This window comes from Hevea brasiliensis, chromosome 7 (genome assembly GCF_030052815.1).
Source record: "Hevea brasiliensis isolate MT/VB/25A 57/8 chromosome 7, ASM3005281v1, whole genome shotgun sequence".
Classification (NCBI taxonomy): domain Eukaryota; kingdom Viridiplantae; phylum Streptophyta; class Magnoliopsida; order Malpighiales; family Euphorbiaceae; genus Hevea; species Hevea brasiliensis.
The window spans coordinates 100,460,232-100,532,320 of record NC_079499.1 but is presented as its reverse complement, the minus strand read 5'-3'; the positions used below and the strand labels follow the sequence as shown (position 1 = coordinate 100,532,320).

The 72,089-nt window shown below is 32.4% G+C and overlaps 5 protein-coding genes and 2 pseudogenes across 7 annotated transcripts; 5 read left to right on the top strand and 2 right to left on the bottom strand.

The window, feature by feature from the left end:
- Positions 1 to 26,240: 26,240 nt before the first annotated feature.
- LOC110633536 (multiple organellar RNA editing factor 2, chloroplastic) lies at positions 26,241 to 29,186 on the bottom strand. The gene is made up of 4 exons (XM_021782176.2): positions 28,682 to 29,186; positions 28,394 to 28,491; positions 28,214 to 28,279; positions 26,241 to 26,610 (listed from the first exon to the last, which is right to left on the bottom strand). The coding sequence occupies exons 1-4, from the start codon at positions 29,110 to 29,112 to the stop codon at positions 26,468 to 26,470; spliced, it is 738 nt and encodes a 245-aa protein (XP_021637868.2). The 5' UTR covers positions 29,113 to 29,186; the 3' UTR covers positions 26,241 to 26,467.
- Positions 29,187 to 30,877: 1,691 nt separating this feature from the next.
- On the top strand, positions 30,878 to 35,261 carry LOC110633541 (cyanate hydratase). Of its 2 annotated transcripts, XM_021782182.2 has the most exons (4): positions 30,881 to 31,243; positions 31,581 to 31,652; positions 34,029 to 34,137; positions 34,968 to 35,261. In XM_021782182.2, exons 1-4 carry the CDS (start codon positions 30,951 to 30,953, stop codon positions 35,019 to 35,021), a joined length of 528 nt encoding a protein of 175 aa, XP_021637874.2. In that variant the 5' UTR covers positions 30,881 to 30,950; the 3' UTR covers positions 35,022 to 35,261. The 2 variants fall into 2 exon arrangements, with proteins under 2 accessions (XP_021637875.2, XP_021637874.2); XM_021782183.2 differs by lacking the exon at positions 31,581 to 31,652 and having other exon boundaries at positions 30,878 to 31,243.
- An 8,186-nt stretch (positions 35,262 to 43,447) lies between these two features.
- On the top strand, positions 43,448 to 44,986 carry LOC110633520 (UDP-glycosyltransferase 87A1-like; annotated as a pseudogene).
- Positions 44,987 to 45,076: 90 nt separating this feature from the next.
- LOC131168803 (UDP-glycosyltransferase 87A2-like) lies at positions 45,077 to 46,132 on the top strand (annotated as a pseudogene).
- Positions 46,133 to 46,491: 359 nt separating this feature from the next.
- On the bottom strand, positions 46,492 to 49,791 carry LOC110633530 (uncharacterized). Of its 2 annotated transcripts, none has more exons than XM_021782167.2 (3): positions 49,059 to 49,791; positions 47,715 to 47,825; positions 46,492 to 46,977 (listed from the first exon to the last, which is right to left on the bottom strand). In XM_021782167.2, exons 1-3 carry the CDS (start codon positions 49,716 to 49,718, stop codon positions 46,783 to 46,785), a joined length of 966 nt encoding a protein of 321 aa, XP_021637859.2. In that variant the 5' UTR covers positions 49,719 to 49,791; the 3' UTR covers positions 46,492 to 46,782. The 2 variants fall into 2 exon arrangements, with proteins under 2 accessions (XP_021637859.2, XP_021637860.2); XM_021782168.2 differs by having other exon boundaries at positions 46,492 to 46,971.
- A 561-nt stretch (positions 49,792 to 50,352) lies between these two features.
- LOC131181418 (uncharacterized) lies at positions 50,353 to 53,037 on the top strand. Its single transcript, XM_058149475.1, has 5 exons — positions 50,353 to 50,431; positions 51,108 to 51,609; positions 51,686 to 51,887; positions 52,041 to 52,535; positions 52,687 to 53,037. The coding sequence occupies exons 2-5, from the start codon at positions 51,155 to 51,157 to the stop codon at positions 53,035 to 53,037; spliced, it is 1,503 nt and encodes a 500-aa protein (XP_058005458.1). The 5' UTR covers positions 50,353 to 50,431; positions 51,108 to 51,154.
- A 6,033-nt stretch (positions 53,038 to 59,070) lies between these two features.
- LOC131181577 (uncharacterized) lies at positions 59,071 to 62,107 on the top strand. The gene is made up of 5 exons (XM_058150308.1): positions 59,071 to 59,441; positions 60,120 to 60,621; positions 60,698 to 60,899; positions 61,053 to 61,547; positions 61,699 to 62,107. The coding sequence occupies exons 1-5, from the start codon at positions 59,117 to 59,119 to the stop codon at positions 62,077 to 62,079; spliced, it is 1,905 nt and encodes a 634-aa protein (XP_058006291.1). The 5' UTR covers positions 59,071 to 59,116; the 3' UTR covers positions 62,080 to 62,107.
- The last annotated feature ends 9,982 nt before the right edge of the window (positions 62,108 to 72,089 follow it).

Sequence of the window (72,089 nt, the reverse complement as noted above, 5' to 3'; positions counted from 1 at the left end):
TTACCTAACTTTATATATTGAAAAATAAATAAGAGCATATAATTTTTACATATTCTAAAGATATTTTCTAAAAGAATATATTTCTTAATTAAAAAATATATTCTGTTAAGTGATTATTTTATATTATATAAAAAGGTAAACTAATGTGAAAAGAATTTTAAATAATATTTTAAAAGAATTTGTTTTATATTAATTATAAATATTATGTGATTGTTTTGTTAATTGAGTAACATATTTTGCAATATATATATATATATATATATATATATATATATATATATATATAAATGCTCGAATGATTCGAGTGGTGGAAAAATCAAAGAATGGGAGTTGATTGGACATTTTCCCACTAAATTGCTAGTCGTATTGCAATGTTAGTTAACGAGATTTTTTAGACAATGATAATGATATAATTATATTATTTCATATCAAGTTGGACTATTTTAACCATTAATATTTTAATATTTTACCACTCGGCTTCCGCAAAAAGGAGAATTTTTGCTTAAAGTTTTTTCCACGGTAATTTTTCTTACCATTAAATTTTTTTTCTTACCAATATTTCGGAAATAAAATATAATCTCCAAATTTTATTTTTTTTTGTAGATATGCGCTTTAAATACACTTGAAAAGAAGATAAAGCTATTCTTCTAAATTGTGTTTCTTAAAGCCAGTAAAAAATAGTTTAATTATTTTTTTATTAATTTTGAGGTATTAAAAGTGAAAAAGGTCTTGAATTTATTTATTTTTATAATAAAAATATCTCTTATTGTATAATTTATAATTATTATTTCAATTTTTGTTACTTCTATTAAAAAAATGCTTTCTAAATTATTCTCCTTGTATTAAAAAAAAAAAAGCTTTCTAAATAAAAGGATAATTGCAGCTTATTGTGAATAGATATTTTGTTGTGACTTTTTTTTTTTTTTTATCTTTTCCTTAGTCATGATTTAGTTTATTAGACACATGGCTTGACTTACTGTAATAGCATATTACAGTAACGCCATTTGGATGTTAGATTGGATGGTATGCTGTTGACCCGTTTGATGATAATAAAACTCAAATAGAATCTATTTAACTCAATTTTAAGTGATGTGTAGATTCTTTTTCTTATTTATGAGGAATCTTTGAGGTTGCATCAAAGGAGGAAGAGCACTAAAAGGCATCTCAAGATGAATCAAAGTTGAGAAAGAACAAGACTATGTAGAGTTAGAAATTGAGTCTTAGGACTTGTGTAGAAAGAATAGATGAAAGTTTTAGTCAAATGGAGCTCAAAATTAATTTTTCTTTCAATTACTTTATAAAATTGTCTCATCATGACCTTGGATATTGCTATTGGAATATATATTTTTTAAGGTCTAAATTAGATTTTTTAAAGATTACAATTTGAAACAGGCATCTGGTAAATTAGTTTAATAACTTGTTTGCTAAAATATTTGTTTGCTAATGTGTTTGCTAAAATATTAGTTTGCTAAGTAGTTTACTACTGTCGCCAAAAATTTTATTAGTTTGCTAAATAATCAGAGTTGTTCAACTTCATACAAAAAGATAAAATAATGGTTATTTTACCTAGAACAGAGTGTATAACGTTTCAAAAAAGTTTCAAACAGTTTAAAATGATTTGAGACTATAAATACACTTCCTTTACTTCATTTTACACTTGATGAAAGCTTACAATTGCACTTTAATCTTGATTTTTCATTTATTACTTTTATTCAAAAGCTTTTAAGTGTTTGAGCTACCATTGGCAAATCAACTTATCTCTTCTTTATATTTTGATTTGTATTGAGTGAGAGTGAGTGTTAAAACATTAAATTGCATTCAAAAGAAGTTGTACAAGCACCTATTGAAGCTTGAGAGTGTGAGTGCTTGAGATAGCACTTGTCAAAGATTCAAGCTACCTTGGTAAAAGCTTGGTATTGAAAAAGTTGTAAAGGGCTTTTGGTCTCTTGCCTTTAAAAAAGCAAATAGTGGAGAGAAGACTCAAAGAGGGTTCTTTGAGAGAGTGAATGTAGGCTAGTTAAGCCGAACTACTATAAAAATCATTGTGTTTGATTTCTCTAACCTTAATCTCTTTACTTTTGTGTAATTTAATTTCTATGCATGATATTGAATGTTGATTGAATAGATTGAGTTGATATACTTGAAGATATATTGAGTAGATTGAAAAATTAGTTGAATATTTTTGTGATGCATGTTATGTTAAAAATTGCTATAAATATTAATTGAAGCTTGAACTGAAATTTAGGGATACATTATTGAAACACATATCACTTTCACTATATATATATAAAGGAGCACCTAGTTGAACAAAGCCATAATTTTTCATTAGGCTACAAGTAAGGGCCGAAAAATTGTTTAAGTCCAATTCACCCCCCTCTTGGACTATTTTGGGACAACAAATTGGTATCAAAGCTTGTCTCTCTTGCTTAAGGTGTCACAACCTTGGAGTGATCCCTAATGGCTGGTTCATCCAGCAACATTGCCGATATACCCGCACCACTAGCTGAAGGCTACTCAATTGCTAGACCACCACTCTTCAATGGCACTAATTACTCTTTTTGGAAAGTGAGAATGAGAAATTTCATACAATTTATAGATATTGATGCATGGAGAATCATTAAAAATGGTCCACATGTTCCTCAAAAGAATGGTCAAGGAAATACGAAAGTTCCTAAAAATGAAGATGAATATGATGACAATGATTGGAAGAAAATTTCTGATACATACATTTTGCATAGTCATTTAGGTTTAATTTCATAGCCATTTTATTTGATTATTAGTCACTTTTAGCTAATTTCATTAGTTATTTAGATAGTTTTTCATAATTGCCAATTTTGGATTAGTTTGTAATTTTACTTTGTTTTGTAGGAAAAATGGTGTTTTTGAGGGACTAAAAAGAAATTTTGCCATTGAGGAGTGATTTCTTCAGCCAAAGATGTCAAAAACAGGTTTCAAAGTTGAAGTATACATTGGCCAAATTTGCGCATAACTTGCCGCATAAGTTGTGCAGTTCTGCATAAGGGGAAGGAACAATGTCCCAAACCTGCCGAAATTTGCATAAGTTGCTGAATAACTTATGCAGATTCGCATAACTTATGCAGATTCGTGCCTTGCTTATGTGACCTCACAGAAAACTGCATAACTTATGCAATCTTGCACACTGCTCATGCAGTTTCGCGCAGAGAGCCAGAAACCAGCCGAAAATTGCATAAGGGACTGCATAACTTATGCAGTCCCATAAAGACTTCATAATGAGCTGGCAGAAGATTCCTTCAGAAAAACACACCTCAAACACACCATTTTAGGGCTTCTTGTCAGAGAAAAAGATATAAATAGGCCCTTATCCCATTTTAGAAAGAAGAGAAAAAGGAAAAGAAGAGGAGCAGCAGCTAAAGAGTAAAAAAGGAGCAAAAAAACGTCGCCCCCTCCATTTCCAGACAGATTTGGAGTTTTCTTTCCTTTCTTGCATATTTCTTACCTTTCTTGTATTGGGTTTCTTAGTTCTTAGCTTAGATTAAAGTTTTATTTCCATATTAACTCAGAATATCTTGTAAATATTATGAATAGTGAGTAGTTTTCATTAGATTCTGAAGTTGGGATGCAATATTTGAGATATTTTGTGGATTTTGATTGGGTAATCCATATTTTGTGGTCTTAATGAGTTTTATTCATTTCTTGTGTGCTCAATGACATGCTTAGTGTAGGATCCCATTAAGTGTTATTCTTAATCCATGGTTGAGGCACCGAAAGGAGAAAGCCTTGTGATAGATAATCAAGAAATTGGACTTAATTAACTTAGATCTAGAAATAGACTAAAGATTAAGAGGATTTACAGATTAATTAAGGAACTTAATGGGTCCTGATTAACTTTAACTCCACGAAAGTAGGATTAGATTGATTAAGGCACTTTTTGTCTCACTCGGAAGGGTATTCAAAGGATTTAAGAATTAATCTCCTTAAAACCCATAAGTTTCACAAGATTGGATAACCAATTTAAAAATCCCAAAATAGCTTGAATATGAACTCCCAAACTCCGAAATCGCCTTTTTATCATTGTTAATTTCTAATTGAATTTAATTACTTGACGCTTTAAATCTTGTCATATTTCAATTTGCTTATTTTAATTTGATGCAATTTTAGTTAAATCATTACATTATTGAATAGATTATTGATTTTACATATGTAGATTTCATATTTCAATATCCATCAATTTATTGCTTTAATTTCAAAAATAGTTCAAATTAGTCAAATTTTTATATCAAAAATTCAATCATTAACACAACTCCTTGTGGGAACAATATCTTTTCTATATTACTTGTACGACCCGTGCACTTGCGGTTGGGCCACATCAATTTTTGTAAATGCTAAAGCTATTAATATTTTGCATTCCTCACTTGACCTTAATGAATACAATCGTGTTTCAAGATGTCAATCTGCTAAGGAAATTTGGGAAAAGCTTGAGGTCACTTATGAAGGAGCGGATATCATCAAGGAGTCCAAAGCAAACCTCTTTATCCGAGATTATGAGCTATTCGAAATGAAGCCAGGAGAATCAATTGCGGATATGAGTACAAGGTTTACTGATCTTGTCAATCTTTTCAAAGCACTTGGTAAAAGATTTGAGGAAGCCGAACTTGCGAAGAAAATTCTTAGATCACTTCCAAAATCTTGGGAAACAAAGACTACAGCTATCCAAGATACCAAGGATTTTAAAACATTCACCTATGATGAACTCATTAGATCTCTCATTGCACATGAGATGGTATATAAGAAAGATGAAGTTGAAAATGAGCAAAAGAAGAAGAAAAACATTGCTCTCAAGTCAAATAAGGATGAATATAAAAAGAAAGGAGTTGTACTTAAAGTTGATTCAAGTGACAACTCAAGTGCTTCAAGTGATGATGATGAAGAAATGGCTATGCTTGCAAGGAAATTCAAAAGAGCTTTCAAGAAGGGAGGAAGTAAATACAAGAAATTCTTGAAAAATTATACTCCCAAGGATAAACGTTTTAAGGATTCAAAAGAAGAAATTGTATGTTATGAGTGTCATAAACCAAGACATATCAAGCCCAAATGTCCATTGCTCAAAAAGAAGAAAGGAAAAGAAGACATGAGCAAGAAAGCTATGAAAGTAGTATGAAGCAATAGTGAAGGATCTTCAAATGATGAATCAAGTGACAGGGAGACTGCTCACCTTTGTATGATGGCATTTGAAGAGAAAGTCAAAAGTTCACTAAAGGAAGAATAAAGTGATAATGAGATAAGCTCTCTTGAACCTCCTAATGTAGAGGAACTTGAACTTGCATTTGCTAAAGTATAAGATGAGTATAGAAACTATAAGAGAAAGTGCACTAAAATGAATTTAGAAATTGAATCATTGAGATCACAAAATATTGTCATGTCTAATGTGTATAAAGAAAATGAATTTTACAAAGGACAATTGCTTTGTTTAAAGAGCTAGATTTAGAGTAGAAAAACTCAAAAGAAACTTGTGAAAAGCTTATTGAGAAAAATAAGGTCCTTGAAGCTAAAATAGAATCTTTGACAAATGATTTGGCAAAATTTACAAAAGGAAAAAAGAAACTCTAATGTACTTCTTGGAAACCAAAGAATTTCAAATGAAAAATATGGAATTGGTTTTGATGGCTTCATAAACTATGGTAAATACAAGAATCATTTCATTAAAGCATCTACATCCTCATTGCCTAATGTCACATGTTATTATTGCAATAAAAGAGGTCATATGATTAGTTCTTGTGCACTTAGGAAGGGTCTCCTTAAGGTAAAGAAGGTATGGGTGCCAAAGGGAGCCTTACCTAAAGTCACTAACCCCCAAGGACCCAAAGTTGCTTGGGTGCCTAATACTAAATGATTAAATTTCAGGTTTGTTTCAAAGGGATGAAGGAAAGTGAAAAATGGTATATAGATAGTGGTTGTTCAAAGCACATGACCGGTAAAAAGGACAAGTTTTCAAAAATCACAATGGTAGATGGAGGACATGTGAAATTCAGAGATAAAGGAAAAGGAAAAATAATTGGAAATGGAATAATTGGAACCAAACCTTGCATTGAAGATGTGTCACTTTTTGAAGGTTTGAAATACAACTTGGTAAGTGTAAGCCAACTTTGTGATAAAGGTTTTGAGGTAAAGTTCACTTCTTCTCTTTGTACAATCAATTACTTAGATAATGACACATTGTTCTTTGCCAATAGATCTAATAATGTTTACTTGCTTGACATGAATAACTTTGAAACTAATCACAGCACATGTCTAGTATCTTTTGATAATTCTAGTTATTTATGGCATAGAAGATTAGGACATGTAAGCATGCATACACTCTCAAAATTGTCCAAGAAAGAACTTGTTAAAGGTCTTCCAAATATTAACTATGAAAATGAATTTCAATGTAGGGCATGTGCACTAGGAAAGCATACTAGAGCATCTTTTAAATCTAAAAATATTATTTCCACCACTAAGCCATTAGAATTGCTTCATCTTGATTTGTTTGGACCCGTATCTCCTGCTAGTCTTGGTGGGAAGACATATGCATTAGTTATTATTGATGACTATTCAAGATATACATGGACATTCTTCCTTGCTCACAAAGATGAAACTTTTGAGAAATTCACATCTTTTAGTTAAATGGTTCAAAATGAAAAAGGTTTTTGCATTACATCTATAAGGAGTGATCATGGAACTGAATTTGAAAATCATTTATTTGAGAAATATTGTAATAAACATGGAATCAACCATAATTTTTCAGCTCCTAGAACACCACAACAAAATGGGGTTGTAGAAAAGAAAAATAGGACTTTGCAAGAAATGACTAAAACCATATTGAATGAAAATAATTTGCCAAAGTATTTTTGGGCTGAAGCTATTAATACTTCTTGCTATGTGTTGAATATAATTTTGATTAGACCAATTTTGAAAAAGACCCCCTATGAGCTTTGGAAAGGAAAAAAATCAAATATTTCATATTTCAAAGCATTTGGATGTAAGTGCTATATCTTAAATAACAAGAATGATAACTTGAAGATATTTGATACTAAATCCGATGAAGAAATTTTTCTTGGGTACTCAACAAAGAGTAAAGCATATAGAGTGTTTAATAGAAGAACGTTAGTTATTGAGGAAACTATTCATGTTTTGTTTGATGAGGCTAACCCTTCTATTAGAAGGAAAGATGTTTTTGATGATAATAATGAGCAGGTGTTTGGAAAAGATAATGTAAAATCAAGTTAAGAAATGGAACAAATTGATGACAAAGATGAAGAAACTCAAGGAGATACCACAATAGATGTCCATAATGCCAAGAATGATCAAATCAATGAAGAAATGCCAAATTTAGAAGAATTACAAGTGAATGAACCCCTGTAACACCCCTATTTGCATAGCCTGGTATATTTCACTGTTCCGGTGACCGGAGTCGGTCCGGAGAATTAAGGGGATTAGAACTATACTTAAGACAACTAGATAAATCATAAACACAAATAATTAGTAATGTCCAGTTAGTTAAGTATAAACAAGAAAAACAAAACATAAGAAGTTAAACGAGCCGAGAGTCACAGCGATGGGTGACCTTCTTGGGAACGACTGCAAAGTCATTTTAAACTCAAATTTCGAACCGTAAAATGTGACGCTGCGGTCCTTAGGACCCTTATAAACACAGTGGAAAAGAGAAAATCACGAAAAAGAACTGTTAAGCCAGTCAAATAATTAGGTCAGGGAGCCAGAAGAAATGTTGAATTAATTGCAAATCGGGATGAACTGGCGAGGGGCAATTTGGTCAATTGACCCCGAGAGCTGACTCCTGACCTAACTGTCAAATAAAATCGGAGAAAAGAAAACTTCGGGATTGAGAATTAAATTGAAGAACTAATAGAAAAAAATAAATAAAAAAAAAGAAATGGAAAAGTAAAAAGGTGATAACATCATGCAATTCATGCATGATGCCATAAAAACAATACTTAATATATTTATTTAATTGGGATATTTGGGTCTTCCATAAGTGAATAAAAGAAAAGAAAAGAAAAACAAAAAAATTCATTGTCTTCTTCTTCTTCCCTTCCAAACCGTTTTCTCTCTCCCTTAGCTCTCTCTCTCAAACTCCATTGAAGCTCCCAATTTAAGCTTCATACACCCCAATTTAACCATAAATTCCCCTAAAGTCCTTAAGTAAATCTTACCCCTAAACCTAGATAAACACTTTGGGAGCAAGAAGGAAAAGAAAACTTGGAGAATTGAAGAATTAGGAAATCTACAAATTGAGGTAAGTGCAATTTCAAGTTTAGATTCTTAATGAATTCATGAATTTAAGTTTATGTGTGATGAAATTGCATTAGAAATAAAGGAAATCATGCTTAAATAAGGGAAGAAAGAATGTGGCAGCCATGGAACCCTAAGGTGTTGATGGTATTTAGTTAGGTTAAACATGAAATATTGGTGAATAGATATTATATATGTGAATTGTATAATTAGATTACATGAATTGTGAAGATTGGACAAACTTAGGGTTTTGGACATTAGGGTTTAGAGACCAAAAATGAGAAAAACTTGTAAATGGTGTCTTTGACCTAATGTGAAGTGAGAAATGGTCATTTGTGACCTAATTAAGTATGTTAGAAGTGTTGGAATTAAAGTTAAATTCGGATTGGGCATGCACCATGACCAAAAGTTAACTTTGAGGGATCAAAAATGGAATTTTACAAGTCCAATGGATATGGGACCAATTGGGGATGAAAATAAGCACTAAATGACACAATTTTCATTTAGGAAGCATGCCCAAAAAGTGACTAAAACCTAGTGAACAAATTGACTAAAGTTAAAAAATTGCAGGCTGCCCTGCACAAACTGACTAAATGAACAGTGTTTGTTCATTTGGTCATAACTTGAGCTAGGCAGGTTAAAATGACCTAAAATTTTACCAGTGGTTAGATGAGATATAGATATAAAACTTTCATGAAGAACACAAGCTCAAATTATGCCATTAACCCAATCAAATTATTGAGCAAAGTTGAGTCACTGAATCTGCAGAACTGCAGAATTGCCATATGAACAGTAAAGTTTCAATGGCTATAACTCTCTCTAGAAAACTCCGATTTAGGTGATTTTTGAACCGATGGAAACCTAAGGCATATTAGAACATTTCATATGAAGAAAATTAGACCAAATTATGGACCTAACTTGATCAAATTGCTGAACGAAGTTGGAATCAATAATCTGCCAAAACAAAATTCTGCAGCATGAATAGTAAACGTAATTTGCATATAACTTGAGTTACAAAACTCTAATTGGAGTGATTCAAAAAGGATAATAAACTTAAGACAATAAGGAACATTTTCTATGAAGAAAGTTTTTCCAAATTCCAACAGTAAACTGACCAATGAAACAGTATAATTAGGGACACCAAAACTGAAAATTTGGCAATTTTGCCTAAAAGACCTAAGTTTTGAGAAAATGACAAAAACCAACAAGTTTAGTGACCAAAATGTGGTATGTGGGTGAAGTTGGAATTCCCATACCTATTAAGCCTTAGAAAGTCAACAATTTGACTAAATAGTGTAGTGAATAGTAACCCGAAACACAAAATTTTAAGAACGTTGAGTTTAGCACGTTAGAGTTAGGTAAAAGTGAAGTTAAATTTATTTTTGAATTTATGCTAAGTTATGGTACTGAAACACTGTAAAATTGTGTGTTTCAGTTGAAAAGAATACCGGGAAAGAACCCGAGGAACTGAGTCGAGGCCAAGAGGCGACTCGCTTGAGGTTTGTGCACAACGTATACTTTTTATAATCATCTTTTGCATACTGTTTTGAATAATGTGAAATATTGGATTATGGCATTCTTATGATGTTTGATTTAAATTGTTGAAAGTTATTATGTATATTGAAATGACAATGTGTAGCAAATTGTTAAGATAAGTTTTGAAACTACAGTGTCATGACCATATATTTGAACACCTCACTAGCACGACTAGTGGGGGTAATTAGTTTCGAATTTTGATTCCTTCTCTGGAGAAGTGTTGAGGCGTGCCAGTAGAAGAGGATGTGAATGGATATCCATATATTTGAGCTAGCTAGCCTTGTGATGTGATTTCTCTTTAGCCTCTGGCTATTGAGATTCTATTTGTTTCGAATGGCATGATCTAATTGTGGGTTTTATGAAATGTGTTTTGATACTTTGAAATGAGCTTGGTTTGCATTAAAATTTCATAATTCATGTTTTATATTTAATGCTCATGTTTAGTCAAATTTTTGAATAAATGTGATTTATATTCTGCATAAAGATTATTTTAGTATGTTGTGCACCACTGAGTCCTAGTACTCAGCAATAGCTTTTATTACTATCGCAGATTTAGAGACTAGAGGAGCAGCAGACTGAGCTGCTAAAGATTGAGGATCATTCAGCTTGAAGTCTTCGAGTATAATTTATACCCTAACTGTAAATAATTCTTTTGATGTATATATTGCACATAAATGTATGGACATGTAAAAATGGGTCTTGAGCAGTTTGTATAAAATTTGTATAAAGTTGTAATATATATTGTAGTTTGAAATTCTCTTAATGTAAATTTTGTAATAATGTATCTAAATTGTTTTGTCTCAAATGAAATATGAATGGAACTATTTTATTTAATTTGAATGAAATGGATTGCTAGTACTTTGATGATCATTGGATAATGAATTTGAAATTTGAAAGTTGATAAATGTGTTGAGAAATTGATTGAGATTGAGCATGAAATTGAAGCAGTTGTTGAGAAAAATTTTTGGAAGTACTTTTTACAGGTATTTGAAGAACTGTTTTCTCAAAATACAGAGGGAACTCTGTCAAAATTTTTATAAAATTTGCAGAAAAATAAAATGGACTAAAAATATTAACTAGTTTTAATTTTAACTAATGTTTTAATTACTTATTAGAAAATTCTCACCACTTATCAAAAATAAGAAAATTGTTTTAAAATCCCTTGTAGGGTACTTAATGAGTTATCGGTAGGTGAAGTTCGGTAGTTCATTAGGTATTCTACGGGATCATGTTATGCCTTACAGAGGGGGTAAGGTGTGACAACCCCAACATGAAATTTACCTAAAGAGTGGAGATTCCATAGAAATCATCCCCAAGAAGACATCATTGATGATTCATCTCAAAGGATGATGACTAGAGCACAATTGAGAAAATATTTTGCTAATGTTGCCTTTGTTTCACAAATTGAACCTGAATGTTTTGAAGAAGCTCAAAATGATGAAATTTTGATTCTTGCCATGCAAGAAGAACTCAATCAATTTGAGGAAAACAAAGTTTGGAATTTGGTGCCTAAACCCAAAAATCATTTAATTATTGGTACTAAATGGGTTTTCAGAAACAAAATGGATGAAAAAGGCAATGTTGTTAGAAAAAAAGCTAGACTAGTGGGTTAAGGCTACAACCAAGAGGAAGGTATTGATTTTGATGAAACCTTTGCTCCGGTTGCTAGAATTGAAGCTATTAGAATGTTATGTGCCTTTGCAAGTTACAAGGATTTTATGCTTTATCAAATGGATGTCAAAAGTGCATTTTTAAATGGTTATATTGATGAGGAAGTGTATATTGCACAACCTCTGGGCTTTGAAAATCATGAGCATCCAAATCATGTTTATAAACTTACTAAAGCTTTATATGGTTTAAAACAAGCTCCTAGAGCATGGTATAAAAGGCTTAGTAAATTCTTTTTACAAAATGATTTCCAAAGAGGCAAAGTGGACACAACACTTTTTGTTAAGAAGCATTATAATGATATGCTCATTGTGCAAATATATGTTGATGATATAATTCTTGGTGCTACTAAAGAATCTCTTTGCAAGAAATTTTTTAAGATTATGCAGAATGAATTTGAGATGAGCATGATGGGGGAGCTCACATTCTTCCTTGGACTTCAAATTAAGCAAATGAAAGATGGCATCTTCATAAATCAATCAAAATACATCAAGGATATGTCGAAGAAATTTAAAATGGAAGATTTGAAGAGCAAGGACACTGTCATACCTTACCCCTCTGTAAGGCATAATATGATCCCGTAGAATACCTAATGAACTACCGAATTTCACCTATTGATAACTCATTAAGTACCCTACAAGGGATTTTAAAACAATTTTCTTACTTTTATAAGTGGTGATCATTTTCTAATAGGTATTAAAACATTTAATTAGAGTTTGAAAACTAGTTAAGATTTTTGTCCCATTTTATTTTTTCGTAAATTTTATAAAAATTTCGGTAGAGTGTCGTCTGTATTTTGAGAAAACAGTTCTTTAAATACCTGTAAAAAGCACTTCCAAAGATTTATCTCAAGAACTTCGTCAATTTCCACAACCATCCCAACCAAATTCAACATCATTTATCAATTTCCAAAATTCAACAATCATCCATTTCATTCAAATTAATGCAAAATACTTCCATTCATATTTCGTTAAAGATAAAACAATTTATATACATCATTAAAAAAATTTACATTAAGAAAAATCCAAACCAAAATTTATTACAAGCTTTATACAACTGCTCATAACCAATTTTACATGTCCATACAGTTACATACATCAAAATAGTTTTTACAATCAGGGTATAAAATATACCCAGTAGACTTCAAGGCAGGTAGCTCCTCAATCCTCAGTAGCTTACTCTGCTGCTCCTCTAGTCTCTATATCTGCGACAGCAATAACAGCCATCGCTGAGTACTAGGACTCAGTGGTGCACAACATACTAAAATAATCTTTATGCAGAATTAAAACATAATTATTCAAAAATTTAACTGAACGTGAGATATAAAATTCAAAACATGATTTTAATTCAAACAATTTCATTTCAAAAGTCTCAAACCAAATTTCATAAAAACACACAATTATATCTTGCCATTCGAAACAAATATCATCTCAATAGCCAGAGGCGAAAGAGAAGTCACATCACAAGGCTAGCTAGCTCAAATATATGGGAACCCATTCTTTTTCTTCCTCTATTGGCACACACCTCAACACTTCAGCCAGAGAAGGAATCAAAATTCAAAACTGATTTCCCCTACTAGTCATGCTAGTGAGGTATTCAAATATATAGTCATGACACTGTGATTTCAAAACTTATCTTAACAATTTACTGAACATTTATTGCCATTTCAAACATACACAAATAAACTTTCAACAATTCAAAGCAAAAGCATAATACACATTTCATGCACTTTGTAAATGAATCTTAAAGCATATTGATGTTGTGCACAAACCTTAAGCGAGTCGTCTCTTGGCCTTGATTCGATCCCTCGGGTTTTTTTTCGGTATTCTTTTCCACTGAAACACATAGTTTCACAGTGTTTCAGCACCATAACTTAGCATAAATCCAAAAATAAATTTAAATTCACTTTTATCTAACTTATATATGCTAAACTTGATGTTCTTTAAAATTTGTGTTTCGGAGTTACTATTCGCTACACTATTCAAGTCAATTTGTTGACTTTCTAAGGCTTAATAGGTATATGAATTCCAACTATACTCACATACCACATTTTGGTCACCAATTTTATTGGTTTTGGTTGTTTTCTCAAATTTTAAGTCTTTTAGGCAAATTTGCAAATTTTCAGTTTTGGTGTCTTATGTTGCATTGTTCCATTGGTCATGTTGCTGTTAGAAATTTGGCTAAGTTTTCTTCATAGAAATTGTTTCTTAATGTCTTAAATTTATTCTCCTTTTTGAATCACTCAATTTGGAGTTTTGTACCTCAAGTTATAGCCATTTGAATCATAGCTGCCGGATTGGACTTAACCCAGATTTCTGGGCAAATTCTGGTTCTGGCAGTTTTAGGTCACCGAATTTAGGTGACTAAATGACTTAATTAAGGGCATAATTTGAGTTGCTGCTCTTCATGAAAGTTTTAGGTCTATATCTCAGCTTTCCACTGGTAAAATTTCAGGTCATTTAGACTTCCCTAGCCCAAGTTATGGCCAAATGAACAAATACTGTTTATTTAGTCATTTTTGTACAGGGCAGAATACCTAAGTCCAGATTTGGTCAAATTGTTCACTAGGTTTTGGTCACTTTTTGGGAATGATTCCTAAATGAAAAATGTGTCATTTTGTGTCTAGTTTCATTACCAATTAGCCTCACACCAATTGGGCTTGTAAATTTTCAGTTTTGGTCCCTGAAAGGGACCTTGGTCATGCTACCCGTAGAATGCCCATAACCAATCCGAATTTCCTTTTGGTTCCAACACACCACAATTGGTCATACATGACCATTTCTCATCTCAAACAAGGTCAAAAACATCATTTGGCTAATTCTCATATTTTTCCTCCCAAAACCCTAAGGGTTAAGAACCCTAATTCTTCAATAGCTTCAAATCATGAACTCAAAGTGTATAAACATTATCTACACTCTCAATCAAACTTGCCTACATATTTAATTGCATCCAAACCCATCAAATCCTATTCATCTCTAACATGGATGAATTTCATGTTTGGTCCCTCATGTTTGATTTGTTTCTTTTCTTTAATTTCTAAGTTAATTTAAGTAGCTAAGCATGCATTTAAATAGAAAATTGAAATTTAGAACACTTACCTCCTTCTTTGAATTTCCAATCTTCAAATCTCTATTTTTCTTCCTTCCTTTTCTTGATCAATAGTTGAACTAAGGTGCTAAATCAAGGTTTAATCATAATTTAGTGAAATTTTTGGAGGATTTCTAGGGTTTGTAAAGCTTTGAATTTTAGCTTCAATGGAGGAAATATATGTGAGAGAGATGAGAGAGGGGTGGGGGACGGCTAAATGTGTTGAAGAAGATGAAAATGAATTTTCTTTTTGTTTTTTTTTATGTCATTTATCTCTTAAATTAGCCATTTGACTTGGTCAATTACTGGGCAAAATTAATTTTTATTTTGACATCATTTGTGATGTCATCAAGATGATGAAATAAAGCTTTTTTTCTTTTCTTTTTTCATTTTCATTAATTTTTCAATAGTTATTTAATTTGATTCTCGATCTCAAAATTTTCTTTTCTCCAATTTTATTGGACAATTAGGTCAGGAGTCAGCTCTAGAGGTGAATTAAATAAATTGCCCCTCGCTGGTTTAATTCGGTTTGCAAGTAATTCAATATTTCTTCTGGATCCCTGATCTAATTATTTGACCTACTTAACAAATCTTTTTTATGATTTTCTCTTTTCCATTATGTTCGTAATATTCCTAAGGACCGCGGCGTCACATTTTATGGTTCGAAATTTGAGTTTAAATCGACCTCGCAATCCTTCCCGAGAGGGTCACCCATCACTGTGACTCTCGGCTCATTTAATCTCTTATGTTCTATTTTTCTTATTTATACTTAACTAATTGACAATTACTAATTATTTGTGTTTAAGGCTTATCTAATTGTCTTAAGTGTGGTTCTAATCCTCTTACTTGTCTGGACCGACACCGATCACCGGAATAGTAAAATATACCAGGCTATAAAAATAGGGGTGCTACAGGCACTCTTATGAGTTCAACAATTAAGATGGACAATGATGAAAAACGTAAAGAAGTAGATACAAAGCTTTATAGAGGTATGATTGGCTCTCTTTTATATCTTACTGCTTCTAGACCAGACATATATTTTAGTGTTTGCTTGTGTGTAAGATTTCAATCATGTCCAAAAGAATCCCATCTAAGTGCAATTAAAAGAATCTTCAAATACCTCATTGGCACACACTCAATTGGTTTATGGTATCCAAAATGTAAATCATTCAATCTTGTAGGTTATAGTGATTCAGATTTTGCAGGAAGTAGATTGGATAGAAAAAGTACTTCAGGTACCTATCAATTTCTTAGTTTTGCACTAGTTTCTTGGCACAGTAAGAAACAAACTTTAGTGGCTCTGTCTACAACTGAGGCTAAATATATTACTGCTGGTAGTTGTGTTGCTCAAATTTTATGGATGAAACAACAATTGGAAGATTTTAGTTTAAAATATAATCTTGTTCCAATTAGGTGTGACAACACAAGTGCCATAAACTTAATAAAAATTCAGTCTAACATTCAAGAACAAAACATATTAAGATTAGACATCATTTTATTAGAGATCATATTCAAAATGGAAATATTAAAATTGAATTTGTTACTTCTGAAAATCAACTTGCGGATATTTTTACAAAACCACTCAATGAGGAAACTTTTTGCAAAATTAGAAAGGAAATTGGCATGAGTGAACCACTTGCTTGAAATTCAATTCATATAGATTTAATATATTTGCATATTATCTAATGTGTGAGTAATTTGCTAATAAAACTTTAAATAACAGTAGCTAATTTATTTTTGTACTCGTAAAATTAGTTTACTAAGTTGTATGCTACTTTTGCGTGCCTAAAATTAGTTTGCTGTATCGTATACTGTTTAAATTTTAAGCCAAAAAGTGATTGTGTTTTGAACTTTCTGCCCGCCAAACAATGCACTTATCCATTCACATTGTCTTCGCTGTGTCAGATATGTATATATATATACACACACATTTAAAATAAAAATGAAATTCAAATAAAACAAATTAGAAGAGGGAAAGCACGGGACTCAAGAAAAATCAATCTTACCCAATGCTACACGAAACCTTCACCTATCAATTCTTTTTTTTTTCCCCTCTCACCATACTCGACTCTCTCTCTCCTCTGCATTGATTTATGGTACTACTCTTACCAATTTTCTTGTCATTAACACTGACTCATTTTCATCAAAGCGCCTATCTCACTCTCTAATCATCACTTAAAACTCTAATCCCTCATTCATTCCTCACTGTGCTAGAACCCATTTTAAATTCCCAATTCTTCATCGCCTCTGGTTCACCATCTATGGCTTGCAGCAAATGAAAATCCCCTACTGCTGCTGCCTCGCCGTCCTCTTCTTCATCTGAAGAACTCCCTGTTGCAGCATTAAAGAAGAAATTGAAAGAAAAGAGGAAAACACCAGTACCTGAGTCTGACAGTGTATCCTCTGACCCATCTAAGGAAGTCAAACCTACGGTGATGGCACCGGAAAAAGAAAAAGGGGAGGAAAGTGCGTGGGATTGATATTCAACGTAAAAAAGGGTGCTGCAAAATCATCGAGCTCTGTTGTTGACAAAGCGCTTCTAGACTATAAGTTCATTATATGGGACAATTTTGATCAGGTTGATTTTTAATTTAAGGAACTCTTTGAATTTCAAGAATGGATAAATGCTTGTGAATGCGCTGATGTTTACTACCCTAGACTAGTCCAAGAATTCTATAGAACTTTAAAAGTAGTTAATGAAGAAGACAGATTTGAGGTTTCTTTGAATGACAGAGCATATGACATTTCTGTTGAATTGATTGCTAAAGCCTTAAAATTGCCGAATGATGGAAATAGAATCTCTGCTCATAGAGATGTTGCTAGAGTTCCAGGTTTTAATTTAACTGAATTTGAAAGTGAAAGTTTTCCTACCAACACTGCCACTAGTGAAAAATCCACTAGCGCTAAAGCCTTTCAGCATATTAAGATTATTCACAGTATGGTGAATTATATATTTTGTCCTAAATTTGTCAGCTATGGATATTTGAGTTACTTGGATATGTGCATCATGTGGCATATTGTTAACAAAGTAAGAATGAATTTGGCATATCTGATTTTCAAGAATATGTGCAAAGCTTATGGGATTGGTAAATTACCCTATGCACACCTCTTAACTGCCTTGTTTAGAGAATTGGAGATAAATGTCTTTAAGGAGAGTTCTAGGGCATATTTAATTGTACTTAGAGAAATTCATTCTGATACTGATGGAAGAAAGAAACTTTTTGAAAAAGGTGGATCTTCTAAAGCTAAAGTTGATTCAGATTCCCAAAGTGAGATTATGAGTGAGCTTCAAGGGCTAAGAACATTTATTAATGAGAAATTCAATACATCAAATCAGTCTAATGAACTTCTGAGAAAATTTTTGGATATTATTGATTACAAAATAAGTCATTTACTTACTCAAAATGAGGAGTTAAAGAAACAGATTGCAAATCTTAAGCAGGCATAGGAAACTGATTTTGCAACCAAAGCTGAGACTGATGTACCTGCAGGTGACCTTTCTACTCATGATGCCCATGTTTTTTATCATGGTAATGTTTAGTGTGGAGGTACTGGGCTTGGTGAGTCTACTGCTGCTGTAGAACATGAAAGTGAACAGGTTGTAGAACCTGCAATTGAACCTTATTGAGCATGTTAGTGAACAGGTTGTAGAACCTGTAGTTGAGCTTACTGTTGAACTTGAGAGTGAACAAATTGTACAACCTGTATTTTGAGTCTACACAGAAGAAGGAAGACTCTCTAAAGGATCAGCAAGAGAGTGCTCCACCTAAACCTTCTGCAACTGAAGCTTCTCAGTTTAAGAAGGGCAAGAAAAGAGTTAAGTCTATGGTGTCCAATCCATATCAGACTCTGGCTGCTGCCCTTCAAACCCCATCTAATGAGGATGAGTCACAGGAGCATGAGCCTTTGGCTGACCAAGTTTGTCAGCCACCTACTGCTAAACCCTCCAAGAAGAAAATGGTGCCTTCCAAAGCTATTCAAAGGAGCAAAAGGCTTAATGTTTAGAAAATGATCTGCATTTTTAGTTTACTAATATGTTTACTACTGTTGTTGAATGGTTTTTCAGTTTACTACTATTTATCTTACTGATTTTCAGTTTGTACTTACTTGGTTCTTTTTGGATTAATATCTCCTATTTCCTTTTTGGCTGATGACAAAAAGGGGGAGAATGGATGTGTGCTTTTGGTTTGGGAAATTGGATGTGTGCTTATATTTTGAAAATGGAAGTATGCTTATGTTTAGAAGTGTGTATGCAAACTATTGTGACTTATGTGTGCAAACTATTAAGTTTAACATTTTGCATATTGAAATTGTGAATATCTTATGAACATGTTTTGTAGCATAAATTAAGGGGGAGTTTTGTATTACTGTTAATACTTTTATTTTTTGAAATTGTGTGCATACATTTAGGGGGAGTATTTTCCGCATACTAACATGTTTGGTTATACATAAACTTACGCACACTTTTATTTATTCTTGATTGATGATTCAATTGAGTTTTGTCATCATCAAAAAGAGAAAGATTTTTGACCCCGTGTAACTCAAAATAAGCATTGATTTTGATGATAACAAAACTCAAATAGAATATATCTAACTCAATTTTAAGTGATATATAGATTCTTTCTCTTATTCATGAAGAATCTTTGAGGTTGCATTAAAGGAGGAAGAGCACTAAAAGACATCTCAAGATGAATCAAAGTTGAGAAAGAACAAGATTATGAAAGATAAAACTCAAAGTAAAGGTATAAAAGTCATAGAGTTAGAAATTGAGTCTTAGGACTTGTGTAAAAAGAATAGAAGAAAGTTTTAGTCAAATGGAGCTCAAAATTAATTTTTCTTTCAATTACTTTATAAAATTTTGTCACATCATGACCTTGGATATTGCTATTGGAATATATATTTTTTAAGGTCTAAATTAGATTTTTTAAAGATTACAATTTGAAACTGGCATCTGGTAAATTAGTTTGCTAATTTGTTTGCTAAAATATTAGTTTGCTAATGTGTTTGATAAAATATTAGTTTGCTAACTAGTTTACTACTGTCGCCAAAAATTTCATTAGTTTGCTAAATGATTAGAGTTGCTCAACTTTGTACAAAAAGACAAAATAATGGCTATTTTGCCTAGAACAGAGTGTATAATATTCCAAAAAAGTTTCAAACAGTTTAAAATGATTTGGGACTATAAATACACCTCCTTTACTTCATTTTACACTTGATGAAAGCTTACAATTGCACTCCAATCTTGATTTTTCATTTATTACTTTTATTTAAGAGCTTTTAAGTGTTTGAGCTACCATTGGTAAATCAACTTATCTCTTCTTTATAGTTTGATTTGTTTTGAGTGTGAGTGAGTGTTAAAACATTAAATTGCATTCAAGAGAGGTTGTACAAGCATTTATTGAAGCTTGAGAGTGTGAGTGCTTGAGATAGCACTTGTCAAGGGTTCAAGCTACCTTGGTAAAAGATTGGTGTTGAAAAAGTTATAAAGGGCTTTTGGTCTCTTGCCTTTAAAAGAGCAAATAGTGGAGAGAAGACTTAAAGAGGGTTCATTGAGAGAGTGGATATAGGCTAGTTAAGCCAAACCACTATAAAAATCATTGTGTTTGATTTCTCTAACCTTAATCTCTTTACTTTTGTGTAATTTAATTTCTATGCATGATATTGAATATTGATTGAATAGATTGAGTTGATATACTTGACGATATATTGAGTAGGTTAAAAAATTAGTTGAATATTTTGTGATGCATGTTATGTCAAAAATTGCTATAAAAATTTATTAAAGCTTGAACTGAAATTTAGGGACACATTATTGAAACACATATCACTTTCACTATATATATATATAAATGAGAACCTAGTTGAATAAAGCCACAATTTTTCATTAGGCTACAAGCAAGAGCCGAAAATTATTTTAGTCCAATTCATCCCCTCTTGGACTATTTTGGGACAACATATGCTTTTTTTTTTTCAGAGAGTGAGAATTTAATTTTGATATTTATTAGGTAAATAATATTTTTTTAGCCACTTAATTAAATAAGATTAAGTTGTGATACATCATTTTTAGATAAGTAAGAACATTTAGAGTTTCAAGATCTTTGTGCCGCAAAGGAAGTCCCCTTTGTCCCTACACAACTATAGGTACACAGCTGGGTTAGTTTGTATATAATTTGGGTCTAGTCTGGTTGAGCAATGGGCGTTGCATGTTGATCGAGTCTTAAGGGTTGTTTTGATTTTTGCTATGTTTTCTTTGTTGTGTTTTGTAATTTTTTTTGCAAGGGTTACCAAGAAATCATCACAGTCAGCTTGATATTCAGTTTACATGGCTGAGGATGAGTTACGGTTTCCTCATGGTTAGGTGTGAGCCTTTGAATCACAAGGAGATCAAGCTTCATTAGGTGGTTTAGAGGAAGAGAAAATCCAAAGGTTCAGGTATTGGTGACTTGTCCTACACTATTGTCTCCTTCTTCAGCTAAAATAGAATGAGATGTCAAGAGGGCTTTCTCTTTCTTAACAATGAAAAAATATTCTCTCTCACACCTGACATTAACATTCTTTCTCTCTCCCTTTCCTATCGTCTTCTTTCTCTGATCTGTCCCTCAAGTAGCTATATTTCATTGCAATTTATCAAAAAGAGGGAATATATATTTTTTTATTGTTAAAGTACCAACGTGGCATCTCTAGTTAAGCTTTTGGCCAGAATTCCTAATGAAATCTGGCCATAAGGACTTTGAATGGTGTCAAATTGAAATTAAATGTTTTTTGTAATATAAATTGAAGTTGAAAGATGGCGATGAAATAATCCTATAAGTTGAAGAATAATGAGTAAAATTAAGCTCAATAGGTCAAGATAATGAGTGAAATTAAGCTCAATGGATTAAGATGATTATAATAAAAGTAATTAAATTTTATTTAATATAATAATTAATAATGAATACAATATATATGTCATGACCTGAATTCTGGACCAGACCGACACTATGACTTGGGTCATTATAAGGCCCCCAAAGCTCGTAATAAGTCTAACTATTCCTAGCCTAACCATAAGACTCATAACTATAGTCCAATTTCAAGAAAATAAATGGATAAAGTCCGGCCATAAATTGAACTATCCAACGGGGAGTTTTAGCTCACCGGACCTGTAAACACAAAATAACTCAATTTGGATAGCTTAGCTCACCCTCATAATTCTCATATAGATAAATAATCTAATAGCAGCTCAGCTCCCTCATCCAAGCACAATCACATAAAAGGTTTACAACACCTAAATGAATGAGTTATTATAATCCCAAAAAAGATTAATATACTATTAGTACATACGGAGTTCTAGAATATAAAACAAGGAAATAAAAACACAACTATACTTCTTCAGGTAAACCTACGAGAAAGAAAGTAGATTATTCTCAAAAAGCCTTCCTGTCACCTGAGGAAAAATAGTTGAACAGGAGTGAGCGTTCGACTCATAGAGTAAGATATTGATTTTAAATACAATTTTTATAACTATCTAAGTCTAATGCATTCCTATGCACAAAATGCAACAAACCCACATATTTTCAAACAATTTAAATAATATTCGCACAAAAAATAATTTTGAGTACTCACACACTCATGTGTCACATCTATGTACATATATATGGGAGCTGATCCCCCTATACAGCTCTCTTAGTTCCAACACCAGCCAGCAAAATCAACTCGAGCTGGACTTTCTCTTAATAATACAAAAGCGAGGGTCAGCGAGATCAATTCAAAACCGTACTCACCCCGACTTATCCACATATAAGGATCAAGTCCCAGTGAGTCAAGCTCCAGCCGTGACTACCCATTCTACTCATATTCATAATCACACCACAGACACGTCGACACACACACACACAGCTCCAAATTACTTTGAGGCAATATCCATAATAATTTCATTAAATAAAAATGTAACACAAGGCGTGCCTAGTATTTAACTACATACATATATTTATAAATGAATGCATGAACATACATTTAATATATAATAATATTGAAATTATAAATAAAATTAATATCTACTCACAAATCTACCAGATATCACTGCGGCAGCTGGGTGGAAGAAGAAGGCTGACCCTAATCACCTAAACAATTATATTATGAATTTATCAGTACTAACACAAAATAAGAATTTAAAGAGTCAAAGACATCATAATTTATGCTAAAAATCTGACAAAATTTTTTCTATACCTAAGACCTACCAAACCTGCAAAATAACTTAAATAATACTTCCTAATCCAAAGGCCTTAGGCCCACAACACAACAACATCATAATACTCCTCCTGAGCCTGCCACAGTTAAAACTCACATATTTACATTATTTAACTATTAAGTTTAAAATTAACATTTTGCAAAAACTATTCAAATTAACTCCGAAAATTCTATAATCACGCTCTGCAGTCCTTAATAATGCTATTATACTAATACACAATTGGAATCATAATTTTTTAGCTACCCACAAATATTTTATAAATTTTATTTTAAACTCAACCTTAGATAAAATGGGGTATTTGGAGTTAGAATTTATTTATGTCAATTCTGACACCTGAAACTCATCCGGGGCATCTGAAAATGATGAAAAACACTGTAATATTGACCTACTTCCGAAGTGAGTTTGGCAGCCCATGTGTCTGGCCCGAAAATGCAGTCCTAGTCGCCAGTAAAATTTCCTCGAAATGAAAATACCTATGCGAATGTCACAATACCAGAAGTTAGAATATAATCTTTATAATTTTTATTTAAAATTTATAATTTTTATTTAAAAAATTTAGGATGTTACAATATATAATTAATAATTTTATTAATAAATATAAAAAGGAAAAGGTAAAGAAGAAGAAGAAAATAAAATTATAATTTTATTCTTTTTAATTAGAAAGTTTATTATTGTAAATTAAAGAGATTTATATGAAATAAATTTAAAATTCAGTGATTTTGTTAGTAACAGATTAAAAATAAAAATAAAACAAAATACTTGAGCAATAGTGAGTAAGCCAAGTGAATTCATTTATATACTAAAAGAAATTAATAAAATAAATAATTTTATTTTTAAAATAATTGAATTAGTAAATTAATTTAAAAAATATTTAATTTTGAATCACAATAATTTTTATAAAATTAAATTAGAATAATAAATTTAAAAAAATTAAAATTAAAATTTTATAAAAATACATATGTGATAATTACCTCACAGAAATGGCAATTAACGCCCCATTTAAGGTTTTGATAATGAAAACTTGCAGAAAAGAATTGAAAAGGAATAGTTTGTAATCATTTCTATTGGTTGGTAAACAATTCATTGCAGCAACAACATGACTAACACCAATCATAATCCAAAACAGTGAAAAAGGCACAAATATCACTAGCCTGCAATCCTCCTCTCCAAACAAACAAGAGTATGCACAAATCAAACTGACAAAAAGAAGGAAACAACCCATATTTTCAAATCAGATGGTCAAACCGATAATTAAACTGTGAATTGATCCAACTGTTTTTTTTTTAATTATTTTAAAACACATAATTATATTAAAATATTTCTCATTAAGTCAAATCAATTGGGTTAAAGCCTGTTTGATATTGTTGTATTAAAAAAACATAATTATAAATGTTTTTAATAATTTGAAAAAAATTATTTTATTATTTTTAAAAATAAAAAAATTAATTTTTAATATTTTAATTAATATATTTAAAAATATTTTTTTTGTTAATACTAAATAGGATATCATGGTTATACAACCCCACCAAACTTTTTTTTTCTTTCTTTCTGTACAGCACAAAAGCACACAATATAATGTAATAGATGAATGAATAATACAACAATAATGGCCGGCAAAAAAATAAAAAAAAAAAATCTTAGTTTTGCATGAAAAGCATATTCACCTAGGTTGTTGGATATTCTACCTTTTTCACTACACATTATTCTAAGATATTTCTTCAATTTTCATGGCTTGGATGTGATATTTAAAAACTCAATTGTTGAGATTATATATCTCATGTCGGAAAAATAAAAAAAAAAATTAAAGAATGAATATTAGTAAATGGGTTGTAATATTTATTTGACTGATTATTTTAATGCATAAAGTAATCTAATCACTTATATAAGATCGAATTAAAATAAATTAAAAAGTGATTTGAATTCTCTCCAAATTTAAAATCAATTTAACCTTCAAGCTTATAAACAATTTAGTTTATTTACACCCCTAACAAACCCCAAGCAGTTCTTCTTTCATACCCTGCCCAAGGCCATGTGAATCCCTTAAAGCAGCTATGCACTAGCCAAACTTCTACAATCCAAAGTCCAAAAGTTTTCACACAAACTCTGTTAATGCTGAGTTAGTGAGTTTAATCACAGACGTTTAATTCGGTCCAAAGGGTCGGGCTTTGTTGATGGTCTAATAAATTTTGGGTTCGACACCACTATCAGACCGAGATGCAACCCAAGATATTTGGGCCCATCAAAAATTCCCAACATGCTCTTTTTGTGGCTAAGTCTCTGAGGTCCAATCTATATGGAAGGAAAATTGAGTGGCTGGACAAGACTCAGTAGGTTCTATATGAATTATGGAAGCATGACTGTAAGTCAGATCAGCGGTTTCAAGAATTTGGATGGGATCCGGCAAATAGCTTGCAAGCTCCCATTTCCATGGATCGTCAGGCCTGACGTGGTGATGGGAAATTCTGGATTTTTGCACCAAGAATATTTTGAAAATATTGAAGATAAGAGGGCTTCTAGTACCTTGGTGTTCAAGGCATCAAGTACAGTCCCGCGCATTGACCGGTGCTTTTCTGACTCACCGCGGATGGAATTCTATTCTAGAAAGTATAATATGCAATGGTGTGTGTTATTCAAGCCTTAAATTTTGAATATGTATTTATAAATTTAAAAAATTTTATATTGTGACTTGAAGATCTATTGTGAAAGCAAAGGATATAAACCAGCTAATTATGGACCATTATAAATTTTATATTTTCTACCTATTACATATTTTTGTGTGAAATTCAAGAAACATAAAAAGGTTAAAAGAGTTCTGAGTGTTCTATTCGTTTCAAGTGAAGATTCTCTCTCTTGTTTTGCCTATGAACATACTTGGTGCGACTTAAATCTGTGTACCTGTTATAACAGTGTGCCTATTCTTTGTTGGCCAATCTTATAAGCAGACGATGAATTGCCAATACTCGCGTACTACATGCGGCATTGGTCCGGTGATTAACCATAATGTTGAGCGTAGTGAAATTCAAACTCCTTGTGAAAGAAAATGATGGAACGAGAAAGGAAACTAAATGAAAATCAATGCTTTACAATGGAAGAAGAAAGCAGGAGAAGCTACAAGCATCGGGGAATCATCTTACAATTATTTCAATAGATCTAAAAATGAAGTTGTACGCTACACAGGAAAAATTCGTTGGACCCCACGCATTTTGTCCATCTTTATTTGTCATATCTAAAATGAAAATAGTTGATGGTCTTGGGAATAATACATAGACATGTGAGACCAAGTATGTATATAAAAATATTGAATAATTTTCGTTATATTTGGATAACATAGTAAAATCAAATCAGACAGAAGGCAATAAGGTGGCCTAGTTGTTGGTTTTATATAACTCTTAAAGTTCAGCCACTTCATTAAGATGAAACTTAAAAAAAAAAAAAGAAAGGCATAGTAGAATAAAGATGAAAAACAGCAGACATCCAGTCTAAACATTTAAGGTATCAGAGTCAGGGACAGTACGTCTTACAATCATCACACCCTTTTCACAGTGTCTAGAAAAATAATCAGGTAGAGCCATCATAGTTCCACTCGCCCTACCCAACGTTTTAACATATCATATGCATAAACAACTGAGGAAAGACTGGCATCAAATGCCAGAAACTATACAGCTAATTTTTCCACCAAGTGTTTCACCGCATATTTTCTCTGCGACGTACATATCGGGTTCTATCATTGTATCTGGGTCTGTCGTTAGCTCTTTGTGGCTGTGGTTCCACCCTTCTCTGTCTTTCAGGTGATCTTTGAACAATCTCTCCATTCACGAACAACTCAGCTACAACATGAACAAGATGTGCAAAATTTATAACAATCATCATGAGGGACTACCACAATGGCTAACACTTTTTCCAACTTGAAACTTGCATACAAACAATACACTACTTCAACAGTAAATCCTATACCAATTTTTATTTAACTACCATAACGTGCTTATTCAACGTAAAAGTATACAACTCAACTCAACTCAACTCAACTAAGCCTTTATCCCAAAAATTTAGGGTCGGCTATATGAATTCGCTTTTTCCACTCTGAACGATTTTGGGTTAAATCCTCAGAAATGTGTAATGCTTCTAAGTCATGTTGTACTATTCTCCTCCAAGTCAATTTAGGTCTACCTCTTTTTTTCTTTCATGTCTCATCTCCAATGATTCTGCAGCTCCATTTAGTACAAGGAGTACAGTACAGAACAGGTGAGAGAAGTTTATTGTGAGTCCATTAGCATTCAAAGCTAGACATTACCCAGTAGGGGTTATTAGCTTTGCCAAGATGGACCACAATGGAAAACAATAGTTCAACTCAACTCAAATCAAAGAATCTTAACTGAAACAGTTCTATATCTCAACAAAATACAGAACACATGGTACAAAGATAAAAGGGGTAATGCGAAAAATTTGATTCTGATCCTCTAAGAGTTAAAACAACATATTGCCCCTCAAGGTCACTGTCATTGCCAGATAAGATGAGGTGAAAATGGAGGCAAAAAAACTCCCCAACATAAAAATAAAGGATGGAGAAGGGGCTGTAATTAGGATGTCCACCAAAACATGATGGCACGGACAGCTCCCCTCAACTCAACACAAATATTAAGAAAAGACAAAAAAGGAGGTAATTAGAGCAGTGTATAGTAAGACACAGGTAATTATGCTTTTGACAAGGAAATAATTGCATCATTCACCTATAAACACAAACAAATGTTGTGATAATCCTATTTGACCCCCACTGATCAGCAGCTTCACAGTGTATACAAAACAAATAATGGTTTAGAGAGATCATTTTATGCTAGATTGCCTGCAACCCTCCTTCAGCTTTGCCAAGATGGACTGTGCATTAAAGGAAAATTCAATTATACAGTCACATCATTTCATATTTCATACTCGATAGAAGTAGAAACAACTGCACTCCCTTTTGTGAAAATTAGCATCGATCTCTTTATGATTCATCTATAAACACAATCAAGTGTTGCAAAGTTATGTTTGATCTCTACTGATCTGAACCTTCACAAAATATAAAAAGTACAGAACAGTTTAGAGAGAACATTTGGTGCAAGTCCATTAGCATTCAAAGCTCATCATTGCCTGCAAGACTCATTAAGCTTTGCCAAGATGGACTGCAGATTAAAGGAAAACCAATTACAAAATCACATCATTTCCTAATCCATATTGCATAAAAGTAGAAGCACTGCACTGCCTCTTGTCAAAATCAAGACTGATTAACATTGATTTCATCATTCATCTATAAACTCACAAACAAGGACAGACACAAAGAAGAGAATATATATATATATATATATATATATATAGAGAGAGAGAGAGAGAGAGAGAGAGAGAGAGAGAGAGAGAGAGAGAGAGAGAGAGATGATTTGCAGTGCAAAAGCTTACCACCATAATCTTTGTTTTCAGGATCAACATAAGAATCAGGCAGGACAAACAGAACACCAGGCAAGCCTGTTACCCCCAAAAAGGAAAAAAAAAATCATTTTATAGACCCTAAATAAAAGCACGATTAGGAGTATCTTATTAGAAAATGAAAAAAAAGAAAAAAAAAAAAAAAAAAAAAACCTTCTAGCTTGTTTGAAGTCTCCTCATCAATCTCACAGCCGAATCCAAAATACCTCTCACATGAAACATTGTAAATCTTCTTTTTAGCTTCCTCCTCACTGAGACAAAAAAACAAACAGAATTCATGCACACTCAACAAAAATAACCAACCTTTCATCCAGTCAACAAATAAAATTTTCAATCAGCTCTAGTACCCAAATCAACAACATTAACAACCAAACATCCAAAATTTATAATCATTTAACACCCGCGGGAAAAAAAAGAAAAAAGAAAGAAAAGTCACTTTACCTGCCCAAAACTTTGGCTAGGGTTTGAATATAACAATCAATCATCTGCTGCTTGGTGGCGCCCTCTCCACCAGGCTTGTCCATGACAATAAGCCAGTGCTGGTAATCACATCCTGGGAAAAGCGGAGCCATCTCATTGGGAGGGCGGTCACTGAAATTAGAGCCCGAGTTCAAAGGTGAGTAGGGGGAATTGCCCGACCGGTTAACCCGGCATCGAATCGAAGTCAATCGGGTCGGACCACCAGGTTTGATTGACTGTACGGCGTGAGAGAGTGGTAGCAATGGTCGGCGGCAAAAAAGCAGAGGTTGGGGAGACGGAGGACGCGTTATGGTAGCCGTGGTGGTGGATAGGAGGCATTTGGGAAGAAGATTAAAGTAAGTGAGGCGGCGAGCGGTGGTAGAAATGAAAGAGCGAGCTAGGGTTTGGGCCATTCTGTTGGGAAGCAAGCGACACTCGAAGAGAGTGAGAAACGAGGTTTTTGGGAGATATGGGCGTTTAGGGTTTTGGGGGTATTTATCTTTCCCTGGAAGATATATCTATCCACTTTTATTGGGCTCCTGGGCCCTCCAATTGATAGACTTCTTATTTTTGGGCTTTGTTGGTTTTTTTGTTAAGCCATTGGGTTTTAATTTAAAAAAATATATACATATTTTTATTCGATTTAATTATTAAAATTAAAAAATAAAATATAACCGAACTGTATATATATTAAATTTGGTGTGCATAAAAAGGTTAACAAAAGTTGCAAACATTGAAACGCACGAGAGAATGGTTGTGTTGGCTGTGCTGTAACTGAGATAATTTTTTCCTAATTAAATTTTAACATTTATTGAGTGCTTTCAAAATAAATTACTAAATAATACTAAAAATTAAATAAATTATATTTATTTTTAAATAATTTAAAAATTTTATAAAAATTTTATAAAAATTTAAAATTATTAACATTGCATAATATAATAAATAATCAATTAGCTTTATTTAATATAAAAAGTAAGACAATTTACTTTTAATAAAAAATACAAATAATTTTAATTCATTTTATATATAATAATATTAAAATAATTTTATAAAAATTATAGTAAAATATTAATATGATATATATATCGTTATTAATCATTTTACACACCAACAACAGTAGTTAGATAAAATTTTATTAAATACTTAAGTCATGTTTAGTAATAATTTTTAAGGTGACATTTAATGTAGTTAAAATACAACTTCTCTTACTTATACTATTCGATATTTGATGATAACTATAAATATAATTAACGGATATTAGAACGATTAATATTATTGAACATAGTTTTAATATAAATTAGTTATTATTAACTATCAAACATCAATTAACAGAAATAATTATATATTATAAGCTATTAATTATATTTACCGGTTAAACTAAATAGATTTAAGAGAAATAAATAAAATATATAATAAATAAATAAATAAAATACAAAATAAATTGTGCACTACATATGCTATTTCTCATGACATTCGAAACGTGAGGAGGGAGATAGGAATTGGCTTTAAAAAAAAAAGGAATTAGCTTCTCTGTGAAAAAGAGAAGCTTCTTTCATGGTTTCATTTGATGGCATAAAGTTATTAAGTATATTTCAATAAAATTCTAATTCACTTAAAATAATTTAATAATTTACTAGCTCAAATTTATATTTTAAATAAATTTAAAATAATTAAATTTAAATTTAATATGTTTTAGTAGTTTAAGAAATTAATTGAATTCAAACTTAGCTTGAGATTAAAAAGAAAGAAATAAATTAAGCTATTTAAAATTTGACTTATTTTTATTTTTAATATTTAAAGAAAATGAAAATAAAGTAAATTCTTAAAAAAAATACAATATAAAAAAATTAAAATATTTAAACAAAATGAAATCATTAAACAACTTTTTTTATAATTTCATTAAAATAAGAAAAAAAAATAGCTACATCCAAATAAAGTCTCTCTAAAGTGATAATTATAAATTGACTTAATTTTTTCATATAATAATTAATTTATTAAAAAATTAAAAGTGATATTTAACGAGTGAATCATTAAATAATTTATCTCTGTCTCTTATTATATTTTTAAATAAAAAAATATTTAATTATTATATTAATATAAAGCCATGAGTTAATCGTGAGGCTACCCGCCGGCGGTAAATAATAGTAAATAAAACAAAGAAAATTATAAAACGCCTTTATGCAGCCACAAACTGAAAATTTATCAGCATTGTTTTTCAGTGACTCGACCATAGAGATAGAAGAGAGGAAATATGTCAAAGACGTTCACTCCTGAAACGATAGAGACCAAATCGGAAATATCCAAACGCCTGTTGGATGTGAAAAAGAGGTCCGCCAAGACCTACACTCAGATTGCGGAGGAGACTGGCCTCACCAATGTCTACGTTGCTCAGTTGTTAAGACGCCAGGCCCAACTCAAACCAGATACCTCCTCAAAGCTACGAGCTGCGCTGCCTGAACTCACTGACTCTCTGCTTGACGAGATGACTAAACCACCCATGAGGTCTTACCGCCCCGACCTGATCCAAGAACCGACCGTTTACAGGTGGGTTTTCATCTTTTCTCAGTATTTCAATTTGCTTGCTTGTTTCACTTTCTTTTTAGTGATTAGGGAATTAGAGATTTCATGGGTGGGTGATAAATATAGCATCCACTTTTAAAGATTGTAGAATTGCTAATTTGTAATTCAAGCTTATGGATGTTACTGATGATGCTGAGGGAATTTGTGATTTTACTTAATTTTGTCTATTTTCACTATCCTTGTTTTCATAAATCTCTATGCTGAGAACATTTCTATTCTAAGTTATTTGTTTGTTTGTTTGTTTGTTTGTTTAATCTAGTGGGTAGTCCTTTAATATTTTCGGGACATAAAATATTTGTAGGTTGAATGAAGCGGTTTTGCATTTTGGTGAAAGCATCAAGGAAATTATTAATGAGGAGTTTGGTGATGGCATGTGAGTTTTCTTGTTATAATTTTTTCTCGTTAAAATTTTTTTATTCTTTTATCTTTAATCCTTACTTTTATTTCAAAATAGGAGTTGGAAGTCTTAAGATTCCTTGTTGAGGTAGCTGTGTGATTGTTTCTTGTTTGCTTGGCCTTGCTCCTCGAAATTCTTGCCTCAAATATCAATATATGATTTAGAGGATAAGATATTCTACCTATGTCTAGAAGCATGGTTAATATAGGCTAAATGAACTTCTTTGTAAATTGATGATACGTTTAGATTATGTTTTGTAGGATACAATGGAATGTGGTATAATGAAAAATTAATGGAATGAGAATCTAACGTAATGGTGATTCTAATCCTATGTTTGGTTGTAAATACAACTTTTTTTTTTTTCCTATATCCAGTAGATTATTTGTTGGTGGTGATGGCAGCAGTTGAGGGGCTGGTGGTGGTGGTAGTAGTAGCAACAACTAGGGTTGTGCAAATGGTTACTTTGGTTTCAAACCGAATCAAACAAACCAGATAACCAAAATGCTAAAATATGAGAACCAAACTGCTAAAAATATGGATAGAACCAAACTGAGTCAATTAATTTGGTTCGGTTTGGTGATTCATGTTTTGGCTTCAACTTTTGAAACTTGATACTGGCACGGAAACCACCATTCCAGTTTTGTTTCTAGCACAAAAGCCTTTCTTTGAGATCATTTTTATACCATGGAAAGGAACAAATGTTTCCTCCATGATGGCTCAAAGTTTTGGAGAATAAGAATCTGGAATTTCAGTACTCAAGAGGCCAATATGGTAACTAACCTAGCTTCATGGGTGAAGGTAAGAATAAGAATCTATGGACTGAAAGACTAGAAAGAAAAACAAGAATATAATCCCAAACTAATCTTTTTGATAGCATAGAGTTCTGTATGAGTAGGTAAATGTGTAAGTTGCATAATTTTACGTTGAAGGAATATATAAAGAATGATTTTGCTATGAACGAAAAGTTTGTTAATTAGCAAAGATGTTAGTGAATGGAAATCCATGATGAAATAGTAGAGCAAATTTCAATCAAATACCCAATAATTCTCCGTAAACAAAAAAGAAATCAATATTCAGATGCTAGAATTTTCAATTAATTGAAAAAAAAAATGCATATTAAGCCAAATCAACACCCATTACAGATTACACAACAATTCCTAGTTCAACAATCAACACAATAACCCAAAACATTAATAGAATAATACCCAAAATAGTGGAGGAATCAAACTGAAGGCACATTGACAATGAAAGGTGAGAGCTTGAGGTTAGAAGGACAGGGATGGGGAGGCAGAATGCTAGCTTCGATCGTGGCAGCAACTGGGATTATTGGAGAAGGTGAGATCGTGAGAAGCATGACTGCATAAAGCGAGGAGGAAAATGGTTGCGGCTACTCTACCTTTACTCATTTGAAGTTTGCCTCCGTCACTATACTTCATGGGCAAAGATGAGAGTGGGCTGTGACTTGAGAGGCTCTATGACTATGATTGCAGGGTGAGAAGAAAAGGAAAATGAGAGAAGAACTGAAGGTGAAGGATAAGGAAGGAGACTGTGACTGCAAGAGATGGAGAGAACCAGAGAGCCTGGAAAGGGGACAATGCAAAACAGAGAGATTTAGGGATTTTTGTATGACTCTAAGCAAAACAACATTGTACCACTACCATATATAGAGAATTAGGTGTTATAACAAAAAACTAATGGAATGAGAATCTAATGTATTGGCGATTCTAATCCTATGTTTTTTAGCAGTTTCAACTTTTTTCCTATATTCAATAGTTTATTTGTTGGTGGTGATGCCAGCAGTTTAGGGGCCGCCGGGCCGGTGGTGGTGGCAGTGGCAACAACAGGGATAAATGTGGTATTGGAAATAAAAATTATTAACCAAGTAAATAAAGTAATCATGATTACATTATTATATGTAATATTAATTTGATTGAAACAGTACTAATGGCATAATGTGAATGGCATTACATTACAGTAGATAATCTTTGTGCAACCAAACCAAATAATAAGTTATGGAATATAATCACAGTTGCTTGTCAACATTGATTAACTCCTAGCAAAGATAGTCTTACCCTTATTCTACATATAGAAAATTCTTATTCCTTATTGCTTATTCATGAACCCATAGACTATGTAGCAATTATTCTTTCTAGTGCTTGTGAAAGCTTGTTCCAAAAGTGTTCATGTCATAGACACATGTTGTATGCATTGCAGGTGATTATGTTGGATGAATATAAGCACGCATACATATGTGCACCTAGATTTCTGCCACGTTATATATCTGAGCATAAAGCTATTTATTATCAACTTAATTTACTCATCACTTTGTTATATATTTTTCTTTTGAGTCAGTATGTCAGCCATAGATTTCTACTGCTCTGTTGATAAAGTGAAAGGTGTGGATGGAAAAGATCGTGTTGTTGTGACATTTGATGGGAAGTATTTGCCACATACTGAGCAGGTTTGTTGACTTTAATGCCGTTTGATTACAAAGGAATCATAAATTCATTTGTCTTTTCGATTTTGTTGCCAAAATTACGCTGAAATATGAATGATAGTAGCAGCATCCAAATCTTGTGTTTAGCAACCAAAGGTCAAAACTGACCTTTATGAGAAGTATCTATTCATAGCACTGGTTGCATTATGCTTGCATAATTAAAGCAGTTATGTGATTGAAAGTTTCCTGGAAGAGAATATCATTCATTACTCCAGGCATATTGGGAAATAGTGCATCTGCTCTCACATGAATGTGGAATCTGTCTTCCACAATTTTCAGGTGGTTCCCACACGCATACGAGTGCATGGTATGCTATTTTGTTGTGCACTAGGAAAACTGAATCATTCCTTGGTAGGAATTATAGCTTATATGGTTTTATATGGTTGATGATAGGTTGACCTATTTTTTGTGAAAGTTAGATAAAAGAAAATATATATGTTTTGCAGACTTCAGCATGTTTTCATTTGTATTGAATAGGGTGGGGGTTAATTATTTGATATTGTCCTACAACAACATTCTGTCAGCCTCTCACTGGATAATAACAAAGAAGATGATGTGGGAAAAATAATGGACACTTTCTTCAATTAGTCAAGACATTGAGCAACTTTTCAAATGCAAATGTTCACGCTATATATCCTTTGTTTTCTGGAATTCTGCCACTGGTCAATTTGGTAAACTAAATCGTGTAAACATTTAGGTCTATATTTTCATATAAGAAATTAAATGTCATCCAGTTTTCCAATTGGAAAGTTAATTTAATCACATACATAAGATTCGTTTGTTTTTCCTTGCAGAAGTTAGAGCACATGGTTTCAAGACTAAGGCTGAAAGAAGTTAATCAATCCTGATGTTGATATGGATGCCATGAACTCCTTGTCATTGTTAATGTGTGGAGGACCTATGGAAGTAAGTCTTATCTTAATTTTTCAAATGACGTGTAAGTACCTTGTATCTTCTTTCTTGTACTTGGATAGGGCTACTAATGCTAGCCAATGTTAAATTGTTTCCATGGTTATGCATATTATGGTTTGTAAAGGAATAAAAGTTTGCAGAACTTTTAATAAATTTCACTGGCATTGCATGATTAACTCGTGAAAATTTTCATGGAGTAGATGGTATTATTCTGTCCATGAAATGTGGTAATCTCCTTCCCTACAATGTAACTATATTGTATTGCTTCAGGTTTTTCTCTACATGACATTCATGTAGACTTCCCATGTTGTCCACATGAAATGCAGTAATCTCCTTCGCAACAATGTGACCATACGGTATTGCTCCAGGTTTTTCTTTACATGACATTCATGTAGGCTTTCCACTTGGTTTTGTTGGTGTAATTTCTACTATTCCATCTTTTTGGAATCTATGGTTGCATTGTTTAAAACAAAGTAAGACTTATTTTTTTACAAAAAAATTTAAAACTTTACGAAATTTATACATTTATTTCATAAATTTTACATAAAGTAACATTTTTTTTTGTAAAGTAATTATTTCATAAAAAATATTAAATTAATGTAAAAATAGTCATACTTCACAGCAAAATAAGCATATATAAATATAAATATTTTTTTTTATAAAATCAATATAACGAAACATTATTTTAAATTAATGACAATGAATTGTATTATTAATTTAAAATAATATTTTATTACATTATTTTATAAAAAAAATATAATTACATAATTTTTTTTTTGTGAAGTGTTATTTATTTATTTTTTGTTAATCTAATATGTCTTTTGTGAAATTTTACTTTGCAAAAAATAAACATCACTTTATATAAATTTCTAAAATAAAAAATAAAAAATTCATAGTTTGTTTTAAAACTATAATATCACTTTGTTTTAAACAAAATAATCATAGAATCCACTCTTCATTTCCCACCAGCCTTACTGCATTCAACATCATAGTCATAAAATGTCATGGCTGCTGCTATATGTCATCACACAAAATGCCATATTGCCATTGTTCTTATCACCTGCATAGCCACTTCATCGTCATAATTATCATGGCCATATTAAGGCAGTTGCCACCATCAATGATACTGTGGTTACTATCTTAATTATCATTCCATAATTTACTATTTCGCCAAGATGTTCACATATCCATCCTATTGGAATCAACTGCACGAAACACAACTGATTGAATCTTTAACTTTAAGATTGCTCAATGAAAGAAATGGATTTGTTGTTATCAATTTGTTCTTAGTAGACATGGTGCTCCAAATGGATGTAACAAAGCCTTTATAACTAAGAGCAGCATGGAAGGATATGAATTTTGATTCCTGATCAGAAATTGCAGCTACCACTAAAGATATAGGAAAAATTATTACTCTTATAATCAGAACCACCTTCAAGGTTGCATAAATGGCCTAGAAACTAGACACTGAAATATTGCTCCCCATCCCGCGCAGCTTGCACCAGTCTACTGGCTGATCACCACAATAGAGAGCTCCCTTAATGAATCTACTAAAGTTATTGTAAGAATAGCAGTCCTCTACCAAATTCTTCACGTAAGGTTGCAGAATCACCCATTACTACATCTTGCCTAATTATCCATAGAAATGGGTGTTTACTGTTTGCAAGCCCCATGCAAGCTGTTTCAAGTGTCTCTGTTATCATAGCTACACTACCATAATTTACATATGCAACAGAGTTAGGTTCTCTTTTATCTAGCCATTCAAGGAAGTTTGAATCCTCTTTCCATAAATTTGATGCAAGTGACTTGGATTCATTTATTATTATTATTAGGAAAATAAACGAGGTCATTTATTTAATGATATTAAAGATAGAAAATTAAAATAAAAAATTTAAAGATAAACCTACAATATGTATGGACACATCTAATTTACTGTAATTATTATATTAATTATGTTAAGTAATCAACAAGAAGTTTTGCTATTAAAAATTATGATTTATGATTGTAATTGTAACACTCCACATGAATCAGAAGGGCGATAAGTATGAGAGACGATGAACTGTACCACTCTAGAAACAAGCTTATCAACCCCAACATCTGCCGTTGTATCTACAACCAACTTCGGTACATCACCAACATCATAATCAGTGCACCCATCGTACTCTTCCAGTAACCTCTGGAGATCTTGCCACGTGGAAGGCTTATGCCAACTGGCTTGATGAGCAGCGCCGCGTTGTTCTAGTCTGCGACGCCACTGATCCTCATCCAACGGCTTACATTCGATGATCACAAGGCGTGCCCCGGCGGATGATGCCAAAAATCCTAATTGATCGAGGTGTGTCTTACGAGAGAGAGGAGAATCAAGTATGACGCTGAGGCCGAGTCGAAGCTGCGTGGAAGCGATTTGCCAGATGACGTGATAGGAAAGATCGTTGAGAAGCTTGGAGATGGAAGCAATGGAGGATCGCGAAGAGTTTTGGAGAGAGAAGGTGCAGTGGCGAACATCGTCTTTGTCTATGAGAGGGATTTTAAGAAAGGAAGCTAAGGATTGGGCCAAAGTGCTCTTGCCCGTGCCTGGATGGCCTTTCATTGCTATTATCATCTTCGCTTGCCCTAAATCTACCATCTCTCTCTCTCCCTCTCCCTCTCCCTCTCTCGATATGTTGGTGAAGATGACAGTAAAGACAAGCGTTGGAGCTAAGTTTTCGAAGATTTCTGTGAATGTTACCTCAAGTTTATGGATAATCGGATAAGAAGAAACCTAACCCATAAAATAGATTTTAGAAAAAACAACAATGTTGTTGGAAAAAGGTAATTTAAAAAATAATTATTTTAATATTTTATAATTAAAATATATTAAAATTTATTTTTTTAATATTATTCCATATCAATTTAAAAAAAAAAATATAGCTTAGACATGAATTAACTGTTAATTAAGTTAGATTCAATTAATTTTTTCTGTATTTAATATTATTTAATTAATATATTTAAAAAGTTTTTTAATAATATTTTAATGATTTTAAAATTAAAATGAATTAAAATATATATACAATTAATCTATTTAATATAGTAATTATAATTTTAAAATCATATTTATTAAATATGTCAAATGAAAGTTTTAACTAATTTTAATGTGGGCTTATTTGGACGTTTTATTGGAAACGACGTGGAGGATTGAAATTCAGATAAGAGTGAAAATGAGCATGACAGCATATATGTTAGACGATGACATATATAATTCTTAATTAGATTAGTTGATGGGTGTATTTATTTATTTTTATTCTAGCCAAACAAAGCTGGAAATTAGTAGCAGATCTTAATGCGCTTTGGAGCAAGCTTGTCAACGGAATTTATACTTCCTTCTGGAATGCCAAACAAGGAAGACGCAGATCTTAGATATGGCAAGGATTACTAGTCGGGTGGGAGGTCATCAAGGATGGGGTGAGAATGAATATTGAAGACAGGCTCTTGACTCTCATCTGGTCAGATTTGTGGATTCCCTCTGCTGAAGATTTTAAAGTTCAAAAACTGGCAAATTATCCAGCAAGAGTGAATAAAGTTGCAGATCTCAATGACCATGGAAAGTTGAAATGGAAGCTTAATTTAGTTAGAAGGTTATTCAGTCCCACTAATGCTCGAGTAGTGCTGTCAATCCCAATTACCCGTTGGAGATGTCAAGACATTTTGGTATGACACTTTGAGAACAATGGTAGATACTCAGTAAAATTTGGGTACAGAGTCTTAATAAACAAGGAGACTCAATTGGATAATCACTAGGGCTGAGCAGAATTCGGTTCAAATTGAAAAATCAAATCGAATCGAGTCGATTCGGTTTAATTGGTTTGATTTTAAATTTTAATCGGTTTGGTTCGGTTTTAAATTATAAAAATTTCAGTTATTTCGGTTCGGTTTGGTTCGATTTTGAAGAGAAAAAAATCGGTTAAACCAAATCGAACCGAATAGTGATTTATATAGTCAATCAAATTAAATCAAATCGAATTGATTTTTGAATTGATTTATTTTTATGGAAAATTTATGAATTATATTTAATTATATATATATATATTAATTGTTTAATTTCATTGATTAATGGTTATTAGGTTCAAACCAAAGTTAAAATTAGACCAAATAACTTGAAAATCAAGTTTAAATTAAAAAAATCAATAAAAAATCAAACTAATCTATTTAAATCGAATCGAACCGAAATAGAGTGATTCGGTTCGATTCAATTTTTCACCCATTTTGATTCGGTTTGATTTCTAAAATTTACGGTTCGGTTTTTATAATTTAATTCGGTTCAGTTCGGTTCGGTTTGAACCGAATGCTCACCCCTAATAATCACAGCGCATATCTCACTCACATCTTTTTTCTCGTGAATTGTGGAAAAAAGACTTTGAAGTTGGAGATACAACCAAAGATAAAGGTTTTAATATGGAAAGCTATTTTCAATATTCTTCCCATGAAAAAGAACCTGATCAAAAGGGGCATAATGGTGGATCCTATATGTGCCATTTGTAATGGGGGTATTGAAACTTTGGAGCATGTCTTGTTTTGGTGTGATCATGCTAGGGCAACTTGGTTTCCTAGTCCCTGTGCCTATAAACCAAATTTGGTGGTTTTTTCTTCTTTTGATCAATGGTGGACTAGCATTTGGAATGAGCTCAATGGTTATCAGGATGGTCAAGATTTTATTGCTATATCTGCTCTAATTTTGTGGGCAATTTGAAAAGAAAGAAACATGGCCATTTTTGAAAATGAAACTTCAGACCCTGTAGCTAATGTGCGTCGCATCTTAAGAAGTTTAGCTGAAAGGCAAAGTGTTATAAGCCTTTCTGCCAATCAAAATGGTCTTCATGCTTCTTCAGCAGTTTGGCATTTCTCGAGCCCAAGTTAGATCAAAATAAATTTTGATGTAGCCTGAAAAGAGGGGCATTTTTATGCAGTTGTAGCTGCTGTTGCCAAGGACTAGTTGGGCAAGCTAGTTGATGATAAAACTTAGAAATGCATTTATTCCCCTCCACTATCAAGGGAAGCACGAGCCTTGTTATGTGGAATCAAACTGGGAAAAATTAGAAGTTTCTCCTCCATTATATTAGGAGATTGAAGCAATTGTAAATGCTATTAAGTCTTAAATCCCTTCATTTGTTTCTGTGAGCTTCTCGCTTGTTAATAGGAAAGCGAACCATGTTGCTAATATTGTTGTAACATTAAATTTGAAAAGAAGACTTCCTTGTAATTGGTTGATTGATATACCAGCTGAGATTTTATATGTTTATCTTTTGATTGATTAATGCAATGTGATATTTTAAAGAAAATTATAGTTTGAAATTTTTTATTATTTTACTTTTAATGAATTAAAAATTCATTTATCAAGAAATATAAACATTAAATATATTAAAATTGTCTTGGTCAGGTAAATTGCATTAGTTTGACCCATTTTTTTCGCCTTTAATGAATTCCACGGTCAACTAGTCAACTATAGGGAGGCTATGAAGCTAAAAGCTAAACGCTGCGTCGTAGCACAAATTACAAATTTTAAGGGACGAGTTCCTTTCCATTTCCATCTCAACGAAACTGAGTGACAAGAAGATTTTAGCATTTTTGACAATGGCTCTCTCTCTCTCTCTCTCTCTCTCTCTCTCTCTCTCTCTTCTGTATTCATTTGGCATTGAGTAGTAGTTCACTACTCAATCTGTATTCATATCACATTCAATAATATGCCTTTCCCAGAAAAATGTTCCATTCATTCTCTTCTCTTGTCAATTTTATACGCCAAACTCACAGGGCATGATAGAGAGAGATCAGAAGATGGCCCATGCATATAGAATTTAGATACAATATATATATATATATATATATATATATATATATATATATATATATATATATATATATATATATAAATTTATATGAAATTAATAACAAATATTTAATTTAACATTGTTTTAATTATTCTTAAATGAATAAATTTATAATCGTTGCAGGCAGATTTTTGTTTTCTATTAGAATACATTATATGAAGTTTAAATGTACAACTAACGGCAACAAATTTACATTCTAAAGAATCCAACATTCAAAAGCAAAAAAGAGAAAGAAGAAAAATTATTCAAAAGCACGTATCGCTGTTTCACTTTGCTCTTTGAAGATTTAGGGATTGTAAAAATGGCCATCACAGCAACACTTCCAACCGAGTGGCTTATAATTTGAGTACCTGTTACCTGAAGGCGAAGGATATGGGTCCAAGAACTCCATGCTTTTGGCTAAACCCGGCTGGACTCTGCTGTGACTTGGTACTGCAGGCACTTGAACTGCCATGCATGGGTGGCATCTGTTGCACTTGTTGTGGCAACTCGGTGGTGTAGAACCCAGCCTCGTTTTCTCCTCAAATAACAAACCCTACACAAGAAATCTCAAGTAAATATCACCCATACCCAAATATAATCAAACCAGAGAGGTCCATGGAGAGTTTAAGGCTTACCCAAGGCTGTTGGTGTGGATTAATGCAGGAGGCCAGACGAAGAAGAAGAAGAAAAAGGCATAATGCGCTGAGAAGATATTGGTGGTGGGTACTCATTATGGTCATTGAATAACCCTTTTATGTCACCATTTTTAAGTGATAAAACAACTAAAGAGTTCAACAAACTTCAAAAATGGTAGAACCCCACTTAGCAGTGGAAGAACCCAGCTACAAAATCAAGACAGAAATAGAGTCAGTATTTGGGCAATGGAGATGAGAGGTAACGTTAGAGATCTAGAGAGAGAAAGAAGTGATGAAAGGAAAAATTCAGAGAAGGAAAACAGATTGGGAGAATACACGTCAGAAGGCAACAAGGACCCATTAGCCTCAGTTTATAAAATTAGATTTTTTGGCTATGGTGATTAAAGCTGGGAAGCAAAAGGATTGTGCTGTGCTTGAAAAAACTGAAATAAATAATATTAAAAAGGGATAAATTAATGCATTTATTACTTTTGTTTCTTTCAGACTTTTAATTTGACTGCGATTGGCATTCAATAATTCGTACCTGACTGCAGGTTTTATTTATTATTTGTTTATTTTTTTCAAAAGACTGTGAACAGAAGATGAAAGTAATGTATCGTTCAAGAAGCAAAACTGCAATTTGTCTCAATCTGAATGTTTTATTTCTTCATTTGATGAAAGGTTGAATCTTGCAATCTTTGTTTGTCCTTTTCTATCACAAATCAACTACATTAATCTAATTCTCTTTTATAGCAATCAAAATTAAGGATTTTTCTACCATTTCATTTTCTCAGTGATTGTTTTATTATTATTATTATTTTATTTTTGTTGAATGTCATTTCGTTTTTCTTCTTTTAGAGAGTCTCATTTTGGATTTTGGTTTGGGTTTGCTTGCACCATGTCCAGACCAATGACATGTTTCGTTACAGTCATACCTGTTAATGGGTGTAAGAAATCAGGGTTGGGTAGAGGTTTTGCCTTTGGGTGCGACCCAATCATAACTAAGATATTAGCTAGCTTTGTTTGACATTAAATTTCAGAGCTGAAATTATTTTTATAAATAAAAATATTATTTTAAAGCTGTTTTATTATTTTAATATTCTTATTATTAAAACTGATCAAATTTAATTTTTAATTATTTTTTAATATTATCTGACTAGTATATTTAAAAAAGTAATTTTCTCAACAATAGTTTCAACAGCAATACCAAACAGGCTCATTATTTGGTTCAATTTAACTGTTTTCTAAAATTTTATTTTTTTTGAGGTAAGTTATTTAATTTAGACTAAATAATTTATTTTTTGAAAAATAGAGAAAAAATGACATTTTACTTCTAAGAAAATAAATATTTACTGCCAACCAAATAAATTAACTTTATACACTTCTTTTTGTAAACTTAAAATTATCTATCTCACTTACTCAAAGCCTAAGATAAGAGTTTTTAAAATAATGAGATTGTTTATAAAGAATGTTTTTTCAAAGGATAAAAGATTTTTAGAGGTTTTTCAAACTTTTACACTCTGATTGGATATTGAGAAAAGGGGAGAAAAGAAAATAAATAAGGAAAAATAAATTGAGATTAATACTTTTTCTTGTTTGAAAATAAAGGAAAAATAAAGAGAGAAGAGAAAATAACTCTTATTTTTCTCTTGTTATTTTCTCTTCAACTTGGAGAGAAAATAACAGAAGTATAGGATTATACATCAAAATTATAATATTATCATTTTCTAAAGTTTTTTTTAAAAAATACATGGGATAAAATTATAAATTTATCGCACTTTTCTTTTTTTTTTTTCTTTATTTTCCTTCCTTTTTATCTAAACAAAAGTAAAGAAAATAACAAAAAAAAAAAATTATTTTTAACTCTTTATTTTCCTTAAATTGATGAGTTTGAGGGGTTTCGTGTTTCACTTTCAATTACCATCCTTAACTTCATCCAAACGCAAGGGAAAGGGAGTCGAAACTGAGTCTTTGAGAGTTGTCCATGCTATTGGGCTGGGCATAGTTGATGAAGCAGGCTCTGTTGTTCACACTTGCATTCAAAAGTCATATGAGAGCAAAATTCATGTTCCTCTTAAGAAAATTTGTGTTACAATCAAGGATATAATTCTTGATTAATGAGGCCTTCTATCTATCCATGTTCTACTACTAAATTGTGATAAGATCTAATTTTGAAATTTTATTTTATAAAATATATATATATTTTTAAAAAAAAAAATTATATATTTATATTATGTTAGATATGAAATTTATTTTCATTTAAAAATCATATTTTATCGGATGGAGAAAGTACTATGAATATAATGTCACGGTCATGATAGTAAATTGTCAAAACGAATTAATTAACATCTAAAATATAAAAATTACGTTACATTTTTTAATAATTTTTCTACAATTAAAAAAAAAAAGAAAACCTTAAGAAAACATTAATATGAATAATGCCACTACAGTTTTTTTTTTTAAAAATTATTTTAATTATTATTAAAAAAACAACTTAAAAAATATTTTGTTATAATATTTTTATAATTAAAATATATTAAATTCGATTTTTAAGTAAATTTTAATACTTTTTAAATTAATATCACTTGTGCATCATGTGTGTGCTTATCTTTGGAAAAGTAAAAAAGACAATGACAAAAAGAGACAGAAAAAAAAAAGTTTGATTATTTATTTTTAATTTAAAATATATTTTTTAATTTATGAATTATATTAAAAATAAATAATTAATTATTTAATAAAATTATTTACAAATAATTTTTAAATAATTTAAATATGTAATTAAAAAGTGATTAAAATAATTTAATAGATGAAAATTATTATGTATATATAATTAAATAATTTAGTCGTTAAAATAAAATAATCCTACCGAGTTAGAATCTACCTCAGTTTGCCATGCAGTGGCGATGCCATTTTCTGGAAGAGGCCACATCAACCCCGGTATGAATCTCTGTAAGTTACTAGCTTCAAGAAAACCTGACATTCTCATCACTTTTGTGGTCACTGAAGAGTGGCTTGGCTGCCTTAGCTCTGAGCCAAAGCCTAATGATCCATCGTCTTGATTGACCCAACACCTATTTTCGTGGTATTAACCTAATTAAGACCCATTCATCATCTTCGCCACCATATGTGCTTAATATTATCTCATCTGGGCGTCTAAAGGGTGTTGATTTTCCTAGATTTTATGAAGCTGTGATGACTGAGATGGAAACCCCTTTTGAGGAGGTCCTTGATCACCTTGATCCACCTGTGACTGCTATAATTGGTGACGTTGAACTGCGGTGGGCTATTGACTTGGGGAATTGAAGGAATATTCCGGTGGTTCCACTTTGGACCATGTCAGCAACTTTCTTTTAAATGCTGTATCATTTTGATCCCATCGCTCAAAATCAGGATTCACCAATTCATTTATCAGGCATATTATAACTTCAAAAACAATTTTTGCTATGTTTGTTATTATTTGATCATATAGCTGGTGTTTAATCCAAGTATATCAAGCACTAAGTATGTCTAGTAATGGTAATGATGTTATGTTGCTTTCATTTAGTAGAAAATGCAAATCACATCCTGGGGATTTCTTCATCAAATGTGGCAGAGCTTCGAACAATCTTCCGTAGGAATGATTTACGAGTCTTGGAGCTTGCTTTGGAATGCATTTCGAAGGTACCCAAAGCACAGTATCTTCTGTTCACTTCTTTGTATCAGCTTGAAAAGAAATGGACAATCTAAAAGCAACTTTTCCATTTCCTGTCTATCATATTGGCCCTGCTATTCCTTATTTAGAACTAGAAGTCAATTCCTCTGGAGACAATCATAGCACTGACTACCAAAAATGGCTAGATTCCCAACCTGAAGGTTCTGTCTTGTACATCTCATTGGGAAGTTTCCTCTCTGTTTCAGAAACCCAGATGGAAGAAGTTGTTGCTGGGCTTCAAGACAGTGGTGTTTGGTACATTTGGGTGGCCCGTGGAGAAGCTTCTCGGTTAAAGGAGATTGTGGTGATAAGCCATTCTCCTGTAGGGGGATTTTGGACACGTTGCGGGTGTAATTCTACACTGGAATCAGTTTTTTCCCGTGTGCCAATGCTTACTCTCCCTCTATTCTTGGATCGAGATCCCAACAAAAAGCAAATTGTGGAAGAATGGAGAGTTGATGAAAGGTCCAGGGAGGAATGGGAGAAGAAAATTTGGCGACTATACAAAATTGCTGAACTTATCCAAAAGTTTATGGAGTTGGAAACAGTGATAGCAAAGAAATGAGGAAAAGAGCAAGAGACCTTAGGATGTCTATCAACTAGCTATCACTGAAGGTGGATCATCTGTGACAAATCTTGATGTATTTATCAGGAATATTTTGCAAGGTAACTGCCACTAAGCTGTTTCTCTATGTTTATTGATACAAAAACCAACGATTTTGAGCAGGCAATTGGGTCAAGTTCTGAAAGAAAAATGATTTTTCCAATGCCATACTTATTAAGCAACTGCAAGATTGATGCGCTGAATAGAATGTATTGCTGCAAATGAATCAAATCTCGTGTGAATTTGAAGTTAAACGAAAATATTTGTTAGTTAATGCTTGCTCTTTAAATTTTATCATAACTGAGCCGAATTACCAAATTTGAAGTTGTTGTTCAATATTCATGAGTCACTTGAAGCCAGCCCTTTTGCCAAGGTAATTCAAGGTCACCTAAATTTGTGCGAGTGTAAAGTTACCTATAAAAACCAATGACTAAAAACATGCTCCACCATAATGGCGCCCTGTCAACACTCCAACCTAGACTGAGGATTTAAGGATTGGGCGAGTCTATCGGTATGCTACTGCTTGTTGTCTTAGTATATATTTCGGTTAGTCCATGCGCGCATATGCATCATTACAGCACTGGGTTAAAAAAAGATTGTTTATTATTATTGACAGAAGGGAAAAATGAAACATGAAACACAACCTCAAAAGTTACAAATACAATTATGAGCACAAGGAGAATTTTGTGTCAAATGGTACAATGCAAACTAACAACTTATTTGTCCTGCGTTGTTTTCACACCGGTGTAAAAATTAGATCAAGAACTGGATAACTTTTCCCGTATAATTTTTCAACAACCAGAGATAGAGCTGTAGTGATCCCAGAAGAGCCCACCTGTCATGTGGAGAGAAAGGTCAAGCAAATTGTCCTTGTGAGGTGAACGAGGCAGCAGAATCCGACGAAAATTTACTGCTTCAACATTTTTACGGTTTGTCATTGTTAGTTCCTTTGCTTGCACCTGAAGCCCGAGTTTCCTGCGTTTCCAACTGTTTTGCTTTCTTAGTGAAATCAGATGTTTCAACCTTGGCTTGCTCTTGGCAAGGTTCCTGCTTACTCTCCCATAACTTCCCACTCTTTCCAATTGCAAGAATCAGCTCCAGTTGTTTTTGTTGCTGCTCCTACAAAGAAATTAAAGTCAAATAAACTGCATTTTAGCTCCCCAGAGTCAAATGCATTCATCTTAAAAATGAATCTAAGAATAATCCTTTGTGCATGGCATATAAGATATCCATTAATAAAAAGAGATGGCTACATTTTTTTTTTACCAAAATTATTCAAGCGGTGCAGGTATGAATACATTGTTAAAGTCAAACTAGGCTAACAGACAGATTTGAACAGATCCGACTTGAACTAGACCAGATTGATTAGACCGGTTTGGTCTGGTTCCGGGTCAAAACTGGATGTTTTTTTTAAATAACCACATAATTTGATCAAACTGGATGAATTGAGCTGGAACCGGGATTGGAACTTAGGGTACACTTTGGTCTAGTCCCAGGTCCCCAACTTTTAGGACCAGAACCACCGGTCCAGTTCAGTTCTTGCCTGGAACAGGATCACGCCCAGGCTTAAACACAAGCCAACCTAGCAACTTTTAGACCCATGAATCAACACAGATGACAAGATCTTAAACATACAATGTTTGTCCTAAAATCCCAGAGAAATCAAGCTAGACATACACGAAACAACATTAAACAGATACATCTATGTGCAATATATCATCTTGAGGTTCTTGACATCAACTTGTCTAGTATCCCAGTAGACCAACCTTGATACAATTGACTACTAAATACCAAAGTCCCTTAAGCACGTATGGCAAGAACCCATTGGCATTATCAAATTATTCAGTTGAACATACCTGCATTGCCAACAAAACCTTCTGAATTTCTCCAAGCTCCTTTTCCAGGATATCTTCCTGCACTGCTAGTGCTCGAGTAGCCTCAGAATTCTTTTTTGCCAAAGCTGCAGTCTTCAGATAGAGATAAAGTATGTTCATAGAAATTAATATCTTATGAAGCAAATTAGTTAACTTACGAAAAACCAGTAGCAAAATTTACCAATCAGTAATAGTTACTAACATAACAAATTCTCTCTTTCTCATTATAACCTATTCAAACTCCAGTTATTGCTCTCCCACTTATGTCCCTAGTTTATCAATTAACCTCCAATACTCAAGCATTAATGAAGCCATGAAATTAGGATTCAATACACATTTAAACAAGACTTAAAATGATACGGATCTAAGAGATATAGCACGTGTATAATCATAGTTGCAGTTTCACAACCAGTCCAAAATAAATTTGGGTGTCAAACAAATTCTGTTGGTAGCTCGCATTACCTTAATTATGAAGTAGGCAACTATTAGACTTACAGTTAGTAAACAGAAAGAATAAATGGAACACACGAGGAAAAGCCATTATCTTGCATTAAGAGGGTTCTCCAAACACTGGCAGAAAGTGGCATATGCAACAAATAGTTTTAGGTGATTGTGACTTTTAATTTTTCACATAAAGAAAACAGCCAAGATGCTAAAAATCATTGGCGTGCAAGCAAAGCATTTAGCCATGAAAGTATAGCACAAGAAAATCTTAACAAGAGACAGCCAATTGGAGACCAATCTGTCCATTGATAATTTGTCCTAAACAAAAACCCAGCTTTCTCATAGATATGACAGTACTTTGCATGAATAAAATAGATAACAGAGAGATAGAAGGTGAACAGCAACTAAAAATAATAATTATAACAAAGCTCTTCCAGTAAGAAATAACAATCCTCAACCTCAAGCAATAAGATATTGAGCATCAGATCCAACTTACAAGATAATTAACAAAGATATAATGAGTGGTGCAGACTGCAGAGCGACTTCTTTATGTATATATATTGCTTGCAATCCTAAGCATTCTTCCTTAGCCGCCTTCATTTTTTCAAACCTTCAGCATTTCACACATGGGACTCTAAAACTAATAAACCTTAAATTTCTCCCAGTGAAACTTGTAATTATGCTAATATATGAGAAAAATCCTCAAGGAATGTAACAGCACTATGGAATTGCGTTTGCTGAAGCTAAATTAACTCATCCTTACTCCCTTAATCTTCTACTTCAACACAATGCAATATCCAAAACAGCAAAATAGTTAACAAAAACAGTCAAGAGTCAAATATATATATATATATATATATATAAAACAAAAAATGAGTATACCTCAGCAACGGGCTCTTTCAAAGCTTTCCTTGTAACCCGAAACCTAATCCCTAGCTTCTCAAGCTGCCTCGACAAGACCCGAATTATCGTGGCAGAACTCCTCAAATCCTCCTCCAATTTCTCAATCCTCTCCACCAAATTCACACTCTCTCGACCCTCCCTTACCGTTACTCTACAGAAGCGCAGCCATTGCCGCCTCCTAATCCACGCACCAATCACCATACCACTCACCATCACCACCAATCCCCAAGCAAACGCCTTGTTACTCCCTATGACCCCCAACACCGTCTTTTTAGAGCTTAAAACCGTAGAATTCACTGCATAACTGATTGTAATAATAGCCGACGAGACAATACATAAAAACTCAGCAATTGAGAGAAAAGCATCGAGATTGAAACCATCGGAGACTTGTGCGCTTACAGTGTCATCGGATTGATAAGCTTTGAGAGGAAAACTATAGGATTTTGCGGAGAAACTGAAAATGACTTGGGGTTTGTAGGGGAAATTTTGTAGATGTAAGGAATTGGATAAGTGGCGGGAGAGGATTGGAGGGGAGAAATTAGGTTTTTTAAGAGAGGGTTTAATGGGGGTAATAACGTAGAAAGGGAGGCGAGAAGGTGAGTTTGCGATTGCGAAGAGGTGTTGAAAGGTGAGTGACATTGTCGTTTTGATTTCGTTGTGTGTCAGGGTTTTGGATAGAGAGAAGATATGATCGGTGTTTCAGCTCGTCTGTGAAAGACAGAAAGGGAGGGACCAGCTCACTAGGGGTGAGCAATCGGTTCAAACGGAATCGAATCGAATCGAATTAAATTATAAAAATTGAATCGTCAATTTTAGAAATCGAATCAAATTGAAATTGGTGAAAAATCGAATCGAACTAAATTGCTTTATTTCAGTTCGGTTTAAATCGATCGGTTTGATTTTTTATTAATTTTTTAATTTAGACTTGATTTTCAAGTTATTTGGTCTAATTTTAATTTTGGTTTGAACCTAATAACCATTAATCAATGAAATTAAACAATTAATATATATATAATTAAATATAATTCATAAATTTTTCATAAAAATAAATTAATTCAAAAATTGATTCGGTTCGATTTGACTATATAAATCACTATTCGGTTCGATTCGGTTTAATCGATTTTTTTATCTTCAAAATCGAACTGAACCGAAATAATCGAAATTTTTATAAATTAAAACCGAACCGAATCGATTTAATTTTAAAATCAAATCAATTAAACCGAATTTACTCAATTCGATTCGATTTTTCAATTTAAACCGAATTCTGCTCAGCCACGCTGATCATACTGCCTCCGGCCAGTCTCTTCGCTTTGTTGAAAATTTCATCATTAACAATGTTCTTCCCTCTTATGGTAATTTTCTTTTTACTTTTTTTTTTAATTTTTTATTTTCCAATAAAATTTTAAAATATAATTATTGTAAAATGATTACATCTAATCCATTTAAAAAATTCAACCCATACAGAATTTAATACACTCCCTCACATCACATCAAAGTTAAAATTTATTTTATAGTTGATATTATTAAAATTTATTCTTCCTATTTTTAATTTATAACTCTAATTTTACTTTTTTTTCAACATTTATTTTTTTATTTTCTTTTAAGTTATTAAATTTATATTCTTTAGAGTATTTATTTTTTATTTACTATTTTAATAATAAAAAATAATATAATAAATTAATAATTATATATTAATTTATTTTATTAATAAAATAAATTATAAAATATACTCTTATCAGCCATTTAATACGTTAATAACAGTGGCCTTAATATTAAAATGGTGAGTTTCAAGTTATATATTTAATTGTAAGAATTTTATTTTTAATATAATCGGCTCTAATTGAGAATCAAACTTTAGACTTCACAACTTTTTGAGACCGAATGCAGTATCAATGAAGCTAAAGCTAATTGGTTGAATTGTAAGAGTTGATTGACAGTAAATACACGGTTGCGTATTCAAAACCTGACATCAGCTGTCTTCCCAAAAGGAAAAGAAAATTTTCGACTAACAAAAGTGTGCTTAAATAGGGAACACTCACACTTGCGACAGTTACGTGGGGCAGAGAACAACCAAAATGGTACAAGAAGCAACTCAATACATAAAGAAGAGCTTAGGTGGTGGACAAGAGGATGCAATCATGTTCTGTGGCTCAGGCACCACAGCAGCTATTAAACGTCTACAAGAGGTAATGGCCATAGCTGTGCCCTCCACTCTGAGGGAGAGGATAATTAAATGCATTACAAATGAGGAAAGATGGGTAGTTTTCGTTGGACCTTATGAGCACCACTCCAACCTCCTTTCATGGAGACAAAGCTTAGCTGAAGTTATAGAAATTGGCATGGATAATGATGGCTTGATAGACATGGAAGCTCTGGAAAAACTTCTGGGCACTTACAGAAAGGCCAATCGTCCAATATTAGGGTCATTTTCAGCTTGTAGTAATGTGACTGGGATTTATTCGGATACTCGAGGAATTGCTCAGCTTCTTCATCGCTATGGAGGTTTTGTTTGTTTTGATTTTGCAGCCAGGTATGAACTCGTATAAGCTTATGGCTTCAGGGTTTTTTCGTGTTTAACATTTGTTGCGGATTATTTATGTATGCAGTGGACCCTGCGTGGAGATTGACATGAGATCTGGGGTAATTGATGGGTATGATGCAATTTTTCTTAGCCCACATAAGTTTCTTGGTGGGCCTGGATCTCCTGGAATTCTTCTGATGAGTAAAGCTCTGTATCAGCTGAGATCTTCTCCACCATCGACTTGCGGAGGTGGAACTGTTTGTTATGTCAGTGGTTTCAATGAAAAGGTAAGTCTATTCGAAATAATTGTATAATTTTAGCATTGGTTGGATAGTGAAAAATATAATAATTATTTTTTTTTTTATTGATTTAGCTTTGACGAAATTGAGACTTTATAATTATGGATAAAGAAGAGAAAATGCAATAAATTTTTTTTGCAGGATACGTTATATTTGGAAGAGATAGAAGAGAGAGAAAATGGAGGGACTCCACAAATAATCCAAACAATTAGAGCAGCATTGGCTTTCTGGGTTAAAGAATACATTGGCTACCAAATGATAGAAAAACGAGAAACCTATTACATAAACAATGCATTAAAGAGGCTTATGTCCAACGAGAACATGTGGGTATTAGGAAACACAAGCGTAAAGAGAAAAGCTATATTGTCCTTCCTCGTATATTCTACTACCAACTCTTCCTCAAATGGAATTGAAGATAGTGAACGTAGAGAGGGAAAGGAAGGAGATCTTTACATGTGGACAGAGAGAGGGAACAAGAGAGATAAGCCTCTACATGGACCTTTCGTTGCAGCTTTGCTGAATGACTTGTTTGGGATTCAATCTAGGGGTGGGTGTGCTTGTGCTGGACCTTATGGTCATGTTTTGCTTAACATCAATGAGACTTTCTCCCTTGATTTTAGATCTGCCATACAACAGGTAAATTTATATATAGCCCTTCCATGTTTATGTTTTATAATATTTGATCTAATGGTTATAAAATTCCTTCTCATGTGGGGGTCAAGTTTATATAGATTTTTTATGACAAGAAAATCTTTCGTACGATATAACAGACTATGATAATATGCAGGGATATCATGGAGTAAAGCCTGGATGGACAAGAATTAGCTTCCCATACTACACGTCCAATGAGGAATTTGAGTTCATTCTTGCAGCTCTGGAATTTATAGCTATTTATGGCCAGAGATTTCTTCCATTGTATGGCTTCGATTTCAAAACTGGAAGCTGGTCTTTGAAGAAAAAGGCATTTAAGGACCTAGTTGTAGGAAACCAGAAACATGACAACGACTCGCCGTTTGTTGGTTTTAATGATGATGGGAATGGGATTATCAATAAGCATAAATTATATTTAGAAACTGCTAAGCAAATTGCTAATTTGCTTCCCAAATTCCCTTGTCAACGTAAGCTTCGGAACATTTAAATTATAATCTCATATATTTTGAGTTTAATTCCTAATCTATTCATTTCTTTGTATTATGTTTCACCTCTATTTTATAAAAAAATTATGTGAAATTCGCCTATCAATTTATATTCAAAAGAATGAAGTTAGAATAAGAATGATAGATAGACATAGATTTATTAGATCTAATTATATGTTTAATGTTTTAAATTTATTATGGATTGAATTTATAAAAAATTATTCGTAAAATGAAATTTTCTTGCATTATAGATTAAAAATAAGTAAATAAATTTTATATTTAGAGAAATTATTAGTTGCACTCAATATTTATATATCTTCTCTAACATAACACACAACACACGAGACTCACTTTCTAAAATAAAAAAAAAAATTATTTTTTTTTATGAATTAATGCTCTCGGTGTATTTTAGAATCTGACTTATATTTATAACCAAGTTATTACAACGTTTCCAATATATGGGTGGATTTATGGCTACTAGGTGCCTAATTCATGTAAAGGTTCACAAAAGAAATAATAAACCAGAGCAATTGGATTTCAAAGTGATCCCTTATTAGTGCAATAGTTAGGCATTATATAGCCTTCACATAAAACAGAATCATCGTAAAATATGCTAAAGATTACAGCAGAAATAGAAATAAAAAAAACTTTCCTAACTTCTAGCAGCAGTAAATATCTCCTGTAGAATAGGTCTTTATTGATTGAATCAAACTACTAACAATCCCTCCCTTGAACTTATTCCTTCTGTAAAAGAATTAGTTCAAAACTGAATAAGTACTCATGCCCAGTCCTTGCCGTAACTTCTGGAAAGCATCTAACTTGAGCGGTTTAGTCATTAAGTCTGCTAGCTGATCTTTGGTACCACAGAATTGTAAATCAACAATGCCTTCTTTGACTAAATCTCTAAGAAAGTGGAATCTTACTCTTATATGCTTGGAGCGCCCATGTAGGACAGGATGTTTCGATAATTTAATTGTCGAAACATTATCACACATTAAGATTGTAGCCTCTTCTTGTGACTGGCCAATGTCTTCTAGTACTCTTCTCATCCATATCGCCTGACAAGCACAAGCAGCAGCTGCTACAAACTCAGCCTCTGTGGTTGACAAGGTAACAATAGGTTGCTTGCGTGAAGACCATGCCACAGCACCTCCACTCAATAAAAACACATATCCAGAGGTACTTTTGCTATCAACCATGTCACCGGCATAATCGCTGTCTGTAAATCCCACGAAGCAATTTTCTCCACCCCTCCTGTAAAATACTCCATAATCTATTGTGCCCTTTAGATATCTTAGCACTCGTTTTATGACGGCAAAATGGAGCTTTGTGGGATTGGCCATAAAACGACTTATGAGACTTACAACAAACATAAGATCAGGTCGAGTAGCTGTGAGATACATCAGACTACCCACCATCTGTTTAAACTGGGTTGCATCCGTTTTTTCTCCTCCTTCATCCCTGCTAATTTGTTGCCCAGGAACAATCGGATTGCTCACAGGATTATGGTTTTCCATTCCAAACCGTTGTAGGACCTCGCCAGCATATTTCCTCTGACAAATAAATATACCATCATCTTTTTGGATAATTTCGATGCCAAGGAAAAACTTCATCAGTCCCAAATCTGTCATGTCGAATTCTTTCTCCATGGAGCATTTAAATTCTGCAAGTAGCTCTTCATCATCACCTGTATATAACAAGTCATCCACATAAATACTCACGATCAAAATTTTCTTTCCCCTCCTTTTGACAAACAGAGTTTGTTCGTTAGAACTGTTTGTGAAGCCTTCTTTCAGAAAATAAGCTTCTATACGGCTAAACCAGGCTCTGGGTGCCTGTTTTAACCCATAGAGAGCCTTTCTTAATTTGTACACCATTTGCTCACACCCTTCTTTTTCGTAACCTTTTGGCTGTTCAACATAAACGTTTTCTTCCAATTCTCCATGCAAGAACGCCGATTTAACATCCAACTGGTGTAATTTCCATCCCTTTTGAGCTGCCAAAGCTATAATCATTCGAACTGTATCCATTCTAGCCACTGGTGCGAATACTTCAGTATAATCTATTCCGTATTGCTGGGTGTACCCTTTTACGACAAGTCTTGCTTTGTATTTGTCGACCTCACCATGCTCATTCAATTTTGTTTTATAAATCCATTTCACACCGACCTTCTTTGCTTCGGCTGGTAACTCCATCAGACACCAAGTGTTGTTTTTCTCAATGGATCTTATTTCTTCATCCATGGCTAATCTCCATTTTCTCTCCTTCACTGCTTCTTCATAGCTCGTTGGATCTGAAATTACAAGATAGGCCATCATATTTGCTTCATCTTCTTCAGATAGACCTTCACCTGAAACAAAATCAGTTAGTCGTTCAGGGGGACGTCGGGTTCTGCCCTCCCTTGCTGCAAGATTTCTTTCGACATCTGGAGTGACTTCCAGAGGTGGATGAACATCGAGTTACGGTTCAACAATATTCTCTTCTCCGCTTGCAATTTGACTGATGTTATCACCCCACTCCAATTCAAATTCCTGTTCTTCTTGTTGATTTTTGCTCCAATCCCATGGCTGATTTTCGTCAAAAATCACATCTCGACTAAGAACAATTCTCTTGTTAATGGGATCAAACATTCTGTATCCTTTGGATTTATTGCTGAATCCAAAGAATACGCAGCTCACACTCTTGTCTTCAAGCTTTGTTCGTTTTGAATCTGGTATGTGAACATACCCAACGCACCCAAAAACTCTGAAATAATCCACAGTAGGCTTTTCACCGCTCCACGCTTCTTCTGGAGTCATATCTTTAATAGCCAAGGTAGGCGATCTGTTCAAGATATGAAATGTCCACTGTACAGCTTCAGGCCAATAAACTTTGGGTATGTTCTTTTCCGCCAACATCGCTCTCACTAGGTTCATTACTGTCCGATTCTTGCGCTCAGCTAATCCATTTTGTTGTGGAGTATAAGCAGTGGTCAGTTGTCGCTTCACTCCTTGTTGCTTACAGTAGTCATTGAACTCTGCTTAGTTGAATTCCCCTCCTCTGTCTGTTCTCAAACACTTAATCGGCAAACCAGTTTCCTTTTCCACAAGTACTTTAAAGCATTTAAAATGGTAGAAGGTTTCTGACTTTTCAACAAGAAAATAATACCAGGCTTTCCTTGAAAAATCATCTATAAAGCATAAAAGGTACCTCTTGTGACTGTTTGAGGCTGGTGTGATAGGCCCACAAAGATCAGCATGAATCAGCTCTAATTGCTCAGTAGCTCTCCAGTTGCTTTTCTTAGGGATTTGAGTTCGATGCTGTTTGCACTTCATACAAGCCTCACACGTAGAATCTGGTTCTGTAATTCGAGGCAAACCAATTACCATTTCTTTGCTGTTCAACGTGCGTAGTCCTTTGTAACTAAGATGTCCATAACGGTGATGCCACAGAATTGACTCATCTGGACTACCTACTTGTAGACACTTCTCATTTTCTGCAGCAGCAGGTGATTCTCCAAGCAAAATGAACATCCGGTTTGCACTCATCACTGATTCAGCCATCTTTCCCTTCAATGGATGATAGAGACTGCACACTCCATCTTTGAATAAGACTGCTACACCTTTCTCTTGCAGCTGCCCAACACTAAGCAGATTGTTTCTTAGCTCTGGAACACAATATACATCACTTACAGTATAGCAGACCCCTTTCAGACTCAACTTTACTTCTCCTTTTCCAGTAACCTTCATTCTTGCGTTGTTTCCAAGCTTGACTGAATGGGTGAAACTGGTGTCTAAGCTTGAAAACATTTCCTGGTTACCACACATGTGGTTAGAGCACCCAGAATCCACAAACCAGGCGTCACTTCTGTTTGTCTCATGAAGCTCAACATACGCCATCAGCAATAACTCATCCTCTTCTTCTAATTCGGCATAGTTAGCTTCTTTGTTTGATTTAGGACATTCATATTGAAAATGTCCTAAATCATGACACTTGTAGCATTCAACAGTGGCTTTGTTGAATACAGCTCTTCCTCTGCCACGACCCCTTCCTCTGCCAGAGCCCCTTCCTCTGCTAGCAGATGAACGTCCTTCAATCTTGAGTACCTGATCTTCATCATCCTTGCGAACTCGTTTAAACTTCTGTTCATGAACGACTAAGGTACTCTGTAGCTCATCAACTGTCATGGTTTCGGTGTCTTTGGATTCTTCAATTGACACGCAGACATACGTGAATTTTCCTGTGAGGGTACGCAAAATTTTCTCAACAATTTTGGTATCCGTCATCTCTTCTCCATTACTCCTCATCTTGTTTGCTACTGTCATTACCCTTGCAAAATATTCATCGATAGACTCCTCCCTCTTCATTTCAAGCACTTCAAATTCCCTTCTTAATGCGTTAAGAAGAGATTTCTTCACTTTCGAATTTCCTCCAAACTTCTTCTTCATTGAATCCCAGACTATTTTCGCTGTGCGGCGGTCCAGGATCTGTTCAAAAACAGTTCTGTCAATAGCTTGAAATAGATAGTGCTTTACTTGATGATCCTTGGTTCTAGCATCTTCAAGTTGGGTCTGCTGTGCTTCTGTCAACATTTCTCCCTTTGGTTCTTCAAAACCATTTTCTATTAAACTCCACAGACCTTTAGCTCTAAGAAGATTCTCCATCAGCTCACTCCAATAGTCATAGTGACCATCAAAGTGCGGAATTTTTGTTAATGTCTTATCGTCACTCATCTTGCTGTGTTTGATCACTCAAAGATTTGTTATTTCCTCAGGGCTAGTGGGGCTCTGATACCAATTGTAAAGGTTCACAAGAGAAATAATAAACCAGAGCAATTGGATTTCAAAGTGATCCCTTATTAGTGCAATAGTTAGGCATTATATAGCCTTCACATAAAACAGAATCATCGTAAAATATGCTAAAGATTACAGCAGAAATAGAAATAAAAAAAACTTTTCTAACTTCTAGCAGCAGTAAATATTTCCTGTAGAATAGGTCTTTATTGACTGAATCAAACTACTGACAATTCATGTGTTAGGCGGCTAGAATAGGTCTTTATTGATCGAATCAAACTATCGACAATTCATGTGTTAGGCGTCTAGAATAGGTTTTTATTGACTGAATCAAACTACTGACAATTCATGTGTTAGGCGTCTAGCCGAAGATTAGATTTTTTCGTTGAATAAGAGCCCAAGACTAGTTGGACTAAGCTAAACAGAAAATGTTTGGTATATGATGCCCAATAGTACATGATATTGACAACTCAATGCTACCTAGAAAAGTATTAAACAATTACCACCACGTGGCAAAGGGCCTCATCCTTCGGCTTCATTTTCAGGGCACGAAATTTGTATTTACACACGATGATACATTCTATCAAAGCATATATTGTTAAAGGTTATTATAAATATAGAGAGTTGATGAGAATTAAGAATAAGAGTTTTTTTTTAATCAAACATTGTTTAATTTTGTAAACAATAAAAGCCAATAGAATGTCTTGTAATCAGCAGGTGGAAAAGGGCTAGTGTTGCAGACTTGCCGTTGACGTTGTTGCACGAATCTTACAACATTAGCAACGCAAGCCAGTTGAATTCCTTATTAATTTGTTGGGTTTTTTCATAATTTTATTTTTTAAACTATAATAAAAGTCAGATTTTTTTTTTTTAAAAAAGTAATTTTTATGTATATTTACGTTAACAAAATAATTTTTTTTAAAAAAATTATTTATTATAATCAATCATAATTGAAATAATCAATTTAAAATTAATTTATTAAATAATTATAAATATTAAAATTATAAAAATTAAAATATTAAAAAAATAAAATACCATGAATTAAATGTCAATATAAATATATCTCAAACGGTAACTTATTTTTTTATAAAAAGAATAGAGCCTAAAATATAATTTTTGTAATACTTTAAAAAGTAAATGGTAAATTACCCTAATTATTCTCAACAAGCTACTGCTTGGCTGTTACATTTGCCGCCCTTCTAGTCAAATCGGACCACATAAACTCCTTTAAATACACACAGCAGCCTCATCCATTTCCTCACCTCTCCTCCTCTCTGAACTGAAAGTACCCGTTTACGGAATTGTAAGAATGGAGTTAGAAAAATCAATCCCAAGAGAAGAAACCCCAGTTACATCAGTTGCAGGAAGCTCAAGCTCTCCATCCTCATCATCTTCATCCAACTATGATCTTTGTCATCGCTCCAAATCTTTTCCTACTCTGGAGATGGGTGTGCTGAAGAGTAGTTCTTCTGAAAATAGACTCGCTTGGTTGCGTTCTCAAATCATTGGTGACGATGTAGAATTTGATTCTCCCTTTGGAAAACGAAGACTCACCTACGCTGATCATACTGCCTCCGGCCAGTCTCTTCGCTTTGTTGAAAATTTCATCATTAACAATGTTCTTCCCTCTTATGGTAATTTTCTTTTTACTTTTTTTTTTAATTTTTTATTTTCCAATAAAATTTTAAAATATAATTATTGTAAAATGATTACATCTAATCCATTTAAAAAATTCAACCCATACAGAATTTAATACACTCCCTCACATCACATCAAAGTTAAAATTTATTTTATAGTTGATATTATTAAAATTTATTCTTCCTATTTTTAATTTATAACTCTAATTTTACTTTTTTTTCAACATTTATTTTTTTATTTTCTTTTAAGTTATTAAATTTATATTCTTTAGAGTATTTATTTTTTATTTACTATTTTAATAATAAAAAATAATATAATAAATTAATAATTATATATTAATTTATTTTATTAATAAAATAAATTATAAAATATACTCTTATCAGCCATTTAATACGTTAATAACAGTGGCCTTAATATTAAAATGGTGAGTTTCAAGTTATATATTTAATTGTAAGAATTTTATTTTTAATATAATCGGCTCTAATTGAGAATCAAACTTTAGACTTCACAACTTTTTGAGACCGAATGCAGTATCAATGAAGCTAAAGCTAATTGGTTGAATTGTAAGAGTTGATTGACAGTAAATACACGGTTGCGTATTCAAAAACCTGACATCAGCTGTCTTCCCCAAAAGGAAAAGAAAATTTTCGACTAACAAAAGTGTGCTTAAATAGGGAACACTCACACTTGCGACAGTTACGTGGGGCAGAGAACAACCAAAATGGTACAAGAAGCAACTCAATACATAAAGAAGAGCTTAGGTGGTGGACAAGAGGATGCAATCATGTTCTGTGGCTCAGGCACCACAGCAGCTATTAAACGTCTACAAGAGGTAATGGCCATAGCTGTGCCCTCCACTCTGAGGGAGAGGATAATTAAATGCATTACAAATGAGGAAAGATGGGTAGTTTTCGTTGGACCTTATGAGCACCACTCCAACCTCCTTTCATGGAGACAAAGCTTAGCTGAAGTTATAGAAATTGGCATGGATAATGATGGCTTGATAGACATGGAAGCTCTGGAAAAACTTCTGGGCACTTACAGAAAGGCCAATCGTCCAATATTAGGGTCATTTTCAGCTTGTAGTAATGTGACTGGGATTTATTCGGATACTCGAGGAATTGCTCAGCTTCTTCATCGCTATGGAGGTTTTGTTTGTTTTGATTTTGCAGCCAGGTATGAACTCGTATAAGCTTATGGCTTCAGGGTTTTTTCGTGTTTAACATTTGTTGCGGATTATTTATGTATGCAGTGGACCCTGCGTGGAGATTGACATGAGATCTGGGGTAATTGATGGGTATGATGCAATTTTTCTTAGCCCACATAAGTTTCTTGGTGGGCCTGGATCTCCTGGAATTCTTCTGATGAGTAAAGCTCTGTATCAGCTGAGATCTTCTCCACCATCGACTTGCGGAGGTGGAACTGTTTGTTATGTCAGTGGTTTCAATGAAAAGGTAAGTCTATTCGAAATAATTGTATAATTTTAGCATTGGTTGGATAGTGAAAAATATAATAATTATTTTTTTTTTTATTGATTTAGCTTTGACGAAATTGAGACTTTATAATTATGGATAAAGAAGAGAAAATGCAATAAATTTTTTTTGCAGGATACGTTATATTTGGAAGAGATAGAAGAGAGAGAAAATGGAGGGACTCCACAAATAATCCAAACAATTAGAGCAGCATTGGCTTTCTGGGTTAAAGAATACATTGGCTACCAAATGATAGAAAAACGAGAAACCTATTACATAAACAATGCATTAAAGAGGCTTATGTCCAACGAGAACATGTGGGTATTAGGAAACACAAGCGTAAAGAGAAAAGCTATATTGTCCTTCCTCGTATATTCTACTACCAACTCTTCCTCAAATGGAATTGAAGATAGTGAACGTAGAGAGGGAAAGGAAGGAGATCTTTACATGTGGACAGAGAGAGGGAACAAGAGAGATAAGCCTCTACATGGACCTTTCGTTGCAGCTTTGCTGAATGACTTGTTTGGGATTCAATCTAGGGGTGGGTGTGCTTGTGCTGGACCTTATGGTCATGTTTTGCTTAACATCAATGAGACTTTCTCCCTTGATTTTAGATCTGCCATACAACAGGTAAATTTATATATAGCCCTTCCATGTTTATGTTTTATAATATTTGATCTAATGGTTATAAAATTCCTTCTCATGTGGGGGTCAAGTTTATATAGATTTTTTATGACAAGAAAATCTTTCGTACGATATAACAGACTATGATAATATGCAGGGATATCATGGAGTAAAGCCTGGATGGACAAGAATTAGCTTCCCATACTACACGTCCAATGAGGAATTTGAGTTCATTCTTGCAGCTCTGGAATTTATAGCTATTTATGGCCAGAGATTTCTTCCATTGTATGGCTTCGATTTCAAAACTGGAAGCTGGTCTTTGAAGAAAAAGGCATTTAAGGACCTAGTTGTAGGAAACCAGAAACATGACAACGACTCGCCGTTTGTTGGTTTTAATGATGATGGGAATGGGATTATCAATAAGCATAAATTATATTTAGAAACTGCTAAGCAAATTGCTAATTTGCTTCCCAAATTCCCTTGTCAACGTAAGCTTCCGGAACATTTAAATTATAATCTCATATATTTTCGAGTTTAATTCCTAATCTATTCATTTCTTTGTATTATGTTTCACCTCTATTTTATAAAAAAATTATGTGAAATTCGCCTATCAATTTATATTCAAAAGAATGAAGTTAGAATAAGAATGATAGATAGACATAGATTTATTAGATCTAATTATATGTTTAATGTTTTAAATTTATTATGGATTGAATTTATAAAAAATTATTCGTAAAATGAAATTTTCTTGCATTATAGATTAAAAATAAGTAAATAAATTTTATATTTAGAGAAATTATTAGTTGCACTCAATATTTATATATCTTCTCTAACATAACACACAACACACGAGACTCACTTTCTAAAATAAAAAAAAAAATTATTTTTTTTTATGAATTAATGCTCTCGGTGTATTTTAGAATCTGACTTATATTTATAACCAAGTTATTACAACGTTTCCAATATATGGGTGGATTTATGGCTACTAGGTGCCTAATTCATGTAAAGGTCCACAAAAGAAATAATAAACTAGAGCAATTGGATTTCAAAGTGATCCCTTATTAGTGCAATAGTTAGGCATTATATAGCCTTCACATAAAACAGAATCATCGTAAAATATGCTAAAGATTACAGCAGAAATAGAAATAAAAAAAACTTTCCTAACTTCTAGCAGCAGTAAATATCTCCTGTAGAATAGGTCTTTATTGATTGAATCAAACTACTAACAATCCCTCCCTTGAACTTATTCCTTCTGTAAAAGAATTAGTTCAAAACTGAATAAGTACTCATGCCCAGTCCTTGCCGTAACTTCTGGAAAGCATCTAACTTGAGCGGTTTAGTCATTAAGTCTGCTAGCTGATCTTTGGTACCACAGAATTGTAAATCAACAATGCCTTCTTTGACTAAATCTCTAAGAAAGTGGAATCTTACTCTTATATGCTTGGAGCGCCCATGTAGGACAGGATGTTTCGATAATTTAATTGTCGAAACATTATCACACATTAAGATTGTAGCCTCTTCTTGTGACTGGCCAATGTCTTCTAGTACTCTTCTCATCCATATCGCCTGACAAGCACAAGCAGCAGCTGCTACAAACTCAGCCTCTGTGGTTGACAAGGTAACAATAGGTTGCTTGCGTGAAGACCATGCCACAGCACCTCCACTCAATAAAAACACATATCCAGAGGTACTTTTGCTATCAACCATGTCACCGGCATAATCGCTGTCTGTAAATCCCACGAAGCAATTTTCTCCACCCCTCCTGTAAAATACTCCATAATCTATTGTGCCCTTTAGATATCTTAGCACTCGTTTTATGACGGCAAAATGGAGCTTTGTGGGATTGGCCATAAAACGACTTATGAGACTTACAACAAACATAAGATCAGGTCGAGTAGCTGTGAGATACATCAGACTACCCACCATCTGTTTAAACTGGGTTGCATCCGTTTTTTCTCCTCCTTCATCCCTGCTAATTTGTTGCCCAGGAACAATCGGATTGCTCACAGGATTATGGTTTTCCATTCCAAACCGTTGTAGGACCTCGCCAGCATATTTCCTCTGACAAATAAATATACCATCATCTTTTTGGATAATTTCGATGCCAAGGAAAAACTTCATCAGTCCCAAATCTGTCATGTCGAATTCTTTCTCCATGGAGCATTTAAATTCTGCAAGTAGCTCTTCATCATCACCTGTATATAACAAGTCATCCACATAAATACTCACGATCAAAATTTTCTTTCCCCTCCTTTTGACAAACAGAGTTTGTTCGTTAGAACTGTTTGTGAAGCCTTCTTTCAGAAAATAAGCTTCTATACGGCTAAACCAGGCTCTGGGTGCCTGTTCTAAATTTCTTAATTTAAACCAGACTATTTTCACTGTGCGACGGTCCAGGATCTGTTCAAAAACAGTTCTGTCGATAGCTTGAAATAGATAGTGCTTTACTTGATGATCCTTGGTTCTAGCATCTTCAAGTTGGGTCTGCTGTGCTTCTGTCAACATTTCTCCCTTTGGTTCTTCAAAACCATTTTCTATTAAACTCCACAGACCTTTAGCTCTAAGAAGATTCTCCATCAGCTCACTCCAATAGTCATAGTGACCATCAAAGTGCGGAATTTTTGTTAATGTCTTATCGTCACTCATCTTGCTGTGTTTGATCACTCAAAGATTTGTTATTTCCTCAGGGCTAGTGGGGCTCTGATACCAATTGTAAAGGTTCACAAGAGAAATAATAAACCAGAGCAATTGGATTTCAAAGTGATCCCTTATTAGTGCAATAGTTAGGCATTATATAGCCTTCACATAAAACAGAATCATCGTAAAATATGCTAAAGATTACAGCAGAAATAGAAATAAAAAAAACTTTTCTAACTTCTAGCAGCAGTAAATATTTCCTGTAGAATAGGTCTTTATTGACTGAATCAAACTACTGACAATTCATGTGTTAGGCGGCTAGAATAGGTCTTTATTGACTGAATCAAACTACTGACAATTCATGTGTTAGGCGTCTAGAATAGGTCTTTATTGACTGAATCAAACTACTGACAATTCATGTGTTAGGCGTCTAGCCGAAGATTAGATTTTTTCGTTGAATAAGAGCCCAAGACTAGTTGGACTAAGCTAAACAGAAAATGTTTGGTATATGATGCCCAATAGTACATGATATTGACAACTCAATGCTACCTAGAAAAGTATTAAACAATTACCACCACGTGGCAAAGGGCCTCATCCTTCGGCTTCATTTTCAGGGCACGAAATTTGTATTTACACACGATGATACATTCTATCAAAGCATATATTGTTAAAGGTTATTATAAATATAGAGAGTTGATGAGAATTAAGAATAAGAGTTTTTTTTTAATCAAACATTGTTTAATTTTGTAAACAATAAAAGCCAATAGAATGTCTTGTAATCAGCAGGTGGAAAAGGGCTAGTGTTGCAGACTTGCCGTTGACGTTGTTGCACGAATCTTACAACATTAGCAACGCAAGCCAGTTGAATTCCTTATTAATTTGTTGGGTTTTTTCATAATTTTATTTTTTAAACTATAATAAAAGTCAGATTTTTTTTTTTTAAAAAAGTAATTTTTATGTATATTTACGTTAACAAAATAATTTTTTTTAAAAAAATTATTTATTATAATCAATCATAATTGAAATAATCAATTTAAAATTAATTTATTAAATAATTATAAATATTAAAATTATAAAAATTAAAATATTAAAAAAATAAAATACCATGAATTAAATGTCAATATAAATATATCTCAAACGGTAACTTATTTTTTTATAAAAAGAATAGAGCCTAAAATATAATTTTTGTAATACTTTAAAAAGTAAATGGTAAATTACCCTAATTATTCTCAACAAGCTACTGCTTGGCTGTTACATTTGCCGCCCTTCTAGTCAAATCGGACCACATAAACTCCTTTAAATACACACAGCAGCCTCATCCATTTCCTCACCTCTCCTCCTCTCTGAACTGAAAGTACCCGTTTACGGAATTGTAAGAATGGAGTTAGAAAAATCAATCCCAAGAGAAGAAACCCCAGTTACATCAGTTGCAGGAAGCTCAAGCTCTCCATCCTCATCATCTTCATCCAACTATGATCTTTGTCATCGCTCCAAATCTTTTCCTACTCTGGAGATGGGTGTGCTGAAGAGTAGTTCTTCTGAAAATAGACTCGCTTGGTTGCGTTCTCAAATCATTGGTGACGATGTAGAATTTGATTCTCCCTTTGGAAAACGAAGACTCACCTACGCTGATCAATGAGCTCACCTAAGTGATGGGTATGGCGATGGTTACGATGAATGGCGCGCTTAGGGCTATCCGCGCATTTTAGTTTTATAAACTTTTAACAGGCTAAAATGCGCAACTAGCCGCCAAAAGTTATTGGCCGGAGCCCGGAGCCAATTACAGCCACATGTTTCTTACTATTTCTTAGGAACTTTAAAAGAAAATAAATATTATATATATATATATATATATATATATATATATATATATATATATATATATATATATATATATATTAAGCATCAATCTATATATGTAAATTAAGAAATTGCACGTGCTCTTAAATATATAAAATAATTTAAAATTCATTAAATTATATAATTATTTTTATTATTTTAAAATATTAAATTTTTTATATTCCCTTAATATATTAAAAAATATAATATGTTTAAATATTATTTTTATTTTGTAATATTAATATTATTTTAAAAAATAATATTAATAACAAAAAAACAGTAAGGTAGTAAAAAAAGTTGAAAATAAAATTATATGTATGTACAATATAAAATTATATATTTATAAATAAATTTTCACTTATAATACTATATGATAAGTTTAAGAGAGAATTTAGTCTCTTTATATATAGATAGATAAATTAAAATTGAAGTAATGAGAAAGTAACTATCTCTTTATTTTGTATTCTTATTTATCTTTTATTTTAAGAATTTTTAAGTTTTTTTATTATTTTTCTACATTTTGATTGGACTAATTAATATAATTTTTAAATTTAAAAATTAATTTTATATAATTATAATTATTATTGCATTAAAAATATAATTATATTAATTATATTTATTGTATATATTTTAAAAAATCATTATATATTACTATTTTTATTTATTTTTTTAATAATTTTATTATTTTTTATTTTTCTATATTTTGATTGGATTAATTAATATTAATATATTTTAAATTTAAAAATTAATATTTTTATATAATTATTCGTTATGATATTAAAAGTATAACTATATTAATTATTTTCATTTTATATTACTATTTTTTTATAAATTTAAAAAGTAATATTTCATATTAGGTTGATCATTCGCTTAATCAAATCAAATTAAATTAAATTTTTAACTAATCGAATATTATCGAATTAAATTGAAATTAATAAAAAATTAAAATTAATCAAATATTCAGCCAGTCATCGGTTATAACTGAATTAATCGTAAAAAAAATTGTATATTTTATAATATCATTTAATTAATTAAATATTAATAAAAATATATTTATAACTTTTTTATTTATAAAAAATAATAAATATGATTTAATATTAATAAGAGAATAATTATAAATTAAATATTATTTTAAAATAATAAAAATAATAATTATAAATAATTTATTATTAATAAAATTATAATTAATATATTAATTAATAGAAATTCACTTATTTTGATTGTTTTGGTTATCAAATCAAAAGTAACCGAATTAATAACTGAAAATTAAAAATTTTATTATTATTAACAAAAAATTTTATTATTACTAACCGAATACTAAACAAACTAAACTTATTATTACCAAAATAATGGAATTTTATAGGTTGATTTTGGTTACTGGTTTTAATCGGATAATACACACTCTATTTCATATCATTAATTATGATCTTGATTCATTTGATTTTAAATTAATTAAACATCATTTTAATAAATTAATTAATAAAAAATTAATTAAACTAATTCAATAAAATTTCTCAAAAATATGCTTATTAAAAATAAAATTTATATACTTAACAATAAATTCATCATAAATATATATATATATATATATATATATATATATATATATATATATAATTAAATTTAATTTAATTAAATATATAAAAATTCAACTCACGCTTTTACAACTTGTTAATGAAAAAATAAAGGCTATGATGGGTGGAAGGCATCTTCAATTTAAATCAAAATATTATGTTGATTTTTTGCGTTAGGAGATAAATATTTAATTATTAAATTAATAATTCATTAATAATCTATATTTTTAAAATGAATAGGAAAAACATATTAAAAATATATTTAATAAAAATCATATATATAAACTCATTGTTCACATATTTTATTTTTAGACTTTCGGACCCGTCTTGTTATCAGAGCCTGATTTACGTCAAATAACATAATAATATATATATATATATATATACACACACGGATACCCTTCCTTTGTTTTGCATTCAAAGAAAGGATTATAGATTGGATAAAGCCAATGGTGGAGCAATTGGTTTAGATCCAATTAAGGAATGATGTTAGTGGTCAATATTTGAACAACTTTATTTACCAAATATTCCGATATATACATATTCATATATAGACCAACTGATGACATAATTTGGTGGAAGGACTAAACTTAGCTAATGGTCAATAAAGTGTTGTTATAAGCTTACTTATTTAGGATTAAATAAACAATATTAATATTTTGACTTCTCCTATATGTGCCCAACAATCAAATCATTGAAAGGAGGATAAATCCTTAATTTCTTACAGATTGAGAATTTGAGATCTTGTTGAAGAAATAGAAAAAATAAAAAATTCAATTCAATTAATTTTTTTTTTTTTTATAAATTTTCATATTTCAAATGAATTAAATTTTTTTTTTATAAAATTCTTACTTTTCAAAAATGTTTTGATACTTTCAATTCATCAACGCATATGAGATTGTTGGTTTGACTTGTTTTTGTAAAACCAACATTAAAATGTTGTGTGGAAAAAGACCTAGTTTTCAATACACGCTTCTGGTTTTAGTTAGGGCTTTTTCTGGGTATTGCAAAGCACCTAATTTTCAATACAATGGTCGTTTTCTGAAAATATAAATTACATAAAATAATTATTCATTGATACTTGTACAAAGTTAATTTAACTCATTTATGAATGCATGGGTGGAGGGAGGAAGATAAGTGACCGCTAGGGGTGTGCGGTTTTAGTTTGATTTGAAATTTACTTAGGAATTAGAATCGAATCAAAATTTCGATTTGGTTCTTCATTGTTTCAGTTTCAGTTTGGTACAGTTCTTAATTCTTCGATTCTAATTTAGTTCAGGACAATTCTGATTCGATTATTGGTTCTTGAAATAATTATATATAATTATTTCTTTAAAAAGTCATCTTTAAATTAACATTTAAATTTTGAATTAAGTTATTAATACATAATATATTATATAATTGTTGACCCCGTGCAGCTCAAAATGAGCATTGATTTTGATGATAACAAAACTCAACTAGAATCTATCTAACTCAACTTTAAGTGATGTGTAGATTCTTTCTCTTACTCATGAAGAATCTTTGAGGTTGCATCTAAGGAGGAAGAGCACTCAAAGGCATCTCAAGATGAATCCAAGTTGAGAAAGAACAAGATTATGAAAGCTAAGACTCGAAGTAAAGGTATGAAAGTCATAGAGTTAGGAATTGAGTCTTAGGACTTGTGTAAAAAGAATAGATGAAAGTTTTAGTCAATTGGAGCTCAAAAATTAATTTTTCTTTTAATTATTTTATAAAATTTTCTCTGATCATAACCTTGAATATTGCTATTGGAATATATTTTTTTTTAAGGTCTAAATTAGATTTTTAAATATTACAATTTGAAACAGGCATCTGATAAATTAGTTTGCTAACTTGTTTGCTAAAATATTAGTTTGCTAATGTGTTTACTAAAATATTAGTTTGCTAACTAGTTTACTACTATCGCAAAAAATTTCATTAGTTTGCTAAATGATCAGAGTTGCTCAACTTTATACAAAAAGACAAAATAATGGCTATTTTGCCTAGAACAGAGTGTACAACATTCTAAAAAAGTTTCAAACAGTTTAAAATGATTTGAGACTATAAATACACCTTCTTTACTTCATTTTACACTTGATGAAAGCTTACAATTGCACTCCAATCTTGATTTTTTATTTATTGCTTTCATTCAAGAGCTTTAAAGTGTTTGAGCTACCATTGGCAAATCAACTCGTCTCTTCTTTATAGTTTGATTTGTATTGAGTGAGAGTGAGCGTTAAAACATTAAATTGCATTCAAGAGAGGTTGTACAAGCACCTATTGAAGCTTGAGAGTGTGAGTGCTTGAGATAGCACTTGTCAAGGGTTCAAGCTACCTTGGTAAAAGCTTGGTGTTGAAAAAGTTGTAAAGGGCTTTTGGTCTCTTACCTTTAAAAGAGCAAATAGTGGAGAGAAGACTCAAAGAGGGTTCTTTGAGAGAGTAGATGTAGGCTAGTTAAACCGAACCACTATAAAAATCATTGTGTTTAATTTCTCTAACCTTAATCTCTTTACTTTTGTCTAATTTAAATTCTATGCATGTTATGTTAAAAATTGCTATAAATATTGATTGAGGCTCAAATTGCAATTTAGGGACACATTCTTGAAACACATATCACTTTCACTATATATAAAGGAGCACCTAGTTGAACAAAACCACAATTTTTCATTAGGCTACAAGCAAAGGCCGAAAAATTATTAAAGTCCAATTCACCCCCCTCTTGGACTATCTTGGGACAACAAATTGGTATCAGAGCTTGTTTCTCTTGCTTAAGGTGTCACAACCTTGGAGTAATCCCCAATGGCTGGTTCATCTAGCAACACTGCCGGTATACTCGCACCACTGCCTGAAAGCTACTCAATTACTAGACCACCACTCTTCAATGGCACTAATTACTCATTTTGGAAAGTGAGAATGAGAAATTTCATACAATCTGTAGATATTGATGCATGGAGAATTATTAAAAATGGTCCATATGTTCCTCAAAAGAATGGTCAACGAAATGCTAAAGTTCCTAAAAATGAAGATGAATATGATGACAATGATTGGAAGAAAATTTCTGTAAATGCTAAAGCTATTAATATTTTGCATTGCTCACTTGACCTTAATGAATACAATTGTGTTTCAGGATGTCAATCTGCTAAGGAAATTTGGGATAAACTTGAGGTCACTTATGAAGGAACGGATGTCGTCAAGGAGTCAAAAACAAACCTCCTTATCCGAGATTATGAGCTATTCGAAATGAAGCCAGGAGAATCAATTGCGGATATGAGTACAAGGTTTACCGATCTTGTCAATCTTCTCCAAGAACTTGGTAAAAGATTTGAGGAAGCCAAACCTGTGAAGAAAATTCTTAGATCACTTCTAAAATCTTGGGAAGCAAAGCTTACAGTTATCCAAGATACCAAAGATTTTAAAACATTCACCTATGATGAACTCATTGGATCTCTCATTGCACATGAGATGGTATATAAGAAAGATGAAGTTGAAAATGAGCAAAAGAGGAAGAAAAGCATTGCTCTCAAGTCAAATAAGGATGTAGATAAGAAGAAAGGAGTTGTACTTAAAGTTGACTCAAGTGACAACTCAAGTGCTTCAAGTGATGATAATGATGAAATGGCTATGCTTGTAAGGAAATTCAAAAGAGCTTTCAAGAAGGGAGGAAGTAAATACAAGAAATTCTTGAAAAAGTATACTCCCAAGGACAAACGTTTCAAGGATTCAAAAGAAGAAATTGTATTTTATGAGTGTCACAAACCAGGAGATATCAAGCCCAAATGTCCATTGCTCAAAAAGAAGAAAGGAAAAGAAGACAGGAGCAAGAAAGCTATGAAAGTAGTATGGAGCAACAGTGAAGAATCTTCAAATGATGAATTAAGTGACAAGGAGACTGCTCACCTTTGTATGATGGCATTTGAAGAGAAAGTCAAAAGTTCACAAAAGGAAGAAAAAAGTGATAATGAGGTAAACTCTCTTGAACCTCCTAATGTAGAGGAACTTGAACTTGCATTTGCTAAAATATATGATGAGTATAGAAACTATAAGAGAAAGTGCAATAAAATGAATTTAGAAATTGAATCATTGAGATCACAAAATATTGTCACGTCCAATGTGTATAAAGAAAATGAATTTTACAAAGGACAAATTGCTTTGTTTAAAGAGCTAGATTTGGAGTTGAAAAACTCAAAAGAAACTTGTGAAAAGCTCATTGAGAAAAATAAGGTTCTTGAAGCTAAAATAGAATCTTTAACAAATGATTTGGCAAAATTTACAAAAGGAAAAGAAACTCTAGATGTACTTCTTGGAAACCAAAGAATTTCAAATGAAAAATATGGAATTGATTTTGATGGTTTCATGAACTATGGTAAATACAAGAATCATTTCATTAAAGCATCTACATCCTCCTTGCCTAATGTCACATGTTATTATTGCAATAAAAGAGGTCATATGATTAGTTCTTGTGCACTTAGGAAGGGTCTTCTTAAGGTAAAGAAGGTATGGG

Bases quoted from the DNA above. Each gene is read 5' to 3' on its own strand.
- LOC110633536 (XM_021782176.2), bottom strand. From the start codon at position 29,112: ATGGCCCAAACCCTAGCTCGCTCTTTCATTTCTACCACCGCTCGCCGC. The intron at 28,492-28,681 runs GTAAAGTGACTT...TTTTTGTCTCAG, and splicing joins CTAGCCAAAGTTTTGGGCAG to TGAGGAGGAAGCTAAAAAGA. The intron at 28,280-28,393 runs GTTTTTTTTTTT...TGGGGGTAACAG, and splicing joins GACTTCAAACAAGCTAGAAG to GCTTGCCTGGTGTTCTGTTT.
- LOC110633541 (XM_021782182.2), top strand. From the start codon at position 30,951: ATGTCAAAGACGTTCACTCCTGAAACGATAGAGACCAAATCGGAAATA. The intron at 31,653-34,028 runs GTGAGTTTTCTT...CTTTTGAGTCAG, and splicing joins GAGGAGTTTGGTGATGGCAT to TATGTCAGCCATAGATTTCT. The intron at 34,138-34,967 runs GTTTGTTGACTT...TTTTCCTTGCAG, and splicing joins ATTTGCCACATACTGAGCAG to AAGTTAGAGCACATGGTTTC.
- LOC110633530 (XM_021782167.2), bottom strand. From the start codon at position 49,718: ATGTCACTCACCTTTCAACACCTCTTCGCAATCGCAAACTCACCTTCT. The intron at 47,826-49,058 runs GTATACTCATTT...CTCTATCTGAAG, and splicing joins TGAAAGAGCCCGTTGCTGAG to ACTGCAGCTTTGGCAAAAAA. The intron at 46,978-47,714 runs GTATGTTCAACT...ATTTCTTTGTAG, and splicing joins AGGTTTTGTTGGCAATGCAG to GAGCAGCAACAAAAACAACT.
- LOC131181418 (XM_058149475.1), top strand. From the start codon at position 51,155: ATGGTACAAGAAGCAACTCAATACATAAAGAAGAGCTTAGGTGGTGGA. The intron at 51,888-52,040 runs GTAAGTCTATTC...TTTTTTTTGCAG, and splicing joins TCAGTGGTTTCAATGAAAAG to GATACGTTATATTTGGAAGA. The intron at 52,536-52,686 runs GTAAATTTATAT...GATAATATGCAG, and splicing joins TTAGATCTGCCATACAACAG to GGATATCATGGAGTAAAGCC.
- LOC131181577 (XM_058150308.1), top strand. From the start codon at position 59,117: ATGGAGTTAGAAAAATCAATCCCAAGAGAAGAAACCCCAGTTACATCA. The intron at 60,622-60,697 runs GTATGAACTCGT...TTATGTATGCAG, and splicing joins TGTTTTGATTTTGCAGCCAG to TGGACCCTGCGTGGAGATTG. The intron at 60,900-61,052 runs GTAAGTCTATTC...TTTTTTTTGCAG, and splicing joins TCAGTGGTTTCAATGAAAAG to GATACGTTATATTTGGAAGA.